Source organism: Gavia stellata, chromosome Z, assembly GCF_030936135.1.
Source record: "Gavia stellata isolate bGavSte3 chromosome Z, bGavSte3.hap2, whole genome shotgun sequence".
NCBI lineage: Eukaryota > Metazoa > Chordata > Aves > Gaviiformes > Gaviidae > Gavia > Gavia stellata.
The window spans coordinates 32,016,702-32,077,649 of NC_082637.1; the positions used below are offsets into that span (position 1 = coordinate 32,016,702).

At 37.0% G+C, this 60,948-nt stretch overlaps 1 protein-coding gene across 1 annotated transcript; it reads left to right on the plus strand.

Annotated features, from left to right (window-relative positions):
- Positions 1-8,720: 8,720 nt before the first annotated feature.
- Positions 8,721-60,290, plus strand: JAK2 (Janus kinase 2). The gene is made up of 24 exons (XM_059834441.1): positions 8,721-8,839; positions 13,053-13,303; positions 24,854-24,977; positions 25,774-25,891; positions 26,616-26,761; positions 28,136-28,457; positions 30,839-30,958; positions 33,095-33,252; positions 34,672-34,783; positions 36,493-36,679; positions 38,135-38,262; positions 38,779-38,913; positions 40,496-40,583; positions 42,640-42,767; positions 43,579-43,717; positions 45,013-45,164; positions 46,234-46,384; positions 47,079-47,215; positions 48,437-48,626; positions 49,563-49,687; positions 54,146-54,318; positions 55,570-55,687; positions 57,498-57,611; positions 59,848-60,290. The coding sequence occupies exons 2-24, from the start codon at positions 13,084-13,086 to the stop codon at positions 59,953-59,955; spliced, it is 3,393 nt and encodes a 1,130-aa protein (XP_059690424.1). The 5' UTR covers positions 8,721-8,839; positions 13,053-13,083; the 3' UTR covers positions 59,956-60,290.
- Positions 60,291-60,948: the final 658 nt, after the last annotated feature.

The window sequence follows — 60,948 nt, forward strand, 5'->3', positions numbered from 1 at the left end:
CTATGATTATAATTTGACTCTTCTCCAGTGCAGGGGGAGCACCAGTCTCTCTCTTTTTTTTTTTCCTTTCCCTTTCCTTGGAAATGTTACATTGTGAAGATATGGTTGTCTTAACTGAACTTTTCTTTTTCCCTGTCATTTTCATTAGAGTTTTGCAGAGTCTCCACTAATGGTACATTTTATGATGAACCTTTGTTTACTTTCAGAGCCCTGGGTTTTTTGGCTTCCATTTTTTTCTGACAATCTGTGTTTATAGAGATAACGTGATCTCGGCAAAGCATGTGGTGCTGTATCTTTGCAAAAGCTGACTGGTATTTCAGATAGGGAACAAGTGGAGAGCTCTCAGGCCATTGGTGATTAAGGAAGCATTAAGTAAACTATCGAGCAAGTACATTTTCCTGAATTATAAAGATAAAATGTCAACATTGCTATCATAAATTATTCAACAATATGAAGCATTAAAATAGTATTAAAAAAAATAATTTATTAATTTTTGTAAAATACTTCAACCCTTCTATCAAAGAATAACAGAAACTGCAATATTTATATATATATGGTAATTGAACGCTAAATCATTATTTGATAGGCTTGTGAATGCATTTATATAGTTTTGGGTTTTAGAGTATTAATATTTAATTAAACTTCTATTTACAGAAATCACTTGATTTCAAATATTTCTGTGGCACTGTCTCACAAGATTGTTGCTTGGATGTCTCAGAGGTTCTTTTTTGTGTTGTATTGTATTGTATTGCGTTATGTGACCAGGCCGTGATTCTGTAAGGATTTATAAATGTGATTTAGTTCATGCACGATGCTTATTTGTAGCCTTGTTGAATCTGTACAGGATCTAAGTTGGGGGGCAAGGAGGGAGGTGGTGTGGTTTTGGTGGGGGGTTGTTGCTGTTGGTTTTTGTTGTTGGTTGGGTTTTTTAAGGCAGGTTTTTTATTAGTTGGTTTAGAGCTTCAGGCTCTAATCTTGCCTGGGTTTTCAGCTGCTCCTGCAATACCAAAGAAAACTTAAATAAAAATGCAAGACATCTTACAGAGATTGCATTGTATAGAATTACATTTTCTACAAACAAAGGTAATTCAGAGTTCAGCACTTCTAAATAGTATTAGTGTTCCAGATTTCTGTAACTGACGTGTCATTGTAAAGAGCTAGCTTTGTTTCCTCTACAAAATTTTAAGTGCTTTTCCAAAGGTGAGGGCTGGGGGAATGACACCAGAGTCTCCTAGAAACCTCCGCACCTTGAGGAGGGAATTCATATGTGAAATTTGCATCAGGTCTGGCCTATTGATACACAATTTCTAAACTGAAGCTGAAAAGCAGTGTAGGCTGAAGATGAAGACAGTCTTTGTGAAGAGTCCAAAGGAGACACTGGCATCTGTTGCTCTTGGCTGTTTGGTAGAGATTGCTGATTCACTCTGACTTACTTGTCAGCATGTAAACAGGGTAACATTTTATTTCTGCAGAGGGCTAATTTATTGAAGCACGTATTTTCAGATTCTCTTCAGACAGTGTAAAAGCTGGGATAAAGAAGTAAGGGGATAATTTCATTCATTCAGATGTTTTCACATTTTTGATGACTGTTTCCTATTTACTAGTTTTTCCCTCCCCCACATTTTTCACTGAAAAGGTCATGCATGTTTTATCATGCAGCACATTATGTAATGTTCTTGTCCAAGACCACTTTACCCTTTGCTTTTGTCAGATGGTGAAAACTGGGAGAGGAAAGAAACCAAAGAACCCACAAAAGTGGGAGCAGCAGGGGGGACATCTTACAAATATAATACTGTGAAGAATATCGTGGATTTCTTCTTGTTTTCTCTTTTTGTAGGCAGAAAAGGTGGCTGGGGATGTGATTATATTCTTCATGGTACTTTACCCTGTATGGTAAAGTATAAAAGTGTACTTTTAATCTCTAAAGGAAGAAATTTAGAAATTAGACAGAGAAGACTGCTTGTTGAAAACGGAGATGCCTTTCCACCTAGAACAATATAGTGAAAGAGGCATAGTGATACTGGTCTGTGCAGCATAGTGATACTGGTCTGTGCAGTATTTCTCATGACACATAAGGTGACTACAAATTTTCTTAATCTGCCTTTGAGGTTTGCAGGACAGTTTTTTCTTAAGCTATTCTGATACTTGGCCAGTAATCAGGATCTTTCTATACTTCATTACTTCATTCCCCCCACCCCCCCCACCCCCCCTTTTTTTGATGCTACTAAATTCAAGCTGTGTTGGAAGAGAATAAGCCACAAAGCAAAAGTGGCTTAACCCACGGAGGTGAAAGAAGGGGTTTAAGTATTGTTTTAACACTTTTTGTCTTTACTTTGGCTCTTCCTCCTTCTGTGTACCTCCAGCTTGCCTACAGGAGACTAGCGGTGTCGCTGCCCTTCCCCCCGCCACGTAATCTCCTGCTCGTGGTTCACAGGAAGAAAATTCTAGCTCTTCAGCCCTCGTGAGTTTCTGCACACAGTGTAAACACATATGACAGTTACTGTAGAGGCAGTAGTTTTACTAACCTCTGAGGAGGGAAGTTGCCAGACTGGGGAAGCGAGATAAGAGGGCAAGAAAAGGGAGATGACAGAATTCAGAAGGAAAGTCCAAAAGGGTTTAACTTTTTAAAATCCAGGTCTTGGGAAAAACTTCCCAAACGGCCTCAAGCTGGGCAATTTATCATAATAGCCAATGGCAACTGGAAAGAGTTACGACTGGTTTTCCTCACGGAAATGTTTGCTGTGAGACACCCTTCATCTTCTGTGAAGGAAGAGAACAATGTATTTTCTACCAGGATGTAGCGCCGCTTGATGAAACTGTTGTGTTGTTATTTGCCTAGAAGATATCTTTTTTTATAGACTTGGAGTTCCAGAGCACTTCTGTAGTAGTTGGAGAGGATAAAGAACTTTGCCGCGGGTTTGACGCCCTTCAGAAGTACCTAACTACGGCAAGTGGTGGGTCTTGGCTGTTCTCTTTCTTCTACAGTTAAGCTGTTGAGAGCAGACATTTACCTGAGAAATCCCTGCCTGCCCGGGAAGAAGGACAGGTCTTTGGAAGTTGAGGGAAGAGTAACAGTTTTGAAACGTTTTCCATTGCGATGCGGCTGGTGGTGTCTACTGTGCCACTGTTCAGCACTCTCAGACTGCAACATGAAATGCATGTAACTTCTGATACCTTAGTGTAGCCTGCTTGGTTCTTGACAGATTCTGCTAGACTGGCATCTGTTTTGTAACTGTTGATACTATTCTTTGGCAACGCAGTATTGTAGCAACAACTGTTGGATCGTGTTTTGACAAATCCCTCTTTAATTATGACACTGGGAATTGCATTTGGAAAAGGATAGCGTGCTTTCTTCAAAACTGTCTTCCAGCATCACCTCCCCGCTATCTCAATCTTGCAAAGTTTAAGAAAGCCAAGCAATCTGACGGACTACTTTGCTGTTGCTGTTGTACTTTTTGCTTTTGTTTGCACTTTCAATATTCATTTTAACCTGTGGGTGTAGCTATAATTGTCATATGTATTCTCTAGAGGTCGTTGAAGGGGTTTTCCCCTAGATGGTGTTTTCAAGAAAAATGCCTTTTAATAGAAAAATACTTCTTTCTCTTTCAGTGGTGAGTTGGAATATTTTTTCCAGTTTGAAATGTGTTGGGGTTTTTAACTTTTTTTTTTATTGTCTCCTAATTTCTTGGTAATTCACTGGTAGTTGTTTTTACATAGAAACCAGGGCTTTGATTGTTCAAGGTAGGACAGTGTTTCTCCTTTTTTTTGTAACGCAAAGCCACCAGGCAGAATTGAGACTGGTAGCGAGCAATCCTTAGAAACACTTTTTACTTTGAGTTAATTTGCTCTGTGTACACAGGAGCATTGGCAATTCTTTTTTATGTCTTTTTGAAAAAAAATCAAAGAATTAATTAAGGAAGACCTATGCTCTGCTAATTAACCCTTATTTCATGGTCTGAGCTATTAAACAGAATTCAGTTTTCAGTACAGTTCACGAAGTCTAGTATGATGCAGCGTACTTGTGAAAATATCACTTGGTCCTAATTTTGCTGTTGTCCTCCTTTATTGCATCACTTCAGAAGAATTTGAGAGATATGTGTAAGGGAATCATGGGAAGTTGGTAACATTTTTCAAATACTTCATGCAAAAGGTCTTTCTGACCTACTGTGGTTACTTTTCCTATGTGCTCTGTGCGTATAAAGCTGTGCAGATAATGGTGGCTCTGAATGGACTAAGGATCTTCAGATGCCACTGTCTCAGGAGATAATCTTTGCCAAAACAATTGGGCAACCATTTGAATTGCTTGGAAATTTTCTGATGAAATAGTCTTTTGCTGAAATTTATCAGCATGGTGAAATTGAAATGTTTTGCAGATACGGACTGACTTTTGCCAAAGTGCTGATGGAACCTAAGCAGAGCTGTTGCCTGTATGCAGGTCGTGATTTGATTGCTTTTCTGGTAACTCACCTACTTGTCAGGTTACTGTGATGCTGAGGCTTCTAGGATGCATTGTTCATTCTGCTTTTCTGACAGCACCCCCAGTTAGCTTTCTTCCTGGGATAAGCTAGAGCAAGGGCTTCATTCTGTTCTGAAGAACTTAGAAATCCCAGTTATTTTTTCTTTGTTTTTTCTATTGCTAATCAGAATGAAAAGACTAAAATCCTCATACTAACAGCTTCTATCCACTTAGTCCTTGTGTGTCATGCAAGCTGATCAGGCCAGGTTCATTACTCTTTCCTTGTGTAAAAGTTCATGGACTTTTGCTGAATTGCTGATACAGGCAGTGGTTTGCCAAGTGAAAACTGTAAGCAAATGTTATCTTTGCTTCTCCACTTTTTTTAGCATATGTTTTGTCATTGATATGTTAGTCTGTCACCTTTCTTCTGTATCTGCTTGTTACCATGTGCATTCAATTTTTTTATATATTAAAAATCCTTGTGTGATATTAATGTACAGCTGATGAAACAGGAAAATTCCTTTGGAGTCACTGAACTTTTTGCAGTTGTTTCTTGTATGACTAGTTGTTTTCTTGTGGCAGGACAACTTTTAGACCCCCCAATAAGCAGAGCATGTTAGAAAAAGACTGTGAAAACTGAAGACATACTCTTTCTCCATAAAACGTCTTTAAATATGTTTTAAAACAATATTTTATTTTTTTGTGAAAGCTGTTTTTAAAGTTGGAACAAAATATTGCTTGGGAAAAGATGACAGTTTTCTTAATGCAGGAGGTGATGCATTTAAAGCACAGATTAACTTTATGTGTAAACGTGGCATCTCTTGTCTAAGCAATGGAAAAACTTCCTAGATTTTCCAGATCGCGTAGTATTTTTAAAGGTATTGTTGAGTACTTTCATAAAATTACTCAGAAGAATGTTTTCTTGTGAATATGTGGTGGAAAGATGTGAATCTGTTGCTGTGAATTTTTTGTGAAATACTAGCTGATGTAGTGTATTCTGACTGAACCAAGACTTCAGAATCTCTTGTTTGTCCATTAAGGAGCAGTGACATTTCTGCACATGCTGGTATTTTAAAAATACAATACTTTATGGCGTGTCAGAGTTCCTTGAATTTAGTATACTTTTGTGTTTAAAAAAAAACAACCACCAAACCAAACCTGCATACACAAAGCAAATCAGACCACATATGCAAGGATTACTGCATTTTGTATGCAGATTATTAATACTATTGTTATCTTTTTAAGATTCTAAAGTTTTCATAGCATAACAAGCCATGCTGGATGCATGTATGATAAAGTTTAGTTGTGCTCCATTTGTCTGTATATTCAAACTGAACGGTGAAGACTATAATTAAATATTAAGTATACATATTAAGTGTAAACCAAACAAACTAACCAAAACAATTAGAAGTGGGGAAACAGACTGACTTTTTTTCTTAGTCTAATCTTGGTTTTAGAGGTAGAAAGTTTATTTTGGTGGTCTTGTAACAAGACATGTAATACTCTCTAGAACTTACTGATGTTCTTCCATTGCTACTGACTAAGGTGAGACCTGTTAGCACATTTGTGAGACTTTTCTAGTCTCTCACCTACAATCTTAACCATGTACCTATCGTTACTTTGGAAGCTTTTGTGATTGATGTTTACAATGTTCATTCGAATTCCTTGAAGGAAGGATGTGTGTATAAACAGATGGAAAGTGTGCACCTTTTTGTCATCTTCAGTTCACACAAGATATCCTAGTCTACTAGCAATAAACACATTGAGTTGTTGGGAGACAACCTATGTCTTCAAGGCCTTACTTTTCAATAGAAAATACTATTTTGATCTTTCTCCTTTCTTGCTAGTAAATTGAGTATTCAAGGTATTCAGTGATGCAGGCACAATAAAAACTGATTGTATTTATAGGAATTCTGAAGGCTTGCTGAGAAGTGACTGTTTCAGGTTGTAGAACCTCCTCTGCATAACAAATTCTGTATTGTGTTCTTTTCAGGTAATGGCAACTTGGAGGTGATGGACTAATTTATTTTGACTGAGTTTCATTAGACTCTAAGTTCATTTTGGAATTGGGCATTTAGATCCTTGCAGCTGCTAGAAATGTAAGATGGTGTAGACTTGAACACATCGGAGGGAAAGAGGAAATGGGGGAGCTAGGTCGCTGGCAAGATGGTGTACTGTCAGATCGGTACAGCCAGGAATGTAGGTAACATTCTTTGCAACTCAGCTGCTAAAAGAAGAAGTTGCATCAGATGGGACTTACTCAGCCTGAAAGTATGTAAACTGAATAGTTTTATAAGGTCTTGATGCAGATCCTATAAATAGGTATGTCTGTAAATGTGTGCAAAAGAAAAAGTGGTTGAATCTCTCTTTATAAAAAGAAAAAAAGACAGGGAGAGAAGTATGTTACTATAACCACCATAAACCTGTTCAGCTTGGTGTTTTTCTTCTCCAAATTTCCTTGCTTTTTGAAAGAGCAGCTCATAGCTCTGGACGTAAGCAAGCGATCATTTTTCTGTTTGTCATGTGAAGGACAGACTTGATATTAGGCTGCCTTATCCAATTTTTGCATTTGAAATGTAAGCTGCAGTGTCACTGAGCTCATTCAAAATGTTGCAACCCTTATTCCACTGGGCTCTGCTAGGCAGAGAGTAGAAGTGGCTTGAGTTCTTAGCTCAACCTGGTTTGTCCCATCAATTCGTTATCAGCTGTCTCCTATAGCTAATAATGTTACGCATTTGATCTGGAGTTTATGGAAAAACTACATAATTAACTACAGTCACGTAAATCTTGATGCAGTTTTGCTCAAAGTCAGGATCCTGACTGGGAATGATGAATGCAAGGCGGTTCTGAGCATGGAAGAGTACTTTTAAAATAGAAAATAATTTAGCATACCCAGCAGTGCCCCTCAGTCTGAAACCTGCACAAGCAGATGGTGGTTTTGTGCTTCATTTGAAGCCAGTGCTCTCAGATCAGTGTGTTTGGAATCCCTGCTCAGTAGGTCAGTGATAGACTGCTTTGCCCCAGACAACCCTCCTCTCCCCCTCCAGCCCTGTAATACAGATCTGGAAAACTTGCATTGACTGTACTGGACTTTGGATCAGAACTTAATTGGTTGGCTAGACAGCATTTGAAGGAGAATCCCTGGAGGTGCATACAAAATACACAGCTGTCCAAACAAGGCAAAACTGCTTATCTCTCAAGCCATTATTGCAAGGGGAGAAACGCTAATCATTGCCATAACAGTGACTTCTGTGGGGAGAGAAGCTGAATTTACTGCTCATGGAAATGAGTTCCTTTTTCTTGGGGTATTGATGATAGACTGAGTAGACACAGCACATGGTGCTGAGGAAATTGCGTTGTCTACCTTCTCTTCTCTCCTCTCCAGGGAGATTTCTGTCTGAAGAGTCATCAAATATAAAACTTGCAGAGTTCTCCCATTCTGAATTCTGTCCCCTTTGAACTTCCATTGTATTTTTTTCCCTCTCTTACTAGGTTTGAAAATTCGTTTTTGCTTCTCTGTCAGACCCTTTCCTATGGTGGGAGAGTCACAACAGGGAATTTATCATTTTCTGACTAGTGCAGGAAGCTGCTGTTGTGCTTAAGTGCTTTCAAATGGTGTTTCTTGCAACCACCGAAATGTTGTGCAAGGAGAGCAAGGGTGGGTGTGCCCTTGTCCTTCCTGCTACAAGACACTTGGTGTTAACTTCCACTTAAAATGAGTGGCTGTTGTCAGTTTTCAAATAGAATGAATTGTTCTGGATAAAGGGAGTGTTACTGCATGAAGTGAACATAACATGTCTCTTTTTTGTAATTACTTTTCCTTTTACATTTCTCTTCTCGTCATGTAATACCATCAATCAGTTCTTAAACTGATGCTGTATTCACAGAAAAGAAAACCATGGTGAGTGAAAAACAAAAAACCCACTGGTAATTATGTTTCGAGTCACGTGTCTATTTCATACACCAATTTCTTGCTAGAACTGAGGAGCAGTCTCTGATAGTACCAAAAATATGTTTTTAAAAATGTTTGGTTTGGTTTGTTTTTTTTTTAAAAACTTTGCATTTAAAAAACCCTAACCCAAAAATTCTTGGCAAAGACAACAGGAATTTGGGCAAATGAGATAGTGATCCATTCCTATCTGAAGCTAAACACAGATGTGAATTCTTAAATAATGATGCATTATGTGTTGTTCACAGCCATTAACTTTTTTCTAATATTAAGTGTGTTTTTATTGCAGATACATTATGTTCCACCACTGCTTGTGTGCCTGCTTTGTCTGACCTCCTCTGGATACCAGCAGCAAGTGGGTGGTTTGTGATGTGCTTATTTAAAGGGCTTCATCACTCTCATGTTTCATACAGAGATTTCTCAAGTAACAAAAGGTAATTAACAGTTGGGGATTTATCTGTAGTGAGAGAATGCTCTGATTTTTGAACCTCCAAAATTGTATGTTTAAAGTGGTATGGCTTATGATCCTACCCCTTGAGGTTTCCCTAGAAACCCACCAAAAAAAAAAAAAAAGTAAACTGAAGGTGGGGGAGGACTATTTTCAAGAAGAGAGTTTAGATTTCACAGAACTGGTAGAGCCCATAGCTCAAATTGTCCGTAAGAAGAAAAAAATGTTGTTCTGAATGGTGCTGTGAATGCTGCATATTATTAAATCATGAGGGTTTGTATGTCCTCCACATTTTAATGAAATTTCTTGCATAAGTGGTGTTTTTCAACCTCATTAATTAATTTCTTCCTGGTTGACGTAAAAAGAACCATATGAATTAGTGCAGCCCAGTGTGGCTGGTAAAATTAATCCTCAGTTAGGTGCACTGGAGATACAGACAGCAACAGAGAATTGCATGTAAACATGTTGCATTGTACGTGCTGGTGCTTGTGGTTAGAGCAACGTGGGAAATGATTAATCTTACCCTTTAGAAGCTGCAACTTGAAATATTATCCTGATTAGGAACATTAAAATAATCCTATTGCATCAAATCCTCTGTTCATCAGTACCTGAATCAGATCTTTTATAGTTAGCAGCTTTGATCTCCAAATCAAGATGTTTATATTCCGTCCAGATTTTGTTCCACATTCTTGTTATGTGTATAAATGGATGGGCCATTTTTCACTGAGTCTTGATTATGTCAGACATGCACCTTCAGATGTGTGCTCATCTGGTACCTAGCTCGTTTTTGGCAAACAAATACCTCTGTGGTACTGTGAGTAACTTAACTACAGAAGTCCCATTCTGGGTATGTTAAATACAGCTGTGGGAATTTTTTTCATGAACGTTTACATTCTTTACACAAACACAGAAATTCCTTTGAATTACAGTATGATAACAAAGCCCAGAAAATTATGCTCACATATGTTCTGAAAACAGGTGGATTAATGCTAAGAAATTAATTTCTGCTAAGAAATACAGGTGAAAGCGATTTTGTTAATGATGAGCTCTTTCACACCACTGGTGTGTGGTGACTGTGTATTTCAATTACTGCACATGTGAAGCTCTGTCCATAGAACTGGTTTACTCGGATGTATAGGACAAGGGCCAAGAAAATGCGCTTTCTGTTTTTCAGTGAAGAAACTGATTTAGGGATATTTCTTGCTTTGTCCTGTCTGTTTCATCAGCACTTAGACATAAAAGACAAACTTGAAAATTATTTAAATTGAAGCGGTGACACAAATATACAAATAGTATCTCTGGAGGTTTTTCACATTGTCGCACAGAACCTTTGAAATTAATGCAACAAAAAGAACAGAGTAGTGTATTCTGTTTCCGTATTTACTTGACTTTTTTACTGCACTTTGTTGATATTTCAAGTTGGTAGGTATGATTAAGTAAGGTTCCCATCTTGGTTTGTGGAGTTTTTTTGTATAGAAACAAGGAGGGAATGATGAGGTTTTTTTGAAATGGCAAATGTGTTTGTAAATACACAAACTTATGAAGGAGAGCTAGGCACAAGCATGTCTGTTTAGGTCACTTTTGAAATTGGCCAGTTTTTCAGTTAGTTCTATAAACAATATTTCCATTTAGGGTTGGGTAGACATAATACCAATTGACCAAGATGAAAGGATCTGTCAGTTCAGGTGAAGGTTTGTATTTAACAGAGGATTATTATTAGAGTATTTTAGAAAAATTACTGTGGTAATTAAAGAAGGCTTCCTCTGGAGATTAAAGCTGTGAATGTTTTGCATAAGCAAGTGGTAGAGCACAAACATAACATTTTACATATTGTTGACAGAGATAGTGAGAAGTCTTTTAAATATGATGTTTCTAGTGATGTATTGGTTATTTTCTTCTAAGAAACATGAATTCCTTGATGGATTAAGAGAAATGCATTTTTTTCCTTAATTGAACGCTTACTTGTTACCTGTGTGCTGCCTTTGCAGCTGAAAGCACAAATCTTCTCATTTAAAGGTGGCTGGCTCTATGAATGAGGAATGCGGAATCCATATGCTCCCCCTAGATCAGGACCCAAGGAATGTAATGAGTGACACTTCACCTAGAAATTCAGATTTATATGTCTGTGATACACTGGCTCTGTGTATTACTTAGTTTAGGAAAAAAAAAGATGCAGTTTTCTTTTGGCATAGTGTCTTTTTTGTTTTTTTTTCTTTCCCCCAGAATTACCATCATGGTAGCATAGTTTTCTCCTCCTGTATGTGTAATTGAATATTTTTGTCTATCACGTAGCTCATGGAATGAATGTTAACCTCCTTTAAGGTGTTTAGCCTTTTTTTCTGCTAACTTAACTGTTATGATCCATTTCTGTAGCACAAGGCATTTTTAGCCCACATAAATGTATAATCATACACTCATCCTTTCCTCAGTAATTGTAGTTACGAGCAGAAAATTTTAAAAAATGATGTTCCAAACAGCTCTTTTATGATAAAGCAACATAATGCAATATAAACTAATGCTGTTGAAAATTGCACTTTAAGAATGAACACCCATCTGCCTATGCAAAACAATACACATATTTTTAAGTTAAACAATAATACGTTCATGTTAAATATCTTTATTAACTGTTCAGTATCTTCATCAATGACATAAAGTGGGATTAAGTGCACCCTCAGTGAGTTTGGGGATGACACCAGGCTGAGTAGAGCAGCTGATGGGCTTGAACGAAGGGATGTCATGCAGAGGGACCTTGACAGACTTGAGGAGTGGGCCTGTGTGAACTTCATCAAGTTCAACAAGGCCAAGTGCCAGGTCTGCACCTGGGTTGGAGCAATCCCCAGTACTAGTGCAGACTGGGGGCTGAACGGATTGAGAGCAGCCCTGCAGAGAAGGACTTGGGGGTATTAGCAGATGAAAAATGAGAGAGGAATTCACAATGTGCACTTGCAGCTCAGAATGCCAGTTGTACTGTATAAAAAGAAGTGTGGCCAGCAGGTCAAGGGATGTGATTCTCCTCCTCTACTCTGATCTTGTGAGACCCCACTTGGAGTCCTGTGTCCAGCTCTGGACTCCCCAGCACAATGAAGACGTGGACCTGTTAGAGCGAGTCCAGAGGAGGGCTACAAAAATGATCAGAAGGCTGGAACACCTCTCCTGTGAAGAAAGGCTGAGAGAGTTGAGATTGTTCAGCCTGGAGAAAAGAAGGCCCTGGGGAGACTTTATTGCAGGCCAAACCATTCTATAATTCTAAAAAATCAAGTCTTTATAACTAGTGGCTTGTTTAGACCTATTCTGAATTGAATATGAAATGCTGACTTCTAGGTGGTAGTTATTTGGAATCAGTTTTAATAAAAGCAAGCCTTCTAGAGTGTGGTCAAAGCTTTTGTCATAAGCATGGATTATACTGATTAAAATGATGATGAAGTCACAGAAGAGCAAAGACATTTTTTGACTGGCTTTTGGAATATGCTGTCAATCTTTTTTTTTTTTAAACTTGTTTCTTTTTTCTTTGTGAAATATACGTATGGTTATATATTGAGTTACTATTTTTTTTTTCTTTGATTACATTTATCAGAGAGGATTTTTAGCTTGAGTTCCTTATGAATAGACTTAAATGATTTTTCTGAAAGGAGGAGGTCTTGGAGGTCTTCCCATTTGTAGATAAGATACAAAACAAGTCTGCTTACTTAAAAGTCTCTCCTCAGCACATGTTTCCTTTTAAGTGTCTGCTTAAGACTGAAACTCAGCTGAATGGTGCTATTCCTACCTTTCTTTTCATCAGTGCCAATTTGTGACCTAGCTAATTGTTTTGTCTTGTAAATTCTCAGTGCAATCTTTGCGTTTAAACTGGGATTATAATGAGTTGCACAGATATCATTAAAGGGATTATTTTGGCTTTCAGGTTTAACTAGCATGTTTCATTTGGACAGGAGAGCACACACTGCGTAAAATCCAGTGAGAGGTAATAAATCCTCTGGTTGGACTCCCAATTAATATCTTTGTTTTTCCTCTCATAGCGTCGGACTAAGGCTATATAGCAAATCAAAGAGAAACTCAACTTTTGGTAAACCTTCTAAGCCATTCTCTTGTCCTCAGCTGTTAATGTTTTTCCTGTATCAGAACGGTACTATCGTTAAATAGGAGTATTGCAAGCAAAACCAAATACCAAAGTCAAGAAGTACTCCTTACCTTTCTTGTAGGCAAATGCTCTGAACAGAAGCAAAACAAACAATGGCCTGTCTTACAATGACAAATATGGAAGGTACAGCAGCTTCTACTGTCCACCACAATGGTGACATCCATGGGAATACCAGTGCACCCAAGCAGACAGAACCATTGCTTCAAGTGTACCTTTATCATTCCCCTGGGAAGACAGGAGGAGATTACCTTCAATTTCCATCTGGAGAATACGTTGCAGAAGAGATTTGTGCTGTTGCCTGTAAAGCCTGTGGTAAGTGTATACATAATGGTTTTCCTAATGAAGGAGTGAAATTCAACGTAACGCAAGAAAGTTTTTTTTAATAATCCACAGCTCATGAAAATGGTGGCATTTTAACTGAAATGCTAATCTCTCTGTTCTTTCAGAAGTAATCAGTATCAGAAGTAATTAGCACCAGGCTGCAAAACTGTTCCTGTCGGAATGGTTGTGAAACTGAGATTATAATCTGGTGATTGCCATCTTTTTTCAAATAATTTGAGGCTACGCTATCCTTTACCTGAAGTCTTCTTTCATTGAGCTGAGATACATTTTGGATAGTTAAATCACAGCAGGAGCTGCAAATAGCTTGGATTACTTTCTGATACAACCCTGCAAAACAGATTGGTCCTGGAAGTTATGTGTATATTGTGTATTATAAATGCTCAATCATTTTACAGATAGAAACTGTTCTATTAGATATAATGTGACTGCTTTTGTGTGTGTGGTTAATGCTTTTCGTAATTGTTTAGGAAATAAAGTGAGTAAATGACAGGGTAGTACATCTGAAATAAATAAATAGAACATGTTTATATCTAAGAATGCCTTTGAATTGTTACATTTACCCGGAGTTTAACACGAACAGGTGCTGAGACTGGTAGTAAAGTAATTCAAGCATGCATTTTGTGCATGTGTCTTTCTTTCATTGCAAAAGTAGGTTGAATTTGTGAATAAAAAAAATTAATTCCATTAAACTTTGGATATTAAACTATCTTTTTGTTCCTCATGCGCATGTGCACACACACACATGTACACAGAGTCTCTCCATATCTTCTTTTGGGCTGTCAGTAGTAACAAAGCTGGATTTCTCTTCTAGCTTTTTAAGTGCCACATTTCAGGTGCAAATGCATTTAAAAGAAAGGCTGATAACTGCAAATCTTGCTTTTCCAGTGAGTCACAAATACAGAGCTGCTGACTCTGTACATTTTATTATCTCCAAACAGCTTATATTTCTGTGATACTGTCTTTTGATTGCTATACTGTTTTTGAATATAGTTTTAATGACTTTACTTTTGGGAGGGGTCTGTCAGTTTTTTCTGTGGTGTTGAATGTCTTGTACTGAGTTGCATGCTGTCAGCTAGTAATTTGCTTGTATATGCTAGTTTCACAAAAATTCTTCTGGATTTAAGCCCTGTTGTTCCTTGGAGTTCTTTAGGTGTGGCAGAGTCTGACTACGATCTGAGTTTGCAGAGTTGCTCTTCGTGTAAGAGCTTTAGACAGATAAGCACGTAGGAGTTCAGCAGCAGCACTGCCCAGGATTCATTCCGGGAGACCATGAGGAAGTAGTATCTAGAGATTTGCAGAGTTTTAGCTGTGTGAGATTCCGCTGCTCTGAGTTTGACAAATGGACCTGGGAGTGTTGTCAAAGTTAAGGTATCTTTTTGACGGTGACTCAAACCAAGATCTTCCAGGTATCTTCCACTGTGTCCCCAAGGTTCTGTAGTATCTTTCCTCCAGTTGAAGGAAAAACAAAAAAGTATTGTCTCCGTGCTTTAGAAAATATGCCCATACTAATTTCTGTAATAAGGATAAATTTCTTAGCGCTGGTGCCCATGTTTTTCGGGCTTCAGTTTTGCCTCTGTTAGGTTTGTCAGCTTAGTTCACACCCTCAGGTACAGCATTGAAAGGTGTATAAGGCTAGTGGGGCAGGGGAGGTTCTTCATTTTTTGAGTCTTAAAGTGGTATCGAGTTTTTACATTAGGCAATAGTTAAATATTTTTTTAATGGAAATAAATACTGTTGTAGTCAGTGAGGGTATTGCTGAGGGAGTGAAAAAGAAACAATTTTACTGGATAGTGGTGCGAAAAAATGCTTATGTGTTTAACCTGGATATTGTGCTGGTTTTGGCTGGGATAGAGTTAATTTTCTTCATAGTAGCTAGTATGGCGCCATGTTTTGGATTTGTGCTGAAAACCGTGTTGATAATACAGGGATGTTTTATTTATTGCTGAGCAGCGCTTACACAGAGTCAAGGCTTTCCGTGCTTCTCACACCACCCCACCAGCGAATAGGCTGCGGGTGCACAAGAAGTTGGGAGGGGACACAGCTGGGACAGCTGACCCCAGCTGACCAAAGGGATTTTCCATACTATGTGACATCATGCTCAGCATATATAGCCAGGGGAAGGAGGAGGAAAGGGGGGACATTCAGAGTTAGGGCATTTATCTTCCCAAGTAACCGTGAAGCGTGATGGAGCCCTGCTTTCCTGGAGATGGCTGAGCACCTGCCTGCCAATGGGAAGTAGTGATTAGTTTCTTGTTCTGCTTTGCTTGCGTGTGCGGCTTTTGCTTTACCTGTTAAACTGTCTTTATCTCAACCCACGAGTTTTCTCACTTCTACTCTTCTGATTCTCTCCCCCACCCCACTGGGGGCAGAGTGAGCGAGCAGCTGGGTGGTGCTTAGTTGCTGGCTGGGGTTAAACCGTGACAGATATTCATGTACCAACTTGCCAGAATATTAAACTGATGAGGGCTTGTATCCATCAAATTCAGTAAGTTCAAAATAATGTGGTCTTTGAAAGAATATACTGTATCATCAACCATGACATCAGGTGCCTTGCTTCCTTTGCTTCCTATCTGACTAGATTTTTTTGTCATAGGGGAATAACAAGTCATCTGAACACAAACTTTTCAGTTACCCTTCTAATGAATCAGTTAATTAAAGCTTACCTTCCAGAAAATCTCCCAACCTAGTCTGAATTCACTAGAATAGTAAGTACCTTGGTAGTTTGATTAGTTGTTTCGACTGTTATGGCTGGTCTGTCCACTTTTTTTCTTCCTTTTTCTCTGGTTTGAATTTTCCTTGCTTCAGTTTTCAGATGTTTCTTCAAGTTATGTTGTTCTTCTCATTTCCCCATCACCAACCCTAGGGAGATATTTATGTGCCACAATCAAATTATCTTTTGGTCTTCTTTTTGATAAAACGTAAATTGATTGATCTCTTTAGCTTCAATATTGTAGCTTTAAATTTTTTTGCTGTCTTCTGCACTATCTCCAGTTTCCCAGGAAAATGTGCAGCCCAGGCCATGTATGATACTCTTCTCACCCACATCACAAACATACAAAATCCAATTCCTGCTAATCCACAAATCCAATTAGTCTTGTTTCCTGTGACATTATCTGAAAACTTCATACTCTATTGCTTGTTTTGTCACACCTCACCAATCGTTTTCAAGTCTTCTAGCTTTCCGGGGTACCAGTTTCTGTTCTGCTGGTATGGCTAGTACCTAGCTCCTAGATGTATCCTTTTATATTTGACTGTTTTAAAAACAATTTTGTATGAATAGTACTCCTTATTAAGTTGGTTTTATATTTGTTTCTATTGTTTCAGCATTCTTCACCAGCATTTCTAAAATAAATCCGTAGTGATTTATACTTGCTTGTATAAATAAAATGTTTTATCACGTTCAGCCTTTTTCCTTGTAGAGCTGAGGTAGACAAAGTCCTCTGAAGAGTGGTTTCTGCCTGGCAGCTACTATGGCAGTATTACACAACCTTTTTCTCAAAGCAATTTGTAACTTCATTTCTTTCTAGATTGGTGGAAAAGGCTGAGAGGGTGGCAGATTTTTGTTCTCCATCATAAAAGTTATTAGTGCTTAAATGATGAGGTACTACTTCTTACTAGTTTCTGGTTTTTTTCTAGGAGGTTTTATGGTTGTGCGGCAGAACACGTAGGTCTGCAAAGCCTATAGGGTCAAATGGTTATGTTGGCAAGACTCGTCTTTTGGGAGTTAACTATGAATCAGAGTACTACTTAAAGAAGAGTCATTCAGGTAGTAGGCATGTCCAAAATATAACAAACTTGGTAATTTTTAATGAACTTTCTCAGTGATCAGAGCAATTGTTAGATTTCTTGATAGCAGAGCTAGATACATCAAAGTATGACTGTTTGTTACTGGTGGCAAGCAGGACTGGATCTAGGCAAACATCAGCAGTCACAGAGATAGTCCTTGCTATGCACCTTTTACACAGTTCAAACAATTGAAGGTTTTCCAGTCTGTGCTGACTTGACTTTAGATCTGTTGTATATGGCATGTATTAGCTATAGAAATATTAGTCTCACTATCATTCGGTCGTTGCATGCCAGTTTAAGGCATGCATGCAGAAGCTAAGCCTTTTCTTATTTTATTTAAAAACAACTTTGCATTTTTTTAAAATATAATAAATATAAAACTTCTTGTAGGTTTGCTTTTTTATATGGAAAACTGTCTGAACATGAAACTGAGTATCTAACCAGAAATGCAAGAATAACTGAAGTGTCTTGATATAAGGTTTAAATTGACTAGTCAGTGTCGTGGTTCAGCTCTTGAATCTTAACTAGTATGTTAATTGCTATGTAAAAAATGATAAATGTCACACAAAAAACGAGGAAAGTCTTTGCTCTCAGCCTAAGAGAGAAAGTGGTATTAGAGGAAATAATTGATGATGGAAATGAAGTATGATGGAGAAATTGTTCTAGAGGGTACAGAATCACTGTGTTAGATGTGTCTTCTAGATTTAGTATCAGAGACTTGTTTTCCCAAATCATGACCTTAAACCCCTTAATTTTCTTCTCTCTCTCAAGTAATCTTAAATGAAATTTCTCTTTTAAGCTGTTTTTAGTATGTTTACATTCAGTTTATAAAAATATTAAGTAGTCATGGCCATTCAAACACAAGTAGTGGTAATGATTCAAGAAAACCATCAGAGTTGATGTGAGAGAGATAACACAAGCTTGATGTGATATATTACAGAATAAATAAATGTGTTTACAGAATAACTTTAAGCTTTGTTTATAATTTTTGTTTTACTCGAAGTGTAACTTATGAAAAAAATTCTGGAAATATGTGTTTAAAAATTAGCAGGTATAATTGAAAATAACATGAATTGTTTTTTGTTGTGGTGTAGGTAGATCAGATACAGAGTACTGGGAACAGCTGAAGTCTTTGAATTTGAATCTTGGATGTATTTATTTGTATACAGAAAGAAGGATGTTTTTGTATACTATATTAGTGTAACTATGCTATACCAGTAATTTTGCAATAAGATACTGTCCAGTCTCTTGTAAGTGGATTTAAGAGTTTTTATCATCAGATAAAGTAATTTAAAAAAAAACCAACCAAACAGAAAACAACTGAGGATTGTACACTGTAACTTACCAGAATAATACATTATAGACAAGACCAGTATCAAATGGAAAAATAATTTTCTTTTAGTTTTTAAACTAACAATTTGTTGATTTATGCCATTGGCTGAATAATATGAGTAAAAAATACATGCATCACTTGTATGTATAATCCAAATTGTTACTGAATTAAAATTAACAAAGTGAAGATATTTTTATTTTACACTAGGCAAGTGAGTTTGTAAATCACAGTTAAAATGGTGATGATTATAAGCTAAGTATTGCTTTGGTGCTAGCCAAATAAATTTGTGCCGTGTTCTTGAAAATCTTAATAAATTAGTAGTAAAGTATGCAGAGCTGGTGACTTTAAATGTAACTATAACATTTAAATAGCACACTGAAAAATGTTTTAGCAGAGGAAACAAAGGAGCATAGTTTTGCTTAGCATCTTGCATTTCTGCCGTGGCTTGTCCCTCTGGTGTATGTGAACCCTAAATTTCTGTAGGACTTACCTGACTTTATCTACATTCTGACAGACTTAATGTTCCGATTTCCCCCCTCCACTTCTGTTAGGATCATTAACTGCCTGAGTTACAGGTAGCTAGCAGTTAACAAAAGACCTTGAATTTATTGGCTTCTGTGTTTAGGGTCTTTTTTTTTTTAATGTCGATATCCTGAAACTCCACCTAGGAACCTTTTAATTTTCACCTATCCGATTTGCAAATAGATTTGGAAGTTCCATGTTACATTCCTTGAAAACTGCTAGTGCCTCCCAGAAAGCAGAGAATTTTTAATTATACTAAAGTAAAAACACTGTTTCAAAACATTTAATGTGACTAAGCACTGACAGTGTCTGCAGTCAATTAAGCATTTTCAAGACAGCGACTGTGTTGCATAATGTGATTATTGTGATGATCTGTAGTACCTCTTCGCTTGTGTGGTTCAGAGGAGATTCCTTGTTAGTAGCTAGAGAATTTCAAGCAGTTTTATCCTTAACATGCTGAATTTCCAGAATTCACATGGCTCAGAGTTATCATTGATTGTAAGTGCCCATTGTGGGTGGGTAGGGGGTGATTTTTTTTTTTTTTTTTTTTTTTCCGGGGAGGGGGATTGGGTTTTGTTTTGTGTTTGGTGTTGTTTTTTTTTTTCCTTAAGTGATAGCCTTTCCGGAAAATCCGCGCACACATCCGCTCCGCCCCCAACCCCCGCCCGCAGGGTGAGGAATGGATTAGTCAGAACTCTGGGCAGTTCTGTTTTGCCAGGAAAGGAAACATGGGCTTTGATTAACTATTCAGAAAACATTTTGTTAACAGGATAGCTACATCGAATGTGGTGTCAGAGTTCGGTAAGCCTCCAAGTTTGTATGAAAGATGAGGAAAAGATACTATTTTTTTGTAAGAAAAGCCAAACAATTTTCCATCGGGTATTTGCAAGACTTTGTACGTTTTAGGTGGTTTACCTGATAGTTGTGTGTGAGAACTGACTAATGTTTGTATTGGCCTTTAAAAATTGGAGATTTGTTAATTGGTTTTAATCGTTATCTCTGATACCGCTAATATACCACTGATACGCTAATCTAGTTTGCGTACAAAGAACAGACCCGTTTGTGCAAACTTTGTACAGACAAGTTAAGAAGATACTGTGTCACATGAACTGAAATATGCATTAGTTTTCCTGAAAACGGGCTGGCTGTGGTGTTTCGGGTTGATGTTGTTTACCTTGAGATAAATAGTATACTGAGATACAGCACCTTGGAAGAGCTTCTGGGTCTCCTGATAATGACTGATATGCCACCTTGAGACTTGGTATTGTTTACATACCAAACAACAAAGTCAGTGAAATGCCCCAAATGGGTGCCCTAAGGCTGACCTACCACATTCTAATGTTAAAAACCACACCTCCTAGCTAGAAAAGCCCCCAACCCAAATAAGCCCCCTACTCTGAGCATGCGTAGTGAATTAAAAGAGAACTGTATCTTTAAGACGAAGTAAGAAAGATCCTAACCAATAGTTATCTAAGGGGTGGGACCAGAAGGCGTAACTAACTTTGTTAACTGTTTAAATACTTGTCATGATTTCAGCTGGGTGTGCATGCTAGGAGGAATACTCCCCCATGCACCCAGCGCTGCAATAAACCAAGGTGGGCTTTCTAAACTAGCATTTGGTTTGGAGAGTTTTCTTGGTTACAATTTTTGGTAACATCTCCATGCAACTAATTGTTTTCATCTGTGCATGTCTAGTGACTTATTAATACACTTGAATTGAGTTTTGTAAGACATTATTTCTACTGTAGACTACACATGGCTTCCACATTTCATAGTTGTATCATGGCTTTTTGTGATTTACAGTTTCTGTTTTTTATTTTTTCTTTACAGAAGGACATTACCTAATGCACAGATATTGTATGGGTGAAAAGGTACCTAATGCCAACAGAGGAGGAAATACAGAAAAACTATTTCCTTAGCTGTTTCAGGGTAAATGAAATAGTGTGACTTGTCTGGATGTGGAGCTCTAAAATCATAATGAGGAAAGGAAGAAACTACTATGCAAATAATTCTTTTTTTAGGCTTCAGGTAGAAGTTTAAGGAATAAACAACTGCTGTGTTAGAGCCTTTCATGATGTTCTTACCAAAAATGTACAGTCTGTATAGCATGGTAAGGCTTCTTTATTTAGCCTTATGTACTAAATAAAATACTTGCCAAGAGATAGTAATGCTTTTGTCTTTGCAATAGTCCAGAACATTTATTTAATAGCCCAGAAGTAAAGAGGAGAACAATTCTGCTTTATTATGTCTGAGTCACTGTCTCCTCTCTTAATTAATCATTGATTCATTTGATAGCATGGTTAGAGCAGTGGAGAAACCCAGAGGAGGCTTTTAGTACGTGTTGTGAACAGCTTTTCTGATTTTACTTGTGTTGAAAATACATTTCTCAGAAGTTTTCACTGTTGTTGACATGTCTAGGCTTCATCAGAAGACTTTGATTCCCCCCCCCCCCCCCATACCTCCACCCCCAAACTTTTGGTTTTCATTGTTTCTGGAGAAAACACTTAAATACTGCAGTCATAATTTGCTTGAAAAGTCCCTGCAATTAATAGTGCTGATAAGAATTGCATGAAAACAGATGTTTCCGGCCTCTGCTTTTGTCAGACTTTTGTGGACAGTTTTCAAGACTCTAATAAGGGGATTTGCTCTATTTCTATAATCGTTGAACTTTTTCAAGTATAGCAATAGTCTGGCACAAATGCCTAATTCTTAAGGGGGAGAAAAAAAGAAAAAAGTGTAACTCCTTTTCTTGAAAAACAAAGTATGAGGGATGGATGAGTGCACAGTTTGCTTTTCATACATAGGCAAAGAGGATTTTTGTTGTTAATGCCAATATTTCTGATTTGTAGGGGGAATTCCGAAGTAATCTTCCTTGCTTAGTTAAGGTTTCAGAATGGCAATGATATGATCTCGATTGAATTATCTGTGGGTTTTGTTTGTTTTGGTATGGGTTTTTTGAGAGACAGTGGGGTAGTGGTGTCTGTAGTGTTTTTGGTGCTATATGGCAGCTTAACATTTGAGTTTAAGAATATGACTTGGAAATTTTTTTCTTGTTCAGTGTGCTTCCTTCCGTGGGATTGTTAACAGTTAGGGGAAATGTATTTTTGAGACTAGGTAAATATTCAGCTTTGCCTTGAATGGTGTTTAGCATCTGGCTAGAATCCTGAAATAGGCTGGTGATTCACATGCGTTACACTGTAATTGATCTGAAATTATTTCAGATACAGACACCATACAGCCTTAAAACCACTCAATCAGTTGTTACTGCTTTATATGGACAACTGATCTGTAATGTAACCTAGCTGATGCCACTTCACACATCAAATGAGAAACGTGTTTGGGTGCATGGGATAGATTTCTTTTTAACTCCATAAAATGGAGTTAATTTGATATTTCTCAAATCTCTGATGGATCAAATATGTATTACTGCACCATAAATTTGCAACATCTGGATTTACAGCCAGTCCTTCAGTTACTAATCCCTTCAAGATTATTCCTTTGGGGCTTTTGTTTAGTTTTGGTTTCTCTTTGGTTACTTTACATAATTCTTTCCATTGCTGCGGTTTCCTGTAAGCCTATGACTCCTTTTCACAGAAAAATCATGTGTTAGGGCCTGTAGTTCTGGTGTATTTTTGTGAACTTCAGTTTAAACAAGTGTCAGATGGCTAGCCTGTAGATTTCAGCGGTTTAATCTGACATCTGCACAATAGACCTCTTGTTCTTAGTCCTCTTACTGGCTCCCTACAGAGACAAACACCATTTTGCAACAAATTTAAGCTAGTTGTTATTTAAGATTGAATTAATTTTTGCTCCACAAACTTATGCAGTTTTATATGTGGAGTTGATTAGTTGTTTCTAACTGATTGTCTTGCATGCACTTTAGACATGATGAAAGAAATTTGTGTCTGTCCCCTTCAGTAATTACCTAGATGTTATTCAGAACATAAATAAATAAATAAATAAGGGGATTTTTTTTTTTCCTCCTGGTTTCTTGGGTGAATTTCTATGATTTCATTCTAAGTCTTTGGGGAGGGTTGTGAGTACTTTGTCTTTTCCCAGAATTCTTTTGTATCTTAACAAAAGTAACTTAAAATGACGTTGTCTTTATCTGTTATTTTTTCAGTATCTTTTTGCCTTCTTCCCCCAAGTGTCTTGCTTTAATGTAAACATAGTTTTCTTTCATTTTGACCTACTGTGACTTGCACACTGTAATTTTCACCATACTCTCTGACCTCTAGACCTGTATCTGTTCCTGTCTTCAGAATATGTTTGTCAGTGGTCAAAGTTCATCCTTTTGTGCTGGCAATTCTCAGGCATTTCACCTCTTTGCCAAATTGTAGGACTGGCAACGCATGGATGCGTAACACTGCAGCATCGTACAGTGCTGTTTCATCTGTCTTATGTTAGGCTGTACTTTCAGCTGGTAGCTCCAAAGCCAAATCAAAATTCTGGTGCTGTTGAAGAGTTGATGCTCAACTGATTTCCATAGTTAGCGATTAAGTAAGATTGTTTGTCAATTATCATTAAAACAATCCTGAATTGTTGAAGGGGAAAAAGTATTTTCCAGTTTTCTTTAATTAGCAATATATGTTTGGTTTTGTTCTCAACTAAGCTATTAAAATGTAAATGGCAGGTGGGTGTCCTAGTCACGATGACTTTCTTTGTATTGCTTTACTTCTAATTTTTCATTGGCCTAAAAATCTTAAAATCAATGCCTAGATATGTTTTTGGAAAAGGTAAGGAAAAAGGTAATGTACTGTTGTTAGCTGTTACTAAACTGAGAGGCAAAGAAGCCATTGTATTAAATGCCATACAGAGAAAATCTAACAGTGCAGTGTAGGATAACAGCTGAACGTAGTCTGCAGTCAGAGAACATAAAGGAAGAATGAGAAAATAGATCAACAGAAACAGTCTGCAGTACTGTTAATGGTGATAGAGCAGTGCAATGAATAGTTGGAGAACATGTGCCAATGTGCTACTTTTAACAGAATCACTAAGGTTGGAAAAGACCTGTAAGATCATCAAGTCCAGCCATCAACCAGCAAACACCACCATGCCCATTAAACCATGTCCCACAATGCCTCATCCACACGTTCCTTGAACACCTCCAGGGATGGTGACTCCACCACTTCCCTGGGCAGTTTATTCCAGCGTCTCACCACTCTCTCAGTAAAGAAATCTTTCCTAATATCGAGTCTAAACCTCCCCTGGCGCAACTTGAGGCCATTTCCTCTTGTCCTGTCACTAGTCACTTGGGAGAAGAGACCAACACCCACCTCTCTGCAACCTCCTTTCAGGTAATTGTAGAGAGTGATGAGGTCTCCCCTCAGCCTCCTCTTCTCCAGACTGAACAACCCCAGTTCCCTCAGCCGCTCCTCATAAGACTTGTGCTCCAGACCCCTCACCAGCTTTGTCACCCTTCTCTGGACACGCTCCAGCACCTCAATGTCCTTCTTGTAGTGAGGGGCCCAAAACTGAACACAGGATTCGAGGTGCGGCCTCACCAGCACCGAGTACAGGGGCACGATCACTTCCCTAGTGCTGCTGGCCACACTATTTCTGATACAGGCCAGGATGCTGTTGGCCTTCTTGGCCACCTGGGCACACTGCTGGCTCATATTCAGCTGGCTGTTGACCAACACCCCCAGGTCCTTTTCTGCAGGGCAGTTTTCCAGCCACTCGTCCCCAAACCTGTACTATTGCCTGGGGTTGTTGTGACCAAAGTGCAGGACCTGGCACTTGGCCTTGTTGAACCTTATGCAATTGGCCCATCCATCCAGCCTGTCCAGATCCCTCTGCACAATATTTTTTCTTTAACAAGGTTGATTCTTTGTGAAAACAATTTCCTATAAATGTTTGCTTCTCTGTTCTGTGTTTAGGTATCATGCCAGTGTATCATAACATGTTTGCACTCATGAGTGAAACAGAGAGAATGTGGTATCCCCCAAATCACATCTTCCATGTAGATGAAGCAACAAGACTCGTCCTAATTTACCGGATAAGGTAATCTAAATCAAATGTTATGCACTTTTCATGGTAAAACAAAACTATGTGAGAAAACACAACCTATAAAACATTTAGGTGAACCATAGTTTCTCTAAGAAGTTATGGACAGATTGTTGGTGATATCTGGATAAGAGATAGGTAAAAGAATCAAAATTATTGGAGTAGGTTTGAATAATGTATTTTATTGATTGTCTATATACCATGTTAGCCATGTCAGATTGAAGAAACAAACAATAAAAAATATAGCATAAGTAAAAATAATATTTTTCTTAATAATGATACATCTCATCTCCTCTGTGCTTGCCTATTTGAAATTAGTGGCAGTTCTGAAATGTGGAGTAATTATCCTGTGTCATCAGGCAGATGTCTGCAATAGAACCATTTTTCTCTAACCTGATTTTTGAATGCAGACGTCTAAAGCTACAGTCACAGTTTTCTTTATGTAAAAAGTTTTGTTTATTTACATTGCATAACGTGGCTTGAGTCTTTCTTTAGGAACTGTCTCAAAGGAAACTGGAAGACAGTAAGGCAAAAATCTCTGTATTTTGATTAGTGAGGATAAATTTGCAGAGCTCTTCCTTCTTACCAGTACAGCTTATCCACCCTGCTTGAATGTTGTAGTACTTTTAAGACACCAAGAACTGGATCCAAAGCCTTCCATTGACTAACTGGGGCTTCATATTGGTCCTCCAAACCAACCAGCACCAATTATATGTCTATGAAAGTGATAATGTCTGGTGTTGGTAAGTGAAAGTATCTGTTTATTGATTTTTGCTTAAATATTTCCTAACAGGTTTTATTTTCCCCACTGGTATTGCAATGGCACCAGCAGAGCATATAGGTATGGCATTCTTCGAGGTGCAGAAAGCCCTGTTCTTGATGATCTTGTCATGTCTTACCTATTTGCACAGGTATGATTTGCTTGATTATTTTTTAATGCAGATTGGTAAAGGTTGTTAGTATTTATTCTCTTTCACATCTTCTGATAGTAACTGCGTAGGCTCTTTTGACAGCTTGAAGCCCACTCAAGATGAAAATTAAATTCCATGTCATATTGTGTATTTGGAGAGATGAAGCTCAAATGGCAGTTGTGGGGAGAGCAGTTGAAAGTGTGTAGCTCCTTCCTTGTGCCACTAGCCTGTGGAAGTCTTTCAGTGTGACTTACATTTTAGACTGACACAATGTAGAACAACACTCTCCCCATATAGACCTTTTTGAGATTTGAAATTAAAATATTTTGAAAACAGTGTTTCTAGGCATGATGGTAGCTGGTATCTATTACAAACATGTCTAGCTGTTTGTGGACGAAAGGGTTCATTTAGAAGAATGCAGTCTTTAAAAAAAAAAACCACCAATGACCAAACACAAAAACAAAACCCAGAAAAACCTCCCCAAAACCCCAACACCGCCGTCCCCACCCCGTCGCCCCCCCAAAGAAAATCCCAAAAACCTCTAGCCCCCTGCCCCCCCCAAAATAACTCCCCTCCAAACAATCCCCCTCCCCAAACCTGAAAACCAACCCCCCAAAAACAAAAAAGAAACCCCCAAAACAAAAAAAGAAACACACCCAAACAAACTTTTATTGATGAGCAGCAGTGCTACAGTTTTAGTTTGCTTTCTCGCATTCTTTCTCAGTGGCGAGATGATTTTCTGGATGGATGGATACAGATGCCTGTGACTCACGAAACGCAAGAAGAATGTCTTGGAATGGCTGTTCTGGATATGATGAGAGTGGCCAAAGAAAAGGACCAAACCCCACTGGCTATTTACAATTCAGTCAGGTGACTCTGTACTTCATAACTGTATCACATCTATCTGATACCTAAAGCCAGTATTTTTGCACATTAGCATCGGGGAGGAGATGTTCAGCTGTTGGCAATTGATTTATTCTAGCGTAATGATTCCATAAACTTACCTATGGTGTAAACTAGAAATTAATAGAAGGCTTGTATCATGATGGCCATTCATGTTTTTGGGTATATGGATTTGATTCTCGTAACGAGAGGTAAGGCAGCAGATACTCATGTGGGAAAGGATGTAAGTAACAATTTCAGTTCGGAGAGACCTCTGTAAGTCACCAGATCCAATCCCCTCTTCAGATCAGGGCCAACTTCAACATTAGATGAAGTTACTCAGGGCCTTGTCCAGTCAACTTCTGAAAACGTCCAGGGATGGAGATTCTACGTTATCTCTGGGCAGCTTTGTCCTGTGTATGATCAAACCTCATTGAGGAAGAATTTGTCCGTATTGAATCAGTCTTGTCGGTGATACTGTGTGTCTGTTACCTCTTGTCCTTTCACTGTGCATGGCTGAGAAGAGTCTAATTCAGTCTTCTCCATAACTCTCTGTTAGTTGAAGACAATTAGTAGAACACTCTACTTGGCCCTTCTTTTCTCCAGGCTCAACAAATCAAGCTCCCTTATGCCTCTGCTCTGATGTCATGTGCTCCAGGCTTTTAACCATCTTGGGCAGATCTTTGCTAAACTTCCTTGAGTTTATCAATTCACTTTGGTTTCTCAACCTAATTGGTTTCCACTTCTGCTGAGTTAATTCTGTCCCTGCTTAGTACTTAATGCTTGATGTTTGTCTTTTAATGAAACTTAGCAGGAGGATTAAAAACCAGAACGATACAACAAATTGACCAGCTGATTGCAGGTGACAAACTACTCTTTTGCCCCTTGATAGAATGTGGACTGTGAAATAGGAATTTCAGTGAGAACCAACCAGTGTTGTATCCTACCACCTATATTTTCATCCAGGAAATCTGTCTATCCGTGTAGTTGTCCCTATTTGTGCAGCATCCTCTTTCCAACTTTTACACCCAACAAAGTAACTGTGTAACTTTTGCTGCCTTACCTCAAAACTTCAGTAATGACCAGAGCAGACCTGTCTGGATTTATGGAAAATGCATTATGTAATATATGTTGAAACTGAGTAAGGGGAAAAAAGGAAAATGGAAGAAGAGATAGGGCTGTATTTGAAAGAACATACTACCGATTGAAGAAAGTATCCTTGTTATCCTACAGTTTAAAGAATAAGGTTACATTTACAGTAGAAGATACTTTCATGTTGACTTGTTTAGCACAGAACTAATTATCTTTGCTGGATTTAATGGATAAAATCAGTAGGATTTTTTGCTGGTTATGTGTTCACAGCTACAAAATGTTTTTGCCTAAATGTGTGCGAGCAAAAATCCAAGACTACCACATTTTGACGCGAAAAAGAATAAGGTACAGGTTCCGCAAATTTATACAACAGTTTGGCCAATGCAAAGCTACTGCCAGAAACTTGAAACTTAAGTATCTTATAAACCTGGAAACCCTTCAGTCTGCCTTCTATTCGGAGGTTTTTGAAGTAAAAGAACCTGGTGGAGATCCTTCTGGAGAGGAAAGTTTTGCAACCATTGTAATAACTGGAAATGGTGGAATTCAGTGCTCAAGAGGAAAACTTAAAGACTGTGAGACACTGGCAGAGCAGGTAATTTCTTCTAATATTTTAATAATAGTGCAATTTATCATGTAACAGAGTGATTAGCTTATGTTAGAAGTTCTGATTTACCCCAGGTAAATTAGGTGTGTAAATTTTGCTTCACAGTGATGATACAATTTCCATATGGCTGAAGCTCACAGAAATGTATTGACTTAAACAGTGCAGGATTTTAAAATCAGTTTTTTTATTGAGGTATTAGAAGAAAGTCAATACTTGAATGTGTAATACTTCTGTGCTTGACAAATGAAAAATGCAGTGTTGGACCTTCATTACTGTAAAAAAATCAACGTGGAAAAGAGATGACCCTGCCCCCTATTATAGGTAAAATGCACAAATTCTCAAATTCTCTTTGAAAGCAGGGTTTTAAGGACTCCAGAAAACAGGTAAATTTCCTTGTACCTCTTTCCTGCTACAGTTAGACTCCTACCAGTGTCTGAGCTAGCAAATTTAAAGTAATATTTCTGTGACTGAAGAGTACATATACCCTTTGTTCAGGAAATAGATGCTAAATGGTTCCAATAAGTGCTAGTAATCATGTGCTGTTGCATTTTTATTTATCAGTATTATTTCTTTTGTGTGTGATTTCCCAGCGTGACTATTCATTTTGTTGAATTTACCAGAATCTGATGCAAACTCATAGCAGTATACATGGAGAGTGTGGGAATTTTGCAAAGGTAAAATTAAAGGCAAAGTGGAGCACATGTCAGTTTTACAAAGTAATTGCATCCATTAGTTTGGTAGTTTTGATGCATAATGTATAGCAGTCAAGACCAAACTACAAAAGGTTGTGTTTTTACAGTGTGCTATAATAATTTGTGAAAATGCTATTTCTTTGGTAATGCTTAAAAAAAAAAGCCTGATTACATACCAGATTTTTTAAGTGTGTTCTTCTCAGAGTATTTGTGGATTCACGTCAGGTCCAGTTACCTCATTCATAGTTGTTATGTATCAGCCCTCTGCCTTTCCTATGTTGCCTGTAAGTGCCAGTTGCTCTGGCAGGAGCTAACATAAATGTCAGATTTTGCAATGTCTAGTTTTAGGTGTACAGTATTTATGCATATTTTGCTGTTTGGGCCTGGCAACCAAGCCTTTAGTAAGAGGAGTGTTGAAACGAATCATATTTCCTACAGAGAGTGCCAAATTATTTTTTCATAATTAATGATATTATCCCACTTATTGGCAGAGGCATGGTGTAGGCAGAGGCATGGTGTAGGCTGCATATATTTTCACTGGTACAGAAACTGTAAAATTGGTTATGAAAACTTAGTAAATTAATAAGGCTGCTTGTAAATGTGGTCATAACTCTTGTTTCAGCAAACTACTGATGGATCTTTATTAAGATACTGAATGAAACAATTCTTTTATTTTTTTGAAGGCAGGAATGACATAGGTGGGGTAGGTTGTGAAGAAATTTGTTTTGCCTGTTCACATTTTCAACAACCAGGTGAACAAATACAGCGTCAGGGACTTCATTGCATTTGAGCTGATTTATTCTAGCTGATACCTACTGATTCTTACAGCCTTGATTATTACACCTGTATGTATTAGGATATGCTTGCAGCCTATAAATGGGGTATTCTGACTTGAATAAAATCTATTTCCTTTAGAAGAATAATTTTAGATAGATAAATCTACCTTTATTTAAGGATGTTGCTTAGCATCTGAAGTTCTACTGAAAACAAAACAAAGTACGATTTACATGACATTGTAATTTGTCTTATGAAAGGCTGAAGAAAGTGGTACAGAATATCATAGTATTAAAAACTACCTGAACTTGCTATCAAAGGAAAATGTGTCTTGGATTTCCCATGTAATTAGGATTGGTGCTTCAAGTTACCTTGTCAGTGATGACTATGGCTCATGGGAGAACCTTCTCCTAGACTCTTTCTTCATTCATACTACATCCATCTCTTTCGTAGCAGATTTTGCAGCTTGTATCACTCTGAACGAAGCCATGACATTTTGGATTGTTAACAGGCTTTCTAAAGGATGCTAATAATAAGTTCTCAAAAAAAAAAAAAAAAAAAAAAGCCCCCCCACCCCCCCCCGAAGATTAATGAAAATGTTCCATTGTTAATCCTCACAAAATACTACAGAGCAAAGAAATACCTACAGTAAAAAAACCACAACCCATATACGGATATTTCTGTTCACAGTTCCTGGATCTTTGTGCGTTTTTTAATTGATGCTCCTAGTGATGGTCCCATAAACACAAAACTCCTTTCTTTATTTGTAATGGCATATTTAAGGTTTTATGATCCTCTTTGTTGCTAGCTTACAAGTTCAGACTTGCAGGAATTGTAATGCTGCAAATAGGTGGGTTTTTTTAGTTGCTATTTATGTTATCACTGACATCATATTTATTGCAGGATTTACAAACATACTGTGATTTTCCTGATATCATTGATATCAGCATTAAACAAGCAAGCCAAGAAGGCTCCAGTGAGAGAAGAATTGTCACCATTCACAAACAAGACAGCAAGAATCTGGTCTGTTTACTTTGCTTGCTGGTTTTTCAAATAGATGTTGCTTTATGTAAACTAAGTAATTGCTGTGGTATTTATAGTATTGTATAACCAATTATGTTAACCAATTAACATTAACGATGTTAATTAAGCATGAGGTAAAACTAAATGCATTTCAGCAGTATAACTGGTGTATCGGAACACCAAAGGTCTTTTGCATTCAAAGATCTGTGCACGGACTGAAATAGAAATAGATGTTTATAGCTGAGGGGGATAGCCTGCCTCACCATGGTCTTCACCAGGGGCTGCAAGGGCACCTGGAGCACCTCCTCCCCCTCCTTCTTCACTGACCTTGGTGTCTGCAGAATTGTTTCTCTCGCATATTCTCACTCCTCTCTTTGGCTGCAGTTGTGCAGGTTTTTTTTCCCCTTCTTAAATATGTTATCACAGAGGCACTACCACCATCGCTGATGGGCTCAGCCTTGGCCAGTGGCGGGTTCCGTCTTGGAGCCGGCTGGCACTGGGTCTGTCGGTCATGGGGGAAGCTTCTAGCAGCTCCTCACAGAAGCCACCCCTGTAGCCCCCCTGCTACCAAAACCTTGCCAGGCAAACCCCGTAATGGTTGTTTCTTCCTTTGTCTCTGTGACTGATCTGTGGGCCTTCAGGGCTCCCCATGTCAGGCATTTGTGTGACCAGAGTGCTTCCTTCTCTGTGTGTGTGAAAAAGCAGTGTACAGCTTATGTACTTCTTTTCGGTAAAAATAATTTTTAAAAATTCCAAAAATATTTCAATAAGCATTAACTAGCTTTATTGTCTCTCTGATGGTGCTTTTTAAAAAAATGCATATGGTTTAGTTTCATTTTTAGTAGAATTGTGATTCACATTCATTTCCTGTATTAATGGCACAAAATTAATGACCTGTTAAGAATTTGAAAATTTTTCAAGGCTTTTTATTAAAACATAACAGTAGGTGGAATATCTGTGATATGTGAATCTATGATGCTGAGTGCATAACAATATTTCAGATTGGTGGAGGAGGCGTCCTTAATCTTGAGCCACTAAAATTCTCTTTAAAAATTCTCAACAGTGGTGGTTAGGTACTTGACTGCATCTTCTGAGGGTAAAAGTGACTTTCTAAGACCTTATCTAAAAAAGCTACTGAAGAGTACGGCAGAGTAGGAAAAATGTAACTCCTGTTTTGCTTATGATTTGTATGTGGATGCTACACACCAGAATTAGCTGATGTGTAAATTAGAATTTGTGATTTAATTTAACCTGTTACACAGCTAGTAGAATGCATTACAGAAATTTAGTTTACACAGTTGTAGGATACATGGGTTGATTAAAATGGCTGGATTTCTAGTTCTGTTGTTTGTGTGGGTTTTCTGATCATGTTGAAACATCTGGAAAGTTAGTTGTTTCCAGGTCCTCTTTTGAAGACTCCAAACAAATTATTTGCATATGATTAAAAGCACCAGCTTTTTTATTGCTGTCTAGCAAAGAACTTGCCAAGGAATTGTGTTCAGCTGCTAAGTGTGTCCCCAGTGTCATGGGCTAACTTGTGCAGCACGTACTAAATCTTGTTCGGTTGGGCTGGGCTACTGAACGAAACGTAGCGTGACAATGTAGATGGTAGAGTAACACTTCTCTGTTGAAGTAAAGACAGCCTTTAATGCTCTCATACAACTGTCAAAATACTAAGAAAATACAGATAACTATATAAAACCAGACCCTATTTTCCTTTATTGGCAGTAATAAACAACACTGGGATGCCAGTGCAGTAGGTGTCTACCATGTTGAGTTCTATGTCCTCAGTTTTTCCCTTTTCAGATGTTCCCTCTTGTCAGCATTCCTCTGCTGTTTCATATATTTAGAGTAAGGGTTTTTTTATGGCAGATTTGTTTGGTTTGGGTTTAATTTTGAACATTGAAGATTGTTAACAAGTTTTGGGTGGCAACAGGAAGGTAGAACCATACAAACAGTAGTTAAAAACAGTCTGGATATCTTTAATGTATGCATATATTTATATCTCTTATACCATTACCGTATCCAAGAATTTTGTGTTGCCTACTAAAAATTGAAATTCTTACATTCTCTCTCTTTCCCCACCCTGTTTCTCTCCCTGTGTCGTGTGTCGTCCCCCACCCGGCAATTTAACAGGAGGCTGAATTTCAGTCATTAAGAGAAGCTCTCTCCTTTGTATCATTAATTGATGGATATTACAGATTAACTGCAGATGCCCACCACTATCTCTGTAAAGAAGTAGCACCACCATCAGTCCTTGAAAATATCCAAAGCAACTGCCATGGACCAATTTTGTAAGCAATTTTTTAGCAGTATAACAATGTGATATTATTTATGAAAAATGAACTTTAGTTGACTGTGAAACATGATGGACATCTTGAAAGGCATATTTATTACTTTTATGTGACATAAAATGGTTTACATTTTTCCTCTTACTTTTCACTTTGCAAAATACAATGCCTTCTTGACTTACTGTAAAAATAAATGGAAAGATTTTGGTTTTAATTTTCTTCCCTTAGAATTCTTTCTTTCTTCCTTCAAGTGAGACAAGCAGCAAAGTCATGATGCTGATTTTACAGAATTACAGTTACTACCATGGCAGCAACATACAGGGTCATAGACAGAGGATCTCATGTTTTCACTGCAGCCTCTAGGCAGTTACATTATCTGAGGCAAAAAAGGCAAATTCAGGCAACACTCTCCTCAATATTTGACAAGGATTGCAGTAAACTGCTAGCCATATAAATTGGAGGTTTTTTTGTTTTTAAGGAACGTTGTCTCCTTTTTGCCTTCTGTTTTTTTTATTTTTAGAAGAACAACTTAGTACCTTCATTGAATTTTTAAACTTTTTTTAATAGTTCATGTAGTATTGCTTATTGTTTGCAGAAGCACACATGGGAGCTTAGAAATGTTGTGTTGGGCAGAATAAAATGGGCATTTGCTTTAGATACAGAAAGCTTGAAAGCTGATATATGTAAGGTATGTTGCATGAAACTAGCACTGTCTACTCAGCTAATACAGAATAGTTCTCTGTATTTCCCAATGGCAGAAAGAGGATAGGTGCTGATGAAGGAAGAAAGGCATGGAGGCCTATACAGTTTTAATAACATTTCTTGCACTAATGACTAATGCTGTATATTGACCTTTATTTAGGGCTGTTTCGAAGGATGTGCAATGAGTCGAGACCTTTCCAAGCCATTCTATTCCTCATTCTCTGAGATGGATAGAAATAGTCAATTAGCAAGGCTTGTTTAAGGGGAAATTGGTTCTTGTAGTAACAAATGCTGTTTTATTTCAACACCTCTTTCTTGTTAGCCCTTTCCCAAGTTAAACCCACCTTTTTCACCCCCACAAATATTTTGCTAATTGTAGCTTGTTTATTAGGCATTTTTATTACAGGTTCTTCCATAATGGATGTTGAAAGTCATATCATAAACCTAGGGGAATATGCTCAGGCTGTAAGATTTCTAATCAAATAAATAATTGTGGTGTTTTCAGTATTAAGAATTTTTAATATACTGCTCTCTACATAAGCAGCCACCCTGAATTTTGGAAAATAAAGGGACAAAAAGGTTAATTTAAAGGAAGCTGTAAAAAATTGAGAGTTTGAATTGTTGTTGTATTAAATATCTGATAATAGTGCTCATTGGCCAATCTCCACTGTTCCTGGATTTTAAAATTATATAATATTAAACCTTTTCTTTTTACTATAGCATGGACTTTGCTATCAGTAAACTGAAGAAAGCAGGTAATCAGACTGGTTTCTACGTTCTTCGTTGCAGTCCTAAAGATTTTAAAAAATACTTTCTCACCTTTGCTATAGAGGTTTGTATTCCGCCTTAGATCATACCTGTATAATCTTTATTGCTTTATAATAATGAGCCTGTGATGTTTAGTAAATGATTCTGGATTTTTTTCTTCAGAATGTTTGTCTGATGTGTATGTTCTATAGCTACTTCTGTCACATTGGTCAACTTTCATGGTCTGAGAAACATCAAAATACTTGTGTCATCAAAGATTCTTTACCGTACATACCGTATGTCTAGGAGAGCAAGACAGGTGGAGGAGGGAAGAGCACTTGAGAGTTCTGGGGATGGTGACATGGCTCTTGGGACTGTAGTAAAAGTTTGGGTGGTGGAGCGGTCTGGGGGGGTTTTTTGGGGGTTTTTTTTTTAAGGTTTGGGTTTTTTAGTTGAATTTTTTTTGCTGGGATTCCTCCTCTCCACCCCCCTGCCCCAAATAGGGCTTAGTTAGACTGAGTATACAGCCTTTGGTGATCTGAGAGTGTCTCTCCTTCACAGGTGCTTCTGGGTTTGGGTCCTGTTCCCATCCCCAGTGCTGAGCCAGCCAGATTGTTTGGCAGCTGTTACACCAACACAGATCTCCTGCTGGATATCTGGTGTTAGCCACCCTTGAAATGCCTGCAATCCTCATGCAGCTAAAGAGCTAGATGTACCTCTCCTCTGTGAGATTGCAGTTAGTGCTAATACAGTTCTTTAATATTGCTATTACACAATTGCATGATCTTGTTCCAAGGATGGGCTTCTCCTTAACTAAATTAACAGGGCTACATTTGGGTTTTTAACTAGGGAAGATAATACATGGGTTTTCCTGCTGGTTTGCAGCAAGCTAGCAAGTTTGCTAAATACTGTTGGAGATACATACATTTCTGAAAATGACAAGATAATGTTGATATGCAGATGGAGAAGTAAACAGCCATTTTAAGATCAGTTTCACAAAAATTTTATGTCCGGTCAGTGAAGTGTGCTTGATAGGGAATTTTTTAGACTAACAGATCTGTCCCTGAGCAAGCTTAGAGTCAAAATCTAAGGGTCAGGCTTGTGAGTTAAGTCTGCCATTAACTGACCTAGGCACTTTTTTTTTTTTTTTCTTGTTCTAATTCTTTCTGGACAAGCCATTAGAAGGCTTTTGAGATTCAGAATTTGTTGGAACACTTTCACAGTGTTGACATGAAGGACCATGAAAGCACTATTAAGAGCTCCTCTTGTTTAAAAATGTTTAATGGTATCTTTTCAAGACTCATTGTAAAATAATTCAGTACATACTGAAAATCTGTGCTAGGAACTAATTGCTTAGAACTGTACTGTAGACAACAGAAAAATAGGAATACAGCTGAGATTTCCAAATGCTTACCAGAAGAACACGGAGCGTGAGCATTTGAGCTATTTGCTTCCAATAGAATTTGGTTTTGATATTACCCCATGTAAGGGTGAAGAAGCTTTCATTACTAGCTCTAAAGGATTTTTCCTAGGATCCATTATCTGTTTTATCAGCTCCATCTTTGTGGATTTTGCAACATTTGGGCTTTTTAGCATCAACATGCTAATTCCAGTGATGGGAGTAGATTCGTGTTTTCTCAGAATCAATATTATATAGTGAGAACAAAATAACAAATTATGGTAATATTTTGCTGAAGCATTCTTTCTTTAATTAGTAGAGTGCTATACATTTAAATAAGCTTTTAAATACTAAATATTGATCCATTTTATTTTTAATGGAAAAAATCTCTGCAGCGTGAAAATACCACTGATTATAAGCACTGCTTAATTACGAAGAATGAAAACGGAGAATATAATCTTAGTGGAACCAAGAGAAGTTTTGGTAATCTTAAGGATTTGTTGACCTGTTACCAGACAGAAACTGTCCGTTCAGACAGCATAATTTTCCAGTTCATCAAATGCTGTCCTCCAAAACCAAAAGGTAAGAGAGATATTATTTCTGAGCAGAAAGGTTTCCAACTTTTAGATTAAAGGTTTAAAAATAAGTTAACATTAAATGACTCTCAGGTTGGTAGGTATATATGTTTGTGTGTTTTTTGTTTTTTTTTTTTAATTTCACTGACCTATTTGTTCATCTTCTTGTCATAGTTTTCAGTCATAATGTCTGCCAAGTTTTGCTTGTTATAAGATGGTCTTCCAGAAGGAATCATGGTAGCCAGTTTCATGATTAGAAGTAAAATGGGTTTCTTAATTGCAGTGGATTGTGTGCAGCAGCATGTCTTGAGAAGCAAAGAGCTACTAAATGTATCATTTCTCACTGAGGATAGCTCCATAAGCAATGGAACCAATGATGCCAGTGAATTTCTTTCATTGATGTTGACATTTTAGCTGTATTATGCCAAGGCTGCAGTGTGATTTCAATTTCTTTATAACACTGAAAAATACACATGGAATAGAGCTCCTGCCTGAGGAGTGGATTTTTCTTGAATTTACATTACACGGTTTTGCTAGCTTTGATATTCATAATATCTTTCTCCTTTATGAATTCTGATAACATCTGACCTTTTGTTTATTATAAGTAGTATTACTTAAAGTTAATACTTGTTAGCCTTTGTCTCTATCCAAGTCCCTATTTAAAGAAAAACTTGAGAGAACAGACTATTCGATATCACTTTTACTTCTTTCAAATTTGATTGAAATGAGCCAATGGATTCAAAAGCTTAGAAAAGATTTGACGAGTAAATACATATGCACATTACAGAGAGTAATTTTGTAACCTTATTTCCATCAAAATCAAAACAAAAATGTATGTGCATCAGAATGATAAATTATTGAATAAATACAATCACACATGCATGCACACATATACCCACAAATATGTACCTGTCAGCTTTAGTTTTACTAACAGACCTGCTCTATAGTTCATGGAGAGCCTTTTTTCAAAATCACTTGAAGAATAATTACTCTGGTAAACAAACGGCGGTGAGGATCACTAAAAGTGCTGCCAGGGCAAAAATATGTAAAAGCTTTAAAGAGGCATCAGAAAGATATGAATGTCTTTAACAGAATGACTTCATAATATAAAAGGGGACTTACATCCCCTTTTCCATCACTGATTGTTATTACAAATACAGCAGAAGTTAATGTGAAAGGAGGCAGGAATATTTTCAGAATCTTTTCAAAAGTAGGAGTACTTAAGCAACTTACAATAACTGAATGAACCTAAATGTTTTTACTGATTAGAAAAAAATCAGACTTTGAATTTGTTTAATGAAATACTGTGTGGCTTTTTGAATAAACTGATCTCAGTGTGGTGTCTTCTTTTTTTTGGATTAAGAGCTTCTCATTAATAATCCTTCTGAAATATTGTTGGTTTAGTTTTATATTTTACAAATTTACTTTGTTTTTCTTTTCCCCACCCTCTTTCTTCTCACAGATAAATCAAATCTCCTAGTCTTCAGAAGCAATAGTGTTTCTGATGTACCTTCATCACCTACGCTACAGAGACACAATAATGTCAACCAGATGGTCTTTCACAAAATCCGGAATGAGGACTTGATATTCGTAAGTGCATTAGTTGTTTCTTCCACTGCAGATGATTGGTTTAATACACACTAAATTTTAAAAACCTGAGTATATGTTTAAAAGAGCCTCATCTGAGCTAGGAGATTTTGCTGTAATCTATCCGTAGTAAGAGTTGTGAGAGAAAAGAGGTTTTTGTTAGATTTTCCATTAACACAAATAATTGGATTTTTTTAAGTAAGAAGTGTCCTTTTGACTGCAATAGCAGTTGGGTTCTTTTACTTCTAGGGATATAATGTCTTAATAACAGCAATTCCTTCCTGTCTGGTTCTTGCAGCAAGTTATTTTCAGAGATCCTTGAGGAGTCAATAAAAAATAAGCAAAGATTTAAGCTGTTTTTGATATAGTTGCTTCCTTGTCCCCTCGGTTTGAGTCTAGACATGTGCTAGCTGTAAAGATTTGCATATGCATTACTTAGGCTCGTTGTTTTAAGAGGTCTTTTGCAAAACAGGCAGAGATTTCTGGTTTTTTCCCATCTGTGTCCTTCCTGTCTTTTAGGAGGAGAGTCTTGGACAGGGCACATTTACTAAGATTTTCAAAGGTGTAAGAAAAGAAGTGGGAGACTATGGCCAGCTCCACCAAACTGAAGTTCTTTTAAAGGTGCTGGATAAAGTGCATAGAAACTACTCTGAGGTTGGTGTGATTGTTGACTGCTATTTAATGTTTGTCCATGCTACGTTGAGCATTACTTTTCTTACAATAAACGACTGTTTGTTTTATGGTAGAGGGTTGTATGTTGAATCAAGCTCATTCTTGGCCTTGTGACGGTGGAAGGATGGATTTGAGACTGGCTTTGGGAAGTATACCTATGCACTTTATTTCCCTTTTCCCCACCATCCGTCAGAGAATTCAGAGCTACCCACTGAGAGCCAGAGAACAGTTTCTTTGTACAATACAAGTACCACAGAAGAGATGGTATGGCCACAGAATTACCTTTATCAGTAAATTCATTATGTACAGATGAGGGACCAACATTTATGGAAAATTACTTACTTTTGGTAGACTGTCTTCTGTGTTTTGGAGTCATACTGACTCTCCAGTAAAATCAACATCTTTCACATCAAGTCAAAAAAATCAGAAGTATTTATGTATGAGAAACACTTGCCATATGTAGAATCATCCGTATTCACTTAGACTTTTCACTGTTTGAGTGAAGCTGGGAGCAAACCTGAAATGCCTTTGTGCAAAAACTAATACACTGGTAATGTAATTGAGCCCAAGATTGTGTAAGAATGTAATTTTAAAGACTTTAACAAGATGTGGTAGTGTTTAATATATTAATGTAACTTTATATGGCTGTTTATTGTTTATTTTGATGATATAAATGTATCAAATTCCTAATTAATCTAGCAAGCCAAGAGAACCAGTCCATTGTTTACTGAACTTTTCAATTACGTTAAGACAAATCTATATGAAAACGTAAGCAAAAAAGGAAAAGACATTTCAGATAGCTAATACTCATAAGCAACGTAGGCATACACTTTGGACAATTGAAAACAATAAAGAAACTATAACCCATATTTTAATTTTAGTAAGCTGGGTAATATACTTTAGAATGTAAGTTAAGTGAAAATCAGCCATTAAAAGGACTAAGAGTACAGAAATATGAATACAGTCACCTGAAGAAGAAAGTGCTAATTTTGACCTTGTTTTGTTGGATGAATAATCAGTACATGAGCAAGTGTAGTTGGAGATGCCACTGAAGAGAATAAAAAAGTTACTAAAGACATAAAAGCATCTGAAACCTTCCTGACAAGGTTAGGTAAGGTCTCGCAGTGGTGGATGAGTGATATAATACTTCCTGTCTTTTAACTTGATAATGTGCTATGAAGGAATAAATTGGAAACTGAATAGTGCATTATGAAAGAATAAATTGGAAACTGAATAGTGCGTCATGAATTTGTCTGCTGTTTACTTTACTTAGTTAACTGACAAGGAAAAAAACATTCTTTTTAAAATGTGGAGATACACCTGCTTGCAGAAAAAGAGATTGCTAACCTCTCTGGAATGTGGATTTTCAGTTATTTTAAAAAAACCCCAAACCTAAAACAACCACAAACAGTATAAAATATGTTACACAGGGTCTTTGCAATGAGATGGAAGTTGAAATGTTTTAAAAATTGCACATGGTTTTAATCAATTTATTAGAAATCTTGTATTGGGGTTTTGTTTTCACTGACTTATTCTCTCTCTCTCTCTCTGTCCTTCCTCAAAGTCCTTCTTTGAGGCAGCAAGTATGATGAGCCAGCTTTCTTACAAACATTTGGTGTTAAATTATGGAGTCTGCGTGTGTGGAGAGGAGAGTAAGTAGAAACTTTTTATCTTTTTGTACCAATTTTATACAACTGTCATTAGAGTTTGCCATTGATTCTGGGTAAAAGCAGCGGAAAAAACCAAAACAAGACAACCTGTCACACCAGGCAGACACTCAATATACACACGTTCACATTGCAGTAGTATTAGTCTTGGTGTCTGAGAACTAGTTAATAAGGTGATAACAAAGAAGATGGAAAATTTGTGTAAATACAGTCAGTGTGAATAGTAACCTCTGCAAATGACTTAATCATGTCAGTTCTATCCGAAAACCTCACTTTTGAAAAGTTTTGCTGAACTTCTGAACCGACCTTTTGAAATGCCAGAAAAATTGCACCCCTGCATTTTATCAGTTGTGGTTAGCTAGAAAGGGAAGTGCTTGACTACCCAAGAAAATGTTTGTTTACACTGATCAGAAACTGGTTCCCTTTCCCACCCATGTGCTGACTTTGGAAAGTTTGGTTGAGAGATGCCATTCTGAAAACTTGAGGTCCCATTTTCAACAAAAACACTACAAAATATTAACAGAGGTAAAATCTTTGCATTGTCTGCAAAAGGAGAATGTGTTTTCAGTTTAGCTTACTGCATTGTGACTTTTTATTAGTAAGGTTTTTTTAAGAACATCTGAAATACCTTTATAACATCTTTAATGAAATCTTAATTTTGGATGGTTGTTATATGCTTATGTGTGCTATCTTTGAATATGTGGTGCTGGGTCTTACTTTGGCAGTTTTTCCTCTTCATTCAGTCTTTGGGCAGAAATGTAATTTTGCCCTAAAACCATTTTTTTCTGTGATTTGTAACAAAAGGAAGCATTTTATAATAACTGTGTAAGCATATTATGTAGATGGTTGCCTGCATTAAGAGAAGGAATTTGCAAAAGGGAGGGTGGATTCGATATCAGGAGTTGCTTCTCTTAGGAGGCTAGAAAAGGTACAGAACCATGTTTGGCCAAGAACTTGTTACGCCAGTTTCTTCGCAAAAATGCTCACGAGTATTTTTCTACTTTATTCATTGTACCCTGCACAGGGACTATATACAAAATTTCAGGTAGATCAAGTATATAATTAAAAAAAAAAAAAGTAAAGTTGTATATAGTTACTTATTTCTCCTTTAGATCACAGTTGCCCTCTATAGACAGTTCTGTTTCTGAAGGCAAGAGACTTATTGCAGTTAAGTAAGAGGCAGTTACTAAGAAATAGGAAGAGAGGCTGTTATTTTTTTCTGTGGGTTACACACTTGATGTACAGAGTTGACGAAAATTGCTTCACGTAATTGTAAAAAAAAGAAGTTTCTTGTCTATAAAATGAATTTGTTACAAAAAAACAGTTTATTTGTTATAACCAAATATAATACCAGTAGTTTCCAGTGTCTTGAGTCTAAATGAGAAGCACTGCAGTGTGAGCATCTTGCAGCTGAAGGCAACAGTTCAGTCATGCAATTTGAAATTGTTGTATTGAAACTGATGAAGACTGTACAGTACTATGAAGTGGATCTTGTTTCTTGGGTTATTCACTGGATGACTGCATGGAGGCATGTCATACATCCACACAGGGTTTTTTTAGTACAAATATTGGTCTGTTTTCAAGAAGACCATCTTTTGTCAGAAAAGCATCATATTTTTCATGAAGGAATACAGGTTGTAAACAACTATGAAGTGAATGATTTAAATGTTACTTGACTCACTGCATTGATATTGCTGTAGACTACTATGCTTTATCAGAAGTTATTTATTGCGCCTTTCAAGGCAGGGTGGAAGGATGCTCACTGGATTTGTTAAGGTGGAAACCTATTCTGTGAAGAACTATTAAATCTAGTAATTTTGCATTTCAGAAGAAATTAGGCGAAATTCCACACCCTGAAGAAGTATAAAGAACTTAGAATATTTGTGGCAATACTCAGATGTCCTATAGCTTTGAACTTACAGGTAGTTCACCAACAAGGTATCAAAGAAAGAAATGGGTAGTACTAGAGTGATGAATCTGTCCTGAAATTCCATTATTTGTTTTGGTTTTAATTGTTACTCCTTTTACTATTTTAAATCAGACATCCTTGTACAAGAATATGTAAAATTCGGATCCTTGGACACGTATTTGAAAAAGAACAAAAATGTTATCAATATATTGTGGAAGCTGGAAGTAGCCAAACAGTTGGCATTAGCCATGCATTTTCTGGTAAGTAGTTTATTCTTCAGTTTTGTTAATGGCTGAATTCAATTGTTTCAGGCTAGTACACGTAGAATGGCTGAGCTATTACCCTACTTCTTGAAACTCTGGAGGGTATTTGAAAATAAGCTGGGCATATACCAGATAGGTAGTGAATAGCCAAGGACAGACCTTTGTATCTTGCACAAAGTGTAATTTAATTTCCCATTCTTTTTTAATGCTTTATATTTTTGTGTGAAATAAAAACACATTTCCAGTAAAAAAAATTGTTTCTTTTTTTTCCCCACGAAGTAGTCTGTCCTGGTTTTCCCACCTTAGCTCATGATACTGAACATAAACTATTTCCTGGTAGTGTTAGTACTTAATCACTGGGAGGGGAAAACATTGTACTGTTCAAACTGCTAGTACATTCTTTTTGAGCATTAGATCCCAACCTTACAGTCTGTTTAATTCAACATAAAGGCCATTATTCAAGATAGAATATGTGTTTAGATGAATCTTCCCCTTTAACAGACTTTAAATGTTCTTATATTCATTGTAAATGGATCATATTGATGGATCAGTATTATTCTGAGTTAACATACATCAAATAGTTTTAAACTCAAAACTTTAGGTAAATAATTAAAATTAATGAAAATTGGCTAGAAACGATAACTCTGAGAGGAACTGATTAAATGTCTGAGATTTGATCAACTTAATCAATTATCATGATTTTCTTGGCTGATGTTTCCCTCATGCTGTAAAGTATTGGTTTTTAAATACCTCTTCAACCATAAGATTTTTTTTTGTCAGTATGTACAAGATGTATTCCTGTTCATAGGAGGATAAAGGCCTTGTTCATGGGAATGTCTGTGCAAAAAACATCTTGCTTATCAGAGAGGAAGACAGGAAGTCTGGAAACCTTCCATTTATAAAACTAAGTGATCCTGGCATCAGTATTACAGTTTTGCCAAGAGACAGTAAGTCTTTGTGTCAGCTTTCTTGTTTAATGCTTTTGACTTGAAAAATAGGTTTGGGTTGTTTTTTTTTTCCTGACCACCATCTAAGGTACTTCTGTTATACTAAGTTTCTTCATCCATCTGTCACTTTAAAATAATCTCTGGAGTCCTGATCAGCAGTTTTGAGTGTATCTTCTTTATCAGCAAATAGCTACAGGAAATAAAGCCACAATTCTCCATTGTTTGAGGGGGTTTTTTCCTGGTGTTCTCTCTTTCAACTTTTTTTCCACTGGTAGTACTATTAGCATGTTATAACATACCATGAGTAAGTATTTGCCATCAGCAAGTAGCTGCTGGACTTGATCAAGATTAAATCGTTGTATTTTAAAATTTGGAAAAGCTTTCAGAGCTGAAAGTAAATGCACTTTTGAAAAAGCTGGCTGGCAGTTCAAAGTCATCTTCAGTGCATTTCTTGGTGAATACCTGAAGCCACTTGATGATGATAAAAACACTGGATTATCATCTGCCATTGAGGCTGTTCTAATGCATTATAAACAGCAAAATTAACTAAATGAAAAGAAATTAAGTGTGTGCAAGATTGTTATGCTAATGAAACTGAAGTAACCTTACTATTCTTTGTCTAGACATCTTAATGATTTTGGAAAAATGAACATACGTTATACTTGGTAATTTTATACATGCCAAGAGAAATAACACATCTAAGAGACCATACACAATGCAGTGTCATTATTTTCCAATAAAGTATTTAAACTTTCCCTTTTTAAATGAGAAGCCTACATTAATCTTACAAGATCTCGTTTTAAGGAGGTCTAAATCTACATTAATACAATACCATCTTTTAACTTGTTACTACAATCAGTATCAAAAGTTTAAAAATCAGAAAGTATTAAATTCCTTGTTATGGCACCGTTTGCTGTGCCATAATGCGTCAACCACTAGCAAAGTACTTTTTACTCTTAGCCATCTAGTTCCTTTGTGGTAGCTACTAAATCTTGGTAACATGGGGGGAAATACAGAAGTCGAAGCAAAAATGTAATGTGGAAATTATGTTAAGGCAGTTTTATAATATTTGGCTTATTTTACAATAAAACTAACGGTCTTCCACTTTGATTCATAAATATTATTTTCGTACATATTCTGTAGCTTTTTTTAGTCAGGAACAAAAACTTGGAAAGGTATTAAAAACACATTACAGAATGTATACTAAAGTCATTTTTACGAAATCAAACATGTTACAGAATTTTCTGGTTTTATTATTCATCTTAACATGATATTTCCTTTGTGTGATTGCACAGTTCTTCTTGAGAGAATACCTTGGGTTCCACCTGAATGCGTTGAGAATCCCAAACAATTAAGCCTCGCCACAGACAAATGGAGTTTTGGTACTACTTTGTGGGAAATCTGCAGTGGAGGGGACAAACCTCTGAGTGCACTGGATTCTTCAAGGGTAAGTATTACTGGGTCTGCATTCGTAACAGTTCTTCGGACACTTCTATTTTAAAACATCTGCTGTTGTAACTATATCAGCATGTAAAGTGGTGTGGCCCATAACTACTGTAGGAAAAAGACAGTTTTAATCATAGATAATAATCAGAAGTGATGATTTGAGGCTTGGTTTTATGTTCTTTGTTTTGGTTTTTATGGGGACAAAGCACAGCATTGCTAGTATTATCTTGTTCATGTTTCTGTTGCTTTGTTGCAACAGTGTATCACTTCAAACAAAAAGTATTCCTAACAGTGTACACGGATTTTAATTGGCGTTATTCTAGTAACTGAACGTCTTAAATACTGTGAGACTTTGTGTGTTGCAGACAATTCTACTATTTTAGCTAAATCAGAAATGTTAACTTTGTCTCAGCCAGGGGCAGGGGCTGGAGGGGAAACACATTCCATAAAAATATTATTTCTTATGTATTTGCTTCCTTTAGTTGGAAGCAAAAAGATTATTTCCTTTACTACGCTACAAAAAGATTTGTGTTGTTATTATTATGAATGGACTGTTACCTTCTCACAAAGCCCGATCTGATTTGTTTGGTGTTGTAATCAGCTCTTCTGATAAGCTCCAAGGTCTACTTAGACCTAGCTTATAGATACCTAGCTATTTCAGAAGTTGCCCTCCTCTCCTGTACTAATCCACATTCTTTAATAACACTCAAGCAGCTTTTTACATCTGGAGGAGCTCAGCCAGCTCACAGGTGGATAGAAGTTTCTGCTGGACCTATCCAGTTGAGGTTTTATGAAATTGCCAATAAAGGAGACACCGTCTTTCTCATTATCTTTTTCTATTTTCTTATCGTCCACCAGTAACTGACTGGGAATTTCTGAACTGATTACTTGAAATTATGCCACTCTTGCTGCATTGTCAGCCTTGGCTTTTGACCTAAATTTGTCAGATGTACGTTCAGTGAGACAACAAGGTTGAAAGCTGTATTTTTTGGCTGCTTTGGTGAGAATGTTAAGGCTTCTGCAGCTCTTCATGGTCATATATTAAAATGGCTTTTATCTATTTAATTCAGAAACTACAGTTTTATGAAGATAGGCACCAGCTTCCTGCCCCCAACTGGACAGAACTAGCAAACCTTATAAACAACTGTATGGATTATGAGCCAGATTTCAGGCCTTCGTTTAGAGCAATTATACGTGACTTGAATAGTTTGTTCACTCCAGGTGAGTCTGTGATACAACAAGAATGCATTAGACAAAAGGAACCTGATTCCTATTGGTTCATTTTCATGTGGTGCCTTCTCTTTTCATATGTTGAGCCACAACCATGCTCCAAAGCAGCCCTGGAAATCGAAGATCGTAAGGACACTGTGTTACTGCCTTTTAGTTTGTTTTGAAAGAGAACACATTAAAACTTAGCATTATCATTCAAAGCAGTTTTCTGGTTTGATTAATGTCTATCCCAAACATTCTAGCCTCTTAACCAAGTATGTTATGTTTGTGACTGTCTTTCTTTTTTCTCTCAATATAATAAATAGATATCTTTTTTCGAGTGGAAGATGCATGTTACCACAAGCCCTTGTCAAGTTTACATTTCTCCCCTCTGCAGTAGTGGGGCTGTTGCACAATAGTTGCTGATTTTGAAGTACAATAGGCCTGCAAAAAAGAAAATTGTGAAATTAAAGCAGGACTTGCTATGAGTCAAGACTAGTAATTTGACTTTTTTGTAATACATCTTTGTCTTTGACTTCAAATTACTATATAGAAATTAAGGTGGTTGTTAATATTCTACTGAGCTTGGGGTATGCCAAGCAAAGGTAGAACATGCCATGATTGTAGTAAGTTTCTTCATTCTCCTATTCGCTTCTCTGTGCCTCCTGTTCCCTCTCTCTCTTCCCTTCTTCCTCCTACCTCTCAGATTATGAGCTATTGACGGAAAGTGATATGTTGCCAAATATGAGAATTGGAGCACTAGGATTTTCTGGCGCATTTGAAGATCGGGACCCAACTCAATTTGAAGAAAGACATCTTAAGTTTTTACAGCAACTTGGCAAGGTAGGATGTTTTGAAATTCTCTAATTGCCTAGGAAGGAACTATCTTTTTCAGTTATTTTCCAATGACCCCATATACAGTATTTACACTGAAACTTCTGTTACAGAAATTAATTATTTCAGACATATCTGATCACAATGTGCAGTTCCTTTTAGATCTTTTTTAGTTTCACAGTATCATTAGATAGAAGAAAGATAGCTGACCTCTACAATGCATCCAGTCACACCAAAAGGCTAAAATATTTTTCAGTAATGCGGAGCTGCATCAGACATAATTTTTTTTTTTTTTTTTTAAGCCTTGGTATTCATTTAAAAATGCTCCAGAGCAGTCTGGCATAGAACTAGTGGGGTTGGGTTTTTCTGTGCATGCATGTTCTGAGAAGTCTGAATATGCAGTCCCTAAATTCAGTGATGTCTTTGAGATTTATGTAGGCCTCGAACTTTTTAGGCTTTAGAAATCAGCATTTGGTTACTAGTTTTGCAAGTCATTTCAGCCTGGTTGTGTGAAAGCACGCGTAGACAGATGGCCAAGTGCAGCTGGCAGAACTTCACCAAGTACCATTTTTTCTAGAATGGTTGCTTGCTGTTTTATGGGTTTTTTTATTGATGTGATAGCTACATACTCCTTTCACTCCAACTACTAGTGAAAGCAAGCCTGAAAGTGAAGTAGCAGAACTGCTTCTGTTTGCAGATGTTTGGTGGTTGACTGTAAATGGTAGCATAGCATAGGGAGAGGAACAGAGTGGTAGGTGATGACTACATAAAGGAAGATAAAGGAAATATAGACAGAGAAAGGGAAGAAGGTAGAACATTGAAACAAATGGGGGAAGAACCACCAAGAAACAGGAGAATTAAGAGCCACGAGGAACCTAAATGAAGCTGTTTTTGCAAGCGCAGGAAAAGGAGTACGCCAACTGACAGATTGGAAGTGCAGGTGGAAATTGGTGAAGAAGGGGGAGAAAATGAATGGACATCGCTCCCTCTTCTTGTCCACGTTTCCTCCTGTGCTGTTTGCTTCCTTTCATAGAACATGTTTCTTGTTCTTACAGAACAGGTACCTGTGATCCTGCATTCCTTTCCTTTCAGGGAGTTTTTGTGTCGTTTCACTTAAATAATTAATTGTGGTCACCTTACTGCTAATACAGAGGCAGTATGAACAAGCACTAAGAAAGAGACAATGATGTGGATTTGTTTTTAATTCAAGCATTTCCATTTGTGATCTAGGGGAATTTTGGCAGTGTTGAGATGTGCCGGTATGACCCACTGCAGGATAATACTGGAGAGGTGGTGGCTGTGAAAAAGCTGCAACATAGCACAGAAGAGCACCTTAGGGACTTTGAAAGAGAAATTGAAATACTTAAATCTCTGCAGCATGATAACATTGTTAAATACAAAGGAGTATGCTACAGCGCAGGTATGTGCTATATTGAATACACCTTCAGGTGTACACCTAAGTATACATACTGAGAAATTCAGAGAGGTGAGTGTTTATGAAAGTCACTGGCTTGTCCTAACTTTACCAGGACTTAAGAGAGTGCAAATCAACGGGAGTAGTGTCTGTTGTATACTACTTCTCAGTACAAGGTGGACGTTTTATTCAGTCAGCTCATTGCATAATTTGATTGATTTAGAGAAAGTACCATTTTGACTAATTACTCAGTTCCTTTATCTTAAAGCATAAAAGTCTTCCTAGAAAATAATTTATGGTTAAGTGGGAAAATGCAACCATTTTGTAACTGTTGTTGGTTTTTGCTCAATGTAATGTCCCAGAGTGGATATTACCAATTCTTGTCCAGTCTGTGCAGTAAAAGACTAGACAGGAAAAATTTCAGAAACCGATGTGTTTGAGTGAATTGTTGATGCTGTTGAAGTTGATGAATGAAAGCATGGGTTCTGCCTAGGATCTTACTGTAAAGAGAAAAATCTTGGGTTCAAAATCAGACTAAGTTTTTACATATGGTAAAATTGCTGACCGGTTGATGTCAGTTGCCATTCTGGGTTTCATCTCAGCAATGCGAAGGAATTACATAAACACAGATACACACGTGTGGCACTTCTGCTTTGCTTTGGCAATAGTAGCTAAAGTATTGATGATATCTTGATTAGTGATGCTCTGTATATCAAGCATAACCACATTAGTGTTGTGTTTAAACAAATGGCATTTCCTGAACAAATGCAGTGAACTAATACATGAAAAATTGCATAGTGATGTACATATAATAAATTAGTTTTTTGGTATTAAGACTATTTTATATTACTTTTATTCATAGACATTTGTAAATACTTGGATTTCAAAACTTGTCATTGGAAAATGACAGAAAAATTGTGTTTTTTGTTGTTGTTGTAAAAGGTCGTAGGAATCTAAGATTAATTATGGAATACTTACCATATGGAAGTTTACGAGATTATTTGCAGAAACACAAGGAGAGGCTGGACCACAAGAAGCTTTTGCTGTATGCATCTCAGATATGCAAGGTAGGAAATTTCAGAAGATTGATATTTTTCAAGAAATCTTTGTCTCTTTGGTCTTGTTTCATTTGTTTCAAAACAACCATCATAGGTTGTTCTGGTGTATCTTTTATAATACTGTTGGGCTGCTAGCACCCCATAACCCTAAAAAAAGTAGCAATACATACTGATGTGCTCAAGAACTGGACAAACTTCTGAGTATCTTAATACAGGATGCTGAGACTGGTCTATCTGCTGACTGAAGCAGAACGTACTCCATTTATTTTTGTTTATTTTATAGTTTGCTTAGCTTATATCTCGTTCAGAAGAATTAAGCCCTCTTTTCTTCCTAGCGAAAGCTGAAATAAAATTTTGCAGGAGTTAATATACTCACCCAGGCAAACTGTTCGTGGCATACTGTAACTGATTTTTCAGAACTTGGACATTCAGCTATAAACCCACTGTATCAGCATGTATATGTTTAAGAAATTTACTTTAAATAATAGTAGCTTATTTACCAGAAAGAGCAGAGATATGTGATTTCTGTATGAAGAACTAGAGGCCATAGAAGTACCCAAAGCTGTAATAAAGTACTTGCTAGTCTCAATAGTTGGTACTGAACATCCTTCATAGAATTATGGAAAGGGGGGCAAACATCTCATCTTTATTGTGATACCTCATTTCCTCAGAAAGAGGGTTTATGCCTACCCTAGTTTTATTCTCTTATTATGCTTTAGATACAAGAAACTGCAGACACTAGATTTCATTCCATGTTCTGTAGTTTGGGGAAAGAAAAAAAAAAAGGGGGGGGGCAGGGGAAGAGGAAAAAAAAAAAAAGACACCCTCTCAAGGCATGTACCAGAGATATTTTTAAATTCCTTTCCCCCATACCCATATCAAAGACATGGAAACAGTAGATTACTTAAAGTAATGATTGTTCTTCAGGGTATGTAGCCCACAGATACTCTTTTGTTTGGTAATTGTGCCCTGCCACATTCAGAGCAGACGACTTTCCTTCTGCAATATCCACATAAAAGACCTGATAAGAATCAGGCAGGAGAGTCTCTGCCAGAGCCAAAAAATCGTCTCCAGGCATTCAAACTTTCACCTGGTGAACAGCGCTTGATAGTTCCCTGCTTGAAACTGGACTGACTCAGTAAAGCTTTTAGCTACTGAACCTGGGGCATTTACAGAAGGATGCTGCATGAACCTTTAGCAGGTGATCTCAGCTATTAATGTGCTTCACTGTAGCAAGGCTAGATGGGTAGTCTCCAGCAAAAACTCCTTCATGGGCAAGCAGTGTGCAATGAAGTTGGAAAAAGGGAAATGTTTACAAGTCTGCGGCAAGTATCAGCCTTTTTACAGAGAGGAAGGATTGAACATGTGACCACCCACTCGAAGAGGCTTAAAAAGCCCTCTGATCTGTGTCTCCAAAACAAGAAGTCATTCTCCAGTAACAGGCATAAGAAATTGTCTCAGTATTATTTCTGCAACAAAATAACTGTTACTGTCAGTGTTTGTAAGTCACTGAAAAAGTTTTCCTTCAAGCAAAGAGCTGGAAGAGTCTAATACTCGGCACCACCTAGGAGGACAGGGACAGTGAATCTTTAGTAGAATAAAGATGGAACAGGGATTTTTGAACACACAAAGGCTGTAGCCACTTACCTGTTTTATTCTGTGGCCATCTCAGCCTATGACCTGAAGGGTCGTAAGGTGCCTGCCCTGTTCACTCTCACAAGAAGCTGTGAAGCTTGCATATGTAAGTCTTTAGGCCTTATACAAAGCTTTATCCAAAGCCTGAATGAACAACAGTGGCAACATATCACAGGACAGTGGTCTCTGAGACAGAAGTATCTGATAGGAGGACTGGAAGGTGGATTTTGGCCTTTGCAGGCAGTGCAAGTATGGCAGGAAACTGGGAAAGGAACTGTATTCAGAAGGTACAGAGAAAAAGGTTCTTAATGTGTGTTTGTATATATGTGCACATATATATATAAAAGAAGCATTGAAATATTACAGGTCTTCAGGATGGTGATGAAAAATCAAAATAGCAGATGAAATGACTGCTTCCTAAGTACCAAGCACCAACCAAGAGGAAGGGAGCTAGAATATGCCTTCTGCAGACACTTAAGTGGGAAAATGTCCTGCTTTCATGTGACAAAGCATCGGTACACACAGTATGAGAATACGGGAAGTCCACATATAGCACTTACTTGCTCTTTTCTTCACTTTTAAGGGAAGCAAAGTCTAAGAATTAGTCTATGTGTCTTGGTTTGCACTGTTGTTGCTGTAGGACCTGCAAAGCAGAGGTTATAGTCATCACTTTAAGATTTCATTCTAATCTGCAGCATTCTGTTACTTCAGAACAACTGAAAAACATAGTGAGTACCTAATGTTAAGAAAATGGAGTCTGAATGCTTTTCTTTCTTCTTTTAGCTGATCACATACATTTCCCCCTTTCCTTTAGCTGTTTTTGCTCCTCCTGCAATGTTTGTTCTTTCAGCGTCTCACATATCTTCTTTCTGATGTACTTTTCTGTCACTCTGTCATTTTGGGGGTTTTAATCAAAAATCTTGCTCCTTCTGCCTTGCTGCTGTTATCTTAAATGTATGAGAGAAATGAAGGCATGCCTATGCCGGCGGGTAAAGATGAGTGTGTTTGCCTGCTTGCTGTGTTTTGGTTCCTTGCTACTATACTGGGAAAGGGTTCATGACTTAAAGGTGGTATTTTTTTGTGCACATCTCATACTGTGAAAAGCAGCATTTTCAGAGATGGCATTCGCTAGTGGTGGTGTTTCTGTAGATGCAAATTAGTGCAACTGTCATCTGGTACAGCTTGTGCCATTAGTACGGCTTGTCTGGTGGCAAGCAGTAGGACTCTATATTCAACTTTAAAGAATCCTGACAATAGAATGGCAAGTAAGGAAATTAACTTCTCCGTGCATCTGGTTATTGGGATGTTCTTTTTTGCTCTTTTGGCCCTGCATTTTGTTAATGCTAGCTGGTAGGAGAAGAGGCTAAGAATAAATTTATTTTTCCATCTCTTAATTCTTGAAGTGCTTCAGGTGTCCTTGCTGGAGAGCCCAACTTTAATTATAGAAACATTTGAAATCACATAATTAAACTCAACCCCATTGTTAGAGTAGTGCCACAGGATTATGACTTCCACTTAGCATTTGCGTGATTTCAATTAAGCATCTCTCTTAGAACAGGTATTTCCCAGGCTAACAGAAAAATTACTATCATCAGAGAAACTTTAGGACTGTTTTCAGTACAGTATGTAGTAGTAGTAATAAAAAGTTATAGCATTTACATAGACTGGTTGTATCAGAAACCCAGGAGTCCCACTTTGAAAAAGCTAGGTTTGGTATTTTTCAGGATAGCAGTGGATGAGTGAGTGGGTAATGAAGAACAGGGCGAATAGGGCGTTTTTGAACGGTTTTGGAACGAGATGCGAGTAAACAGCGATGCCACCTAGCGCTGCTAGGAGGTAACGAGAGTCTGAGAGGAAGGTGAGACTTTGGCGTCAAAACTATTTCTGAGGTTTCTCACTTAAAAAAAATTAAAGAAATCTTTTTGCATTAATAGTAGAACGTTGATGTTCAAAACGTTTGAGTTCAACGATGCTCTTAGCATAGGTTAATGCTTTTCAGTTGTGTTGAAGGAGCGAGATGCTTTCTTATGAAACTCTGAAACTGGCAGCTTGCTTTGTGTTTCCTTTCACATATGCGTTGGGTATCTCTTGACATTGTGCAGTGTCAAGTTCTGTCCACCATTTATTGCTGTGTAAGCAAGACCTTCTTTTTTTAGTAATGCCACTGGCACACACTGGCTTCTTCCACATGTTGTTAGCAAAAAGAATTATGTGCATTGGTAAGAAAGGATCATTAGCAGCAAAATATGACATGGCTTCGGACCAATGTTTTGTTACAGCAACCCATGGAAATATAACAATAAGCAGAACTGTGTTGATGACTAGTGGTCCATACCGAAGAGAAACATGACACACAGGTGGGAATACAGTCAGAGTACAGTTGTCAAGGAATCATAATATAAGGTTTCTTAAAGCAATCAGGAAAGCAGAAGTACAAAGTGAAGAAAAAAAAATAAATTAAATGGGTAAACAGGGCAGTTTTCTCATCCACTCTGGATTGTGTTAGCTTAGACCAAATTTTGTTTTCCTTCTGTCTATCACCGGCAAACTGCATTTGGCCACAGAAAGGAGCTGTAGCAGCTATCCAGCTACATAATCAAAAAATACTTGGCTCTGACAGGTGCTCAGTCTATCTCCCTTCAGTTAAGGGAAGTCCCTGCACTTGGAAAAAATAAATCCTCAGAGAACACAAATGTTCAAGCATTTTTTTGTTTTGATAACAATCTGTGTTTGGTTTTAACTTTGAGGTTAATTCATCTTTTCAGGGAAAGTGCAGCTACTTAATGGTAAAAGTAACTCTTTTCCTATTGTGTTCGTGAACTTTACGCCTAGGGCATGGAATATCTGGGTACAAAAAGATACGTGCACCGGGATTTAGCAACAAGAAATATCTTAGTGGAGAATGAGAACAGAGTTAAAATTGGAGATTTTGGATTGACAAAAGTCTTGCCACAAGACAAAGAATACTACAAAGTAAAAGAACCTGGTGAAAGCCCTATATTTTGGTAAGTCGTCTTTTGGTATATGAAATCATGGCATGTTTTCAGTTTTTGCAGTTTCAGCCGATTGTTTTGCATATTGTAGAATTTTTAAGTGCAAACTCCAAGTCAGTTGCCCAGCATTGCAAAAGTCATATGCCTGATGTTTGACTTTACAGAACAGCATGTAGGACTTTTCACAATATTTAAAAAAAAAAAAAAAACAAACTAAAGATTACCAGAACATTTTAAAGAAATAGTATGCAACAGGAAAGATATTCAAAGATAAAAGAAATCTAGAAGTGCCCATTCCCTAGGATGCTTTCAAAGTTTTGGACCTTTCGGTTCCCTAAACAGTGGTCGTTCATATCTTCTAGCTGAAACGTGTTGGACAGACTTCCACCAAGTGGAGTTAAATCTCTCAGACTGTAATTAGGAAGGATAAATTGGTGGGTTGAATATTCAGATAGATGTTTGTATCTGGGCATTGAGCTTCCAGAGAAGGTCTAAGTTACTCCAAAATACAGTAAACACAGTAATGCTCCAACGAGCTGCACTTAGCTTGGAAAGGAAAAGAACACTCTGTGTAGCCTGTGGGAGACTGAAAGATTATGAAATGGAAATTGGTAGACTCTGTTCAAAATGCAAAATATATACTTCAGTTCTGTTCTATAAAGACATAGAAATACCTTAGAAAACACACTGGCAGGTAACTGTGATAAAAACCATTTTAAGTCCTGATAGCAAATGAAAATGCCATTCCGTACATATGATTTTAGTCTATATTTTAGTCTGCCTTAGGCACTGTAAAAATGTCATATCTAAAGGACAAATAATACAAAATGGCATATTAGTAGATGTTATTGAGAGTTGTAAAATTTAAGTCCAGAAGTACCTGGGACACAGTTCAAGGCTCACTGAAAGTGATGGAAGGATGCTTACTGGCTATAATTGTCTTTCCAGGCCTTATCACATCAAAATCTTGTTTACTTGCACTACGGGTAAGAAAAACATCTACAACTTTGTTGGAATAAAACCACACTTGGATATAGTCATCACTGTGTTTGTTTAAGGTGGTTTGTGTTTTCAGCACCAATTAACTGTTACTAAAAGAATAGTTACTAGTGAAGGCAGTGGAAGGAAATGAGAATGTGCTAATGCTTATGAACAAAGAACACTTACTCATGAAAAAAAATCAGTCTTATTGAAAAGAAATATCTTCAAAACCAAAGAGACACATGTTACACAGACCAGTAACCCTTTTACTGTGTGTTGCAGGTATGCTCCAGAATCTCTGACAGAAAGCAAATTTTCTGTGGCCTCAGACGTGTGGAGTTTTGGTGTGGTCTTGTATGAACTCTTCACATATATTGACAAGAGCAAAAGCCCACCAGCTGTAAGTACATAGTTAATGGTTCTCAGAGGCTTTTTTTTTGTTTATTTTTTATTTTTTTAAATATATAGATTGTTCCTATACCTAAATAGATTGATATTTACTGATCCTTTTCTGGAGATACCTTAGTGTTTATGAGGCAGCATCCAATCAGAAGCAGCAACATGTTAAAAAGTACTAGTATCAAGCCGTAAGAAGGAAAGGAGATCTGAAAATTGCCTGATAGTCTGTGCAGGTCATCTTCATCCTGTATCTCCTAACTGTTTGAAAAAGATTTTTAAATCTCTCATTATATCTTCTTTCTTTTCCTTTGTGGAGAGTAATCCCAGGTGCAACTATTTCACTGCAACATGACGTGTATTTTTAATGGTATTCCAAATCTAAGGCTGAGCCAAACAAATACGTAAATATTAAGTTGATTTAAATAAGGTAACTTTAAATTATTTTGTTATGTTACCAGAACCCAAGTTATAAGTTATTGAAGTTTAAGAAAGGGAGTGGCTTTTTGCAGACTGTTGCCAGGTACCTTTAAAGAGAAATTTACAGTGGACAGCGAAAAATACTACTTGTACACATAATAACAGTTCTGCAATTGGAAATGAGATTCACGATCTTACTTATACCTAGAAGTCCTCTGCAGGCATAGCAGAGGAGAGTTGAGCCTTATATATTTACTGGAGCTGTCCTCACCCTTGGCCAGTGTCTCAGTCCTGGCAAATGTAGTTTTGAGAGCTGAACAATGGTGATAGGCAAAAATGCACTTGAAAGAACTCTGTATTGAACTCAGTGGACCTCTTAGAAATTCGATAAAATAACTAAGCTATCAAGGAAGAACTCTCAAGGCTGGGGCAGCTCTTCCTGCATAATAATATAAACATTTCAGACACCTGGGGTTCTTCTTCAGAAGGATTATGAAATAGAAAGTGGTAGTGTAAGTCATGGGCGCAGGTGGAATATACTTTGAAGAAATCAGCTCTACATGTGCATTCACCACTTCATCAGTTTGGTTATCCTATTGGTATGTATCAAGAAAAATTAATTTTACCAATTAGCCAAAGCAGTCTGTTTAACTGTCATAGTCTTTACAATTATACATTGTTTCTCCAACTTCGGCCATTTGCACATTCTACCAACAGTTGTTTCACATTTTCATGTCAAGGATCATTAAATAAATGTATGTAATACTGGAGGGAAAATAATTCCTTTATGGTGCTTAGAAATTATTTTCAGTTAATAGTACTTCCTCATTTACTTTTCTCCTCTGGCAATCTGAGTAAGATTTTAATCTACTTTTTGGGTTATGTTGATTTTTGGATAGCAAGATTTATCTAAGCTATTTTGGCTGGCTTTAATTATGTTACTGTTTCTGGCATGTAGTTACTGATTAATCCTGTTAATATTTTTTTTATTTTTATACGTCAGTATGACATTAACTGTTTTCTGTTTGACTGGTATTTTTCAAAGCATCAAGACCTTGTTTTAATGTTTCAGGGAACTCTTTAGAATTAGCTGTGAGGTTTATCCTTTTAAAACTCTTAAAAATGTTGATCGTCATCTGATGATTAAGAAGATTTTTCAGTTGTTGCTTTAAATTGTGTATGTATCATCCTATTTTTATACACACACACACAAAAAAAATTGAAATTATTTGTATGTTCTCTGAACTTGTAATTTATAATTTTATCATTTTTATGTACCATTCTATTTATTATTATTATTTTTTATTCTTATAAAGAATTTTCCTTTGGTAAGAATATTGCGGTATCTTTTTTTCCTTTAAAAATAATTTATGACAGTCAGCCTTCTGTTTCAGGAGTTCATGCGCATGATTGGCAATGATAAACAAGGGCAGATGATTGTATTTCATTTGATAGAGCTTTTGAAGAATAATGGACGACTACCGAGACCAGATGGATGCCCTGATGAGGTGAAGTATTGTATTAATATGTTACTATAGTCTGAAAGATGCTCAGTCAGGGTGAGTACCTAGTAAATGCAAACCTCGTGTTTTGTTCTGTGTGGATTACTGAAGCATTTATACAGGCAGAATGGCTGTGCTGTTATTTTAGCAGTTGCATGATGAGTATAATCAAATTTCTTCTCTGATTCTTTAGATTGCATTCCGTCAGGAGCCTAGAATGTAGAGTTTCTAAATATATGAAGTAGGACTATTATGACTGACTGCTGTACTGGGGCACTCAGGCTTGTATTTCAAAAATACAAATTTATTAAGGTAATGAGATTAGTGTCTAGAACTTGTTCCATGGAAGTTCCATATAGAGATTCTTGTTCAAAGCTATGAACTGTGGATTCTTTTGAAGTCTGTAACGTTTAGTAGAAGTATCTTAATATCTGTGTAAGGTTTTTCACATTTAATTTCAAGATTTAAAGAACTCCTTATCTTGATTATTTTGCTTCTCTTGCTTTTCTCTCTTCAGGCATAGAACTACCCATGTTTACAATGTATATTATTCACTGTCCAGCATTCTCAGCCAAGAGCTACCTGCAGACTGTAGGCACAGTTAAGTAGATGAATCAGATTTTGTATGTTCAGGGCCTCCAGATTTGTATTCACGTTCCTCATAGATACTGCAGTGTATATGTATGTAAAGCCATCCTCAGAGCACACAAATTAATTCAGTGTTCTTTTGGTTTTGCTAACACTCCAGATGTTTTAAAAAATACTTTCATGCTACTTCTAAGTCTTGTAGTTCTCTATTCTTCAGAGCAGGATGCACTTCAGCTTGAGTCAAACTGGTAGGGCTGAGTAGGTGAATCAGTAGGGAAAGGTTGTAAGTAAAATAGTTATGCTTTTTAACATGTATAACTTCCAGCTCAGATCAATTGCTACGTCCCTTTAAAATCAAGCACACTTGGCAATAAGTCAAGAAATAATCCATTCAAAACTGGAGGCAGAGGAGAGATCAGGGTCAAGTGGTCAAGAAGAGAAGAGAAAGAATGGTACAGGTCAGGTAGGGAAGCCACAGGGGAAGAAATAGTCTACAGAGAATCAAAAGAGAAGTCTCTGAAGTAACCTTTCTTGCATTGTGAGTACAGCAATTGCTGAATTGCAAAGGTTTGGCTTTTTGTAGATAACCTGAATGTCATATGTATAAGATAATACATAATCTGTTTTACTGACACTGTATCCAAACTAATGGCAAAGGTTTCAATGTCTGACATTTCTTCGGATATCAAAGCAAGATGGAAATGTCTATCTTGTCAGAAACTGTGCTCTTCCCGTTTTGATCCTGAAAGGCCAGTCATCACAGATATTAAATCTTCCAGATGTCTGTAGCTTAGAAGCTGCTTGAGACTTGGGTCTAAAGCAGCTTGGTCAATGCAGGAGTTTCAGATTTGCTGAAAAGTAAGGAACTGATGTTACTTTTTTTTTCCTGGGAGCTGTGCAGATTGTTCTTAAGCAACATGTAAAAAATTGTTGGAAGTATGACAAGTTGGTAATAATGATCTGGGTTAAATTAGTGAGAAGAGTATGCGTGAAGAGCTTGGAACATTGTTTTGTGACCAGGTATCAGGTACATGTTTGGGAAAAGAGAAAAGTGTTGCCAAATGCCTGTTGTAATAGAAATCTTTTCCAAAAATCGTTTAAATCTACTTCTATTAGAAGTAGCTTCAGTTTGCACAGTAACTTTTCTGGCTTATTTCTGATTATTTATAAAGAATAATTAAGAATTTAATACACAAATGTGGAGAAGTCCATGTTAACATTGCAGGGGAAGCTTAATTTAGAATTGCTGTCTTTGTAAATCTGATTTTTGGTCAGACTTGTAAAGCATTTGTCATTTTAAACATTTTTAAGCTTTCCAAAAAGTAAGAGCAAGCAAGAAGATAAAAACTTAGCAAAATAACATGTCTCTTAAAAGCTTCAAAAACTAGTTGAGTGAATTTCCATACTAACTTTAAAAAACCCTCTTCTTTTATAATAAGGGCTTTTGCAGAACTAGCTGTGCTCACTTCTTGCTGTCATTTGAGGTCAAGCAGATAAACTGATTGGTATAGCAAGCCTTTAGGCACACCCTTGTGCCACTGTTGCTTGGAAGCATACAGTTAAGTTGGATGTTCTTTGGACCAGTTCAAAGTAACTATTAATTATTTGTAGCATCTGTTTACCTACTACCGATTTTCTTTTGTTTCTTCTCCAGATTTATGCTATCATGAAAGAATGCTGGAACAATAATGTTACCCAGCGCCCCACCTTTAGGGATCTTGCTCAGCGAGTGGATCATATAAGGGACAACATGGGTGGATGAGAAAACTGGCCCTCCTTCAGAGGATGTGTTGGAATGCATAACAAAATGTGCTTGGTCTGCTGTGTATAATTGACATATATACACATGTGCATCTTACCTTTGCTGGAAGTAAAATCTGTGTGGCAAATATCCTATCTCAATCTGCATACTGAGGAATCCTGCTGGTTTTCTTTATCAGGATATATTTGTTACTATGAGAACATGTTGAAATTCTCAATAGGGAGAGAAATTATTTTTCTAAATAAAATAATCTATACATGGTCAGTCTACAACACCATTATTTGCCTTACTTGGCAATGCAAAAAAGAGGTGACTTAAAATGTGGTGAGATTAAGAGATGAAAAGACAGTGTATTTCCTTGTTGAAATGGAGATACACAGAAAAGACTTCTAGAAGTCTTTTCACACTGAGTATATAGTGACTTGGCACCCTCTTTTGTGTGTTGCACAAGGGCTTGTGTTTGTTAATACAGTTTTATAATTTTTTCATTGTTGATGCAGAAATGGCTTCTCTGTATAACAAAACAGAAGTGGTTATGTAATCCAGAAACTTTTAATGTGCCTGTCTGAATCAGTTATCAGCCAGCAATATAAACAAAAAGTTGTAACAGGCTGTGTGATGTACTCTAAGTATTTTGAGGGAAAGAGAGCAAATTGTTCTTAATTTGGAGAGCCAGAAAACCTACTCATCCATGAGAAAATTTTAATTTAAAATGAAGGAGAAAACATGTTACTCAGTTTTTCTTACTCTTCTTTTTCTCTGTTGAGTAAGTATTAGATTATCTTTATGTAATTGAAGATACAGTGACAAGTAGAAGTGAAGCCATTTTATACAAGGCAGTGTCTTCAGTTTGTTTCTGAATATGAAAAAGCTAAACATACTGCTTTTAAATGCTGCTCTTTTATTCTTTCCATCTTTTTAATTTTCATGCAATCATAAATGTATCTATAAATTGGGAACTTTTCAAAGCAGAATTAAAAGTCTAGAAAATGC

Coding starts and splice junctions, on each gene's coding strand:
- JAK2 (XM_059834441.1), top strand. CDS start 13,084: ATGGCCTGTCTTACAATGACAAATATGGAAGGTACAGCAGCTTCTACT. Junction 13,304..24,853: donor TGTTGCCTGTAAAGCCTGTG/GTAAGTGTATAC, acceptor TTCTGTGTTTAG/GTATCATGCCAGTGTATCAT. Junction 43,718..45,012: donor TACAGTTTTGCCAAGAGACA/GTAAGTCTTTGT, acceptor GTGATTGCACAG/TTCTTCTTGAGAGAATACCT.